The following is a 72089-nucleotide window of genomic DNA, read 5'->3' on the forward strand; positions in this document are numbered from 1 at the left end:
CCTGCAGAGCATAGCTCCATTAACTCCTTCCCTGCCAAAGACCCTGCAGATCGTCGCTGCATTAACCCTGTCGCTGTTTTTTCAGCCCATCTCCAAGTAGCACATTGTAAGTAGCAGGAAAACTGACATTTAAAAGGAAGGACCTCTTACTCTAACAGATCATCATCTTCTTCTCTCCTCGGGTAGATACCATATTTGAATCTGGTCTCATCACTCTTTGCTGTCTCATTCACCCCTTAATTTAATTAAGCTTTCACACCTAGGAAATCATCTGCTAATTAAGCAGGCTGAACTTAACTGTCAGGTGACTTGTTAGGCTCATATAAACACAAGCATAGCAGACTTAAGCTGTTTGCAGCCTATCTACAAGTAGCACATTGTAAGTAGCAGAAAAACTGAAGTTTTAAAGGAGTGAACAATTGGACAACACCTACTGGCCCTGATTCCTGGATTTGATCAACGCTGGAAAGGAGGATATAAGCTACTCCAGACTGCACATCTCTGCAGTTTACCATTATTGTGATGCCGCCTTTACTATTTATATTTGCTGTGGTGTGACAGGGTGAAGTCAGGTACTGATAGCTATGCCTGGGAAACATACATCTGAGTCCTTCATCCAGCAATCAGAAGGTTAACCCAGGAAGAATGGTTGGGCAATCAGGAAGTAAGCAGATACAGTTGACAGCCACCCTTGATAAGGAATATAATGCTTGTGGAAGGTGGCTGTCTCAGGGCTGCTCTATACTGTTTGCGGCCGTGTGCGCATGTGCGAACGTGCGTGAATGTGCCGCATGCTTTTTGTGTGTATAGAGTCTCAGTGCTGCCGGAGTGACGGGTACGGTGTGTGTGAGTATATGTGTGTATATAGATTGTGTGAGTGAAATAATGGCTTAAATAAGATTTTTTAAAGAAACAAAAAAAGTTGAATAAATGAAAAACAAATGTATTTGTGCACTCATTGACACATACACACACACACACACACACACACACACACACACACACACACACACACACACACACACACACACACACACACACACACACACACACACACATATCCATACAAACACACATACACCTTTAATCGGCGGTAGCCGCGCAAAATCTTTATTTTCTGGTCTTCCCTGCTGTCTGTCGGCTCCACGCTTCCTGCCGGCTGGCTAACCTCAGCCATCTATAACTGCCGCGCACAGAGTAGCACGCGCCCGCACTATAGAACCAGGCTCAGACTGCAGAGCTGTCCTATGCAAGCTGTTAGCCAGATGGATTTACAACCCTCTCTCTAAAACACAGTAAGAACTTTAATATTGTTTCCTGACTGATGTGGTGTATGTTAAAAGGTTGGGAGATAACCAGCCAGCCTGATAGAGGGGGCTTGGATTGTTAGTAAATTCTCCCAATGTGGAGTAGGTGTTATTTTGCTAAGTCGGTGTTGCCTTAAAGGGACAGTGTACCCAAATGTTTAGTTCTGCTGTGGAGAACTAAAACCACTTAACATTTGCTTTAACCTGAAACTACACGTGTGGACTATTGTCTGACCTTGCCTATAGGCTGTCCTGCCACAGTTGGTGTCAGAAGTGGGATAAAGGACGGCCCCTGCATCAAAAGGGCCACACATTGAAAAAAAAATGGAGCAACAGGTCCAGCTAGCAGAGAAACAGGCCCAGCAAACAGAATAGCTGATTAAGCAGCAAGCAGAAAACCAAGCCCAGCAAGATGAGATGCAGGCCCAGCAAACAGAAAAGCTCCTCCAAATTCTGGCTGCAGGCCCAGCCCCAGTCAGACCGGAGATGCCAAATAACCCACCGGTGATGCTGCCTAAAATGAAGCCAACTGAAGACCCAGAGGCGTATTGCAGGAAATTGAAGTTCGAGATCCTCGCCCACCTCGGCGTAACCACGGCTGTTCATGCCCAAAGATTCCACGCATGGTCCTTCACGTCGGATAAAGCCACCCGAAGCCAGATGTATGACCTCATCCACCTCGCTCGGAAGTGGCTACAACCCGAGATCAACACAGCAAGCCACATCGTGGAACGGTTGGTCATGGACCAGTTCTGAGGAAACTTCCCTCTGCCCTACGCCATTGGGTCAGTCAGAGTGACCCCCACAATGCAGACGAGCTGGTGGCCCTCGTAGAAAGGTACAATGCAGCAGAAGAGCACCCGCAACCCATAGTCGTGGAGCAAAACCACTACCCAATGTTCCAGGACTCTTCCAGAGATGGTAAAATGGGAACCAGGGTTAAGGGGGGCTGAAGAGCGATGACCGCCTTCACACAGCACCAGTAACAATGGCTCGCACACTAAGGGCAACAGCCAACATGGCGAGCCGAAAAAAGGCTCCAAGTGGGACACAGACTATGTACCTAAATGTGTAAATTGTTATGAGAGGGGCCACACAGCGAAAGTCTGCCCACTAAATGCTGAACCCATGCAATGCAACAGCGTTGAACCTTATTCGCTGTGGTCCCAAAGTATGGGCCCTAGCCCAGGGGACCCCTTGAATAACCATCTGTGGGCATTTGTAAAGGTTAATGGTAAGAGGGTTCGGGCACTTCTTGACTCTGGGAGCATGGTCACACTAGTGTCCGAATACCTGTTGCCCATTAAGAAGAAACAGGTAAACAGTTCACAAAGAGTGGCAATTTGTTGTATGCATGGGGATAATCACGAATATTCCACTGTTGATGTTTTTTTTTAAACAGAGTTAGGTTCTTTAGATTTCAAAGTGGGTATAGTACCCAAACTGGCACATGATTTGTTAATAGGGACCGACTTTCCCCATTTTCTAAAAATGTGGTCCTCTTCTCAGAATAGAGCCCAGAGTTCGATAGCGGACCATAACGAAGTAACAGAAGAAACAAATCCTTTCCCTTTTTCAGAAATAGAGGTTGACGAGTGCCCAAATAAGAAGGGGAAAAAGGAGTGCTGTAAAATTCCCTTCCCCATGGCTACCTTGGTAGGGAATACCCCAAATCAAGATGTTGAACAGGCGCTTACCACCCCAGAACAGGATAAGACCCTCGCTGACCTAGAGGTCAGTCCTGGGAGTTTTAAGAAGGCCCAGTGGGAAGACCCCACATTAGCAGTAGCAAGGGGGAATATACTGCACCAGAATAGTACTCCTGGCCAACCAGATAGGTCACTTGCCTACCCCTACTTCGAGGTAGAGAATGACCTAGTATATCGGGTTGATAAAAGGAAATCAGTTACAACTAAACAATTGTTGGTACCACGGACATTCCGTAATGTAGTATTACACCTCGCACATAGTCACCCATTGGGGGGACACCTAGGGATGGAAAAGACAAAAGAAAAGGTTCTCCGAAGCTTCTATTGGCCTGGGGTTCTGGCAGAAATTACAAATTATTGCTCCTCATGCCCAGAATGTCAGATCACCGCCCCGTTCAAAGCGTACCGTAGCCCATTGGTACCCCTTCCCATAATAGAGGTGCCATTTGACCGGATCGCTATGGATCTAGTAGGACCCCTAATAAAGTCCGCTAGGGGACATCAGCATATATTGGTAATATTAGATTATGCCACCCGATATCCGGAGGCAGTACCCCTACGTAGCACCTCTGCTAAAAACATAGCAAAAGAGTTAATAGTTCTGTTTTCCCGGGTCGGAATTCCTAAAGAGATCTTACCTGACCAAGGAACACCATTTATGTCCCAAGTAACAAAAGAGTTATGTAAACTCCTAAAAATCAAGCATCTCAGAACCTCAGTCTATCATCCACAAACAGATGGTTTAGTGGAACGGTTCAATAAAACCTTAAAGAGCATGTTACGCCGGGCAGTCAATAAGGATGGGAAAAACTGGGATTGTTTGTTACCATACCTGTTATTTGCCATTAGGGAAGTTCCCCAATCATCCACAGGCTTCTCCCCGTTTGAACTATTGTATGGCCGACACCCAAGGGGCTTACTGGATATAGCCAAAGAGACTTGGGAACACCAGGTTACCCCTTACAGAAGTGTAATAGAGCATGTTGCCCAGATGCAGGACCGCATAGCTGTAGTCCTACCTATAGTGAGGGAACACATGGAAAAAGCTCAAGAAGCACAGAGGAATACGTATAATAAGGGTGCTAGGGTCAGAATTTTTTTTCCAGGCGATAGGGTGCTAGTTCTGGTTCCCACCGTTAAGAGTAAATTCCTTGCTAAGTGGCATGGGCCATATGAGGTCTTGGAAAGAGTGGGAGAAGTAAATTATAAGGTGAGACAGCCAGGTAGGAGGAAACCTGAGAAAATTTACCATATGAACCTACTTAAGCCCTGGAAAGATAGAGAGGTCTTGTTAACCCTAGTACCCCCAGGTCAGTCAGAGAATCGAGAAACTGACCCAGAGGTTAGCATAGCTGAAACCCTGTCCGTTCATCAGAAACGAGAGGTTCAGAATTTAGTGAGAAGAAACAAAGAAGTCTTCTCTACACAGCCAGGTAGAACTAGCGTAATTGAACATGACCTAGTCTCTGAACCGGGGGTTCGAGTTAACCTTACACCGTACCGAATTCCAGAGGCCAAAAGAGAGGCTATAAGTTTAGAGGTTAAAAAAATGCTAAAACTAGGCGTAATTGAGGAATCCCAAAGTGGGTGGAACAGCCCTATAGTCTTAGTCCCAAAGCCAGATGGTACAACAAGGTTTTGTAATGACTACCGGAAACTAAACGCGGTGTCAAAATTTGATACTTATCCTATGCCCAGGGTAGATGAACTTGTAGAGAGACTGGGCAAAGCCCGATATCTCACAACCCAAGACCTAACAAAAGGGTACTGGCAGGTTCCCCTCACAGAAAGGGCAAAAGAAAAGACAGCCTTCTTAACCCCAGACGGCCTCTTTCAGTATAGGGTGCTGCCTTTTGGCTTACATGGAGCTCCCGCCACATTCCAAAGAATGATGGATAAAATTTTAAAACCACATGCTCGGTATGCTGCCGCCTACCTGGATGATGTGGTAATCCATAGTGAAGATTGGCAATCCCACCTTCCAAAGGTCCAAGCTGTGCTCGACGCAGTTCGGTCTGCTGGACTAACTGCTAACCCCGCTAAATGCACTATTGGTCTGGAGGAGGCCAAGTATCTGGGGTATTCTATTGGCAGAGGTTTACTCAAACCCCAAACACTCAAAGTAGGGGCGATACAAAATTGGCCAAGGCCAGTTACAAAAAAACAAGTAAGGACCTTTTTGGGGTTAATTGGGTACTATAGAAGGTTTATTCCCAATTTTGCAACTAAGGCAACCCCACTAACCGACCTCACAAAGCAAGATGACCTCTATTGGTAAAGTGGTCCCCCGAAACCGAACAGGCCTTTAGAAGCCTGAAAGAAGCTCTCTGTGCCCAACCAGTGTTGGTCACACCTGACTTCTCCAAAGAGTTCGTAGTCCAAACCGACGCATCTGAGGTAGGGCTGGGGGCGGTACTCTCCCAGGAGTCTCAAGGTGAGGAGCACCCCATCCTTTATTTAAGTAGGAAACTAAATCCCCAGGAGAAAAATTACTCCATTGTCGAGAAAGAGTGTCTCGCAATAAAGTGGGCTGTAGAGACGCTCAAATACTACCTGTTGGGGAGATAATTCCGGTTGGTCACAGATCATGCACCCCTTACCTGGATGTGTCAAAACAGATAAAAGAATGCTAGTGTGACCAGGTAGTTCCTAAGCCTACAACCCTTTAAATTTTCTGTGGAACACAGGTCAGGGCACAAACATGGCAATGCTGACGGGTTGTCAAGGATGCAATCCCTAATATCCATGGTCACTCATCCCTCGAGGTCTGAGCTGGGGGGGAGGATATGTGACAGAATCAGGGGATGGTAATAAATTCCATATATAGGGCTCCCAGGATACTGAACAGTTTCTATCCTGTTTGGCCTGGGAGTGCAGCCTTATAATACATGCACTCCATCCCACAGTTTGGCAAGCGCTGGAGCTGAGGGATGAGAGATCCAGACCAGAGTTTGTCTGCCGCCTGATTTCTGTCACCTGTCATTCTAATTAGAAATCAGGTATGTAAGACTGATTTCCTGTTTCCTCTTCCCTCTCCCCAAGAGCCTGGAGACAGGAAGGCTGCTGGAAGCAGAGAGGGGAAAAGCCTCTCCCCAAACAGGTTAAATGTTTCTGTTACTTTTTGTCTAAAACTGAAAAGTACCTTGTTTTGTTGTTGGAAGGGGAAAAGCCACTTCCACCCTGAGTTAGGGAAAATCTAAGTTAAGTTATCGCTCAGGTGAGCAGCTTTTTGTTTTGATGTGTTTCTGTTGTATGCACTGTGGCAGTCTCAGTGCCTGGGACTGAATAAACCAGGCATAGCCTGTTTAAAGGAACAGTACGTGACGCCTCATTATTTAACCTACCCTAAAAGACCGTGTTCTAACAGTCCCGGACAAACGGTGGAGCCCCGGAGTAAGCTGTTTGTCACAATATATATATATATATATATATATATATATATATATATATATATATATATATATATATATATAACCCCAACAACCCCTATACCCCCCTAACATACACATATATGCACATACAGTATAGTAATGGGCACAATTACTATTATCCACAAATGGATAATAGTGAATGTGCCCATTTTAAATACATGAAGAACAATAAATACATATAGCATTCACCCATGTCCGGCTGCCACGATGAAGGCCATCCTCATATTCATCCTGCCCATGTCCCCTCCGCTGCAGCAAAACAGAAACAAGAATAAAAACATCCAATGTATTGTCCCCTAACCCCTTAATCACCATAGCGGTTAGTAACCGCTACAGTCATTAAGGGGTTAACCCACCCTCACCCACCACTCGGAAAGCCTACATACCCTCCCCCACTACCCATCCCCTGACGAAGCCCAAGTGGAGAAACGCGTAGGGCATGCGCATTGGTGGAGCAGACAGAGACCCATTGCAGAGAAACCCCCGGCACCAGAGCAGAAGCCGTGACAGAGGAACTGTGGAAGACGAACGCTCGCGAGAGTTGGAGCCGACACACGTGATGCGGAAGGACTCTGGTATACCAGCCGTGCAGTGGACCGGCGTTTCTGTGTTATGAGTGTGAGAGACTCAGTTTAAACTCTCAACTGCTCTGATCCGATTCAATACATGTGAGTGGGATACCAACTGTTGTTTTTAGATAGGAGTTTTATTAAAGGTTTTACACTATATTCCTTTTCTCCGATATTACTCTCCTTCCCTCTCCCCCCGCCCCCCCCTCCCCCCCCCGCGAGATCCATTCCGTGACAGGACACCTTCCAGCAGCAGAAGGATGATGAAGCTGTGAAAATTGCTTGAATGATCGTGTGCAGTCTAAGAAATCCAAGACGAAATTGAAGTTCATCAGTAGCAGAGTTCCTGAGTCCCACTGTGGATTAAAGGCTTTAAATTGCTGACAAACGGTAATTGCATATCTTACCACCTAAGCCCCGATTGTTCTGACATACTGCCCTATGATATATTTCTCCCCCCCCTCTTCTCTTCCTCTCCCTGCAATTTGCGCCTAGGTCACTTCTTCTCTATATATATATATATATATAACCCCAACAACCCCTATACCCCCCTAACATACACATATATGCACATACAGTATAGTAATGGGCACAATTACTATTATCCACAAATGGATAATAGTGAATGTGCCCATTTTAAATACATGAAGAACAATAAATACATATAGCATTCACCCATGTCCGGCTGCCACGATGAAGGCCATCCTCATATTCATCCTGCCCATGTCCCCTCCGCTGCAGCAAAACAGAAACAAGAATAAAAACATCCAATGTATTGTCCCCTAACCCCTTAATCACCATAGCGGTTAGTAACCGCTACAGTCATTAAGGGGTTAACCCACCCTCACCCACCACTCGGAAAGCCTACATACCCTCCCCCACTACCCATCCCGTGAGGCCTAACCACCCTCACCCACTACCCACAAGGGAGGCCTAACCACATACCCTTGGGGCCAATACCCCTTCCCCCCACCCCCAGTACCCACAATTAAAACAATACACAGCCCCACAATAAACACGATTCTATTTATTAAATACATTACCCACCCCCTGTGCCCCCCCATAAATACATGATTTATCCTTTTACATACAGGGTTCATACCCCAGCCCCACGCGAGTACCCGGCGGGCTGACGGGTCACCTTACAGACCTACTGGGTACCAGCAACTTGTTTCATACAGGTCCTGGAGGCCTATTGGTCGGTCCCGCCAAGTGCCATGGCCCCAAGGTGGTCTCCGCGGGTCTGTGGCTGGGGAGGACATTTAAAGGTGGCGAGGTGACCGGCGACAAGACGACCTGTGCCAGTGTTGATTTGGTAGTGGTGAATTGCAGCCAAACGACCCGTTCCAAGAGGGAGAAGAGATTGGGATCCAATGAAAGGGTTAATGGTGATTTTTTTTCTCTTAGTAATTGTGGATTTGTGTTGATCTTGTGTTTGTTGTGTGTAACTTTCTTGCTCACACTTCAGCAGCATTCAAGGAAAGGTATTTCTGTGCTGTGTGAGCTTACACTGACACACGGAACTGGGTTAATACAGTGGCGACAACCTTTATTCTAACTCGGCTAGCTCCGCGAATTTCAGATAATCCCGGTTATGTGCGGTTTTGTGTCGTTTTCGCCCGGAGTGAATTGCGTTATTTTCGCGCCCGTTATTTTAGCATTTTATTCTCGCTGTCTGCAATACTGCAATGCTGTGTAAAAACTCATGGGGGCGTTTGCGAGCTGTTGTCTTTGAAGTCTAATACCTTCGCGGTTCAACCTACGTCAGTACACAGTCTGTGCGTGCGCGCGCAGTAATTTAAAGTACATGCATTTGCAGTGCTGTGCTGCTGTACGGTGCTGTACTGTATGACTCATTTGGAAATTGTTGAAATGCATAGGCGTGTACAGTACTGTAGCAGTGTAAAGGGAACCCTCGCTACTGACATTGTTTGAGTAACCCTTTTGGCAATATTGTATCTCCTTTCACATGTCAGTGCTACACACTGTATCAAACATTTAGAAACATTTAGAAACCATACACTGTATCATTGCATATACTTACCTGCCCTTTTAGAGGGTATAGAGCTACAGTAGCCTAGAATTTATTTGGGATACATACCCATTTTTGGTCTACCCTTCCTCCACCTTATTTTTAATTCGCCGCTAACATAGGATTTATGTATTGAGGACCGTATATTTTAATTGAGGATCTCTCCCAATAAATTTGTTTTTACCTTGATTTCATTAACAGTGGGGAACAAAAATGGGACACGGTCTACTGCACTTACTCCGCTGGCGTCTTCACCCAGTTGATGCCGCGCTCAAGGATATGCGCCGTTGACGTGGTGTGCTTTGGATCGTTGTCCTGGTAGAAGCGGTGACCATAGGGGAACTCGCGTGTGATGTATTGCACTATCTCGGGCACAATGTTGTCTTGGAAGAAAGCTTTATTCATGATTCCTATAGCAAGAAAAGAAAAGTGCTCAAAAAACTGCACAATAGTACAGTACAGTGCATACAGTAAGGCAACACTAGTAAAGTACAGTGCATTAGGCGACATTATATTTGATACATTTTACCTTCAAAGATGACAATGCATCCCGGTCCACGCCTAGAGATGGCACCCCACACATGCAGCTTCACAGGGTGTTTTGGCCGCGGCTTCAAAGATATGCGGCCTTTTTTGTGGAACGCAAACCTTGCAAATCTCTCCAGCGACACAGTAGACTCATCGGTGAAGATGCAATCCTGGAAAGTCTCCCCACTGTCGATCCATGCCTGGGCCTGGACCACTCTTTTGATTTTGTTTGCGTCCCGTATCATGGGGTACGCTCTGTAATGACAAGGAATAAAAAATTTTAGCGGCACAGTACAGTACAGTACAGTTTCCTAAACACCACTTTTACTGTACCTCCTGTACTGTCCAGTACTAACCTCACACGTCCATATTTCCATCCAATGCTGCATCTCATCTTCTTTATGCAGCTCTCGGATACAGTCACATTGTGCTTTTCCTGCAGAGTGTTTTTAACCCTTAATGCACTAATCTCATCATTCTCCTCACTTATTTTGTCCACCAGAAGAGTTGTCTCCCTACAATGTAAAGAAAATATATTAATTTTTATCTAAGTATATAGGATTCAACTATCTACTATATACTGTTTTATCGCACGTTTGCACAGCAATTTAATAAAGTTCACTACACTCATTACATTCACCCCTGACCATCTATACTATAAAGGTCTGTGGTGCGCCTCTAAAGGGATTCTTTAGTGCACCTTCTTTGGTACACTTTTTTGTCTATTGCCTCTTCCCTAGGCAGCACGCCTACACCAATTAGGGGTTAGAGCGAGGTTCCTCTCTATATCTTTATTAATATGCAGCAATATAAAATGTATATAAATATAATGTTGTAATATAAATATAATGTTGTAATATAAATATAAATATACATCATATATATACTGTTGTACTGTAAATATAAATATACAAAATATATATACTGCTGTAATATAAATACAAATATACAAAAAATATATACTGTTGTACTATAAATATAAATATACAAAATATATATACTGTACTGTTGTAATATAAATACAAATAGACAAAAAATATATACTGTTGTACTATAAATATAAATATACAAAATATATATACTGTTGTAATATAAATACAAATAGACAAAAAATATATACTGTTGTACTATAAATATAAATATACAAAATATATATACTGTTGTAATATAAATACAAATAGACAAAAAATATATACTGTTGTACTATAAATATAAATATACAAAATATATATACTGTTGTAATATAAATACAAATATACAAAAAATATATACAGTTGTAATATAAATACAAATATACAAACTATGTTGTAATATAAATCAACAGAAATAACAACAAAATTACTGTAGATACAGAACTGTACTGTAGATGAGTATGAACAGTACCGAACAGTTTTCTATATATTTTTTTTTGTTAAGTTTTATAAATATACTTACGCGTTAGTTACCCTTGGTGCCCTTTTGCGGTCTCTGTTTTTTCCGTATGCATGATAGCACACGGTGGTTGCTGGCACATCGATGCCAGAAGCAGCTAACCAGCGTTGGATAGCAGCAATTCGGTGTCCGTTCGTGTACATCTCCTTAATTCGCATGCTGAGCTCCTTTGAAATCTTTTTGACAGGCATTGCTGCGAGTTGAAAGAAATACAAACACAAGAATGTGTATTCGATGTTTAGTCGATGTGTATTCAATGTGCAGTCAATCCACAAAATGGATGGTGTATTTATACGGTAATGACTCACATTAGAGTACGCCCACTTTCAACACCTGTACCTGGTCGCCATGCATAAAAGGTCACACACTTTGCATAGCCCACCACTCGATGATCTGTATCTGAACTTGCCTTTGTCCAGATACTGCATTGTGCCACCTGCTTCCATGGAGCAACCCCGATTCTACGGACGCAGGAACCCACTCGCCTCTGCCGTGCCTGTCAAGCAGAGAAAGCGAAAGGCGGTTGCCGTTTCCACGACAAGGCCAAAGCGACAGGCTAAGGCCAATAAAGAAAACCTTTTGCTGACCCCAAAGGCTAAGGGTTTTCTAAGACGTAAGCCGTATTATGTTAAGAAGATATACGGTGATGTACTCTCGATGCAAAACGATTGGCAGCCAACCCATCGAACCCGCAGATCACTTCCTCACATACGCTTCGACGACTCTGCTGTAGCTGTCCCGGAAATCTTCAGCCTGTCTTCTCCACCCCCATCTTTTCCGGTACTATCCGACGACGACGCCGCCTCTGAAATCCACGGGTCACTTTCTCCTTTTCTCTTAGATGACTCTGCTTCTTGCCCGGAAATCCAAAGGTCACTTTCTCCATCCCTCTACGACGACGCTGCCGCTTCTCCTCTACCAGGTATCCACAGGTCACCTCCTCCACTCTTCCTCGATGCCGCTTCTGTCCATGAACCCCCATCTCATCCTCTGTTGCACCCATCCCCCCAGATGTCCAGACGCCATGCACAAGAAGCTGCTCGTTAGACCAGATGCTGAATGGGATTACTGTGGATCTCCCCGGGAATTCTATTGTGCTAGCAAAGATAGATCTGCTTCTGAATACAATGCTAAATGTGGAGCAACGGATGCTACAAATGGATCGACGGATGGAGAAGATAGAGGCTGACATAGCGGGCATACATTATTTGCTCGGGTGTGCTGTTTGCTGCCGCAGGCTGGTGTGTCAACGGAGGGGTAGTCTTAGCGCCCTGGGCCGCACAGCCCGCTCTTTTGGGTGCTACAGGGTCCTTCATTGCAACTCGGCTGGCCACATACTCATCTGCCATTCTCGCTGCATCCTCATACAGTAGGTCTGAGGTTTATTGTCATAGACCCATCCCCTCACATCTGTGGGAAGCTGCTGCAGCAGCTGCTCTTGAAAGAATAAGTCCAGCAGGGTATGGAATGTTTTAACCCCATTCCCCTCCACCCACTGAGTCACGTGCAAAGCCATCCTACTGGCATAGGTGCTGTATGACTCTCCGGGGAGTACTACTCCCATCCGGAACTTGCCCCTGTAACATTCTGGGGTCAGGGCATACTGGGTTAGCAGCTTGCTTTTCACATGACCATAGTCATCGGCATTCACACGTGGAATACCCATCACAGTCCATTTGGCTTTGCCAGATAACAGTGGTCACAGTCTGACCACCCAGTCCCTTCTTGGAATTCGGAACCGGGAACACTGCGTCTCGAAGTCATTCAGGAACGCATCAAGGTCATCTGTGCCATCCACGAACTTGCTGAAGCTGTGATGATCCGCCCGGGAAAGACCTTGTTCCCCATTTGCAAGGTAGGAGTTGTGGGTTCTTCCGAGCACTGCCGCTCCGCAGTGCTAACACCCGTTCCCCATGTAGCCAGAAGTGCAGTGAGCCCAGGGACGGCACGCTCGGCAGCCGCAGCTGCTACCTCGTCCGCAACCCCTGGCGCCAAGCCACCCACGACCGGGGGGTCACTAGCACTCTCCTCATGTCCTTGCAGCCCCGGAATTGGAGGGACCTCCTGCACTCCGGGCTGAATAGCGTCAGCAAACACAGCAGCTATGGGGACTTGCCCCTCTGGTAGGACCATGCGGTCCTCATGATGCTCCAAATCCTCCTCCAGTTGTGCTTTCGACCGCCCATCTGTCGGTAAGCCATACCCCGCACATCTCTCCACGACTTTCTCTCTGGTCCATGACCTGAACCTTCCTGAGCGATCGCTCATGGTGCCTTCGGAGTATGGGTGAAGGGAACAGTGAAGTCTCTCATGCTCTTTAGAAGTGTGTGTCAGTTGCTACTTGTCTGAGGAGCTCGCAAGCTACAAGGTCCTCACTATATTACAGAGCCGCAGGAAACTGCAATATAGGTTCAATCAGTATACCACAAGCTGCCACCAGTTTTTTAAAAGCTTGTCACGATGACACCAACTTTTATCAACACATTTATATTCCTGGGTACTTGATTGAACAGAACAAGTTGCAAAATAAATTGTGATTTATTTCCTTAATAGACAAACACACGACATCTGCAGAATACCCTTAAAACAACACTCACTGGGATAAGGAAATGAAAGAAATTGTCCTTTGCATGCCAGTGCAAGAAATGCAGCCTTGGTTTTAAAAGTCCTGTGGTTATGTGGTTGTTAACCCCTTCACTCCTGGACTGGTTGCTGCTGTACTGGAACAAAGTCTTGCATCTTTTCATCATGGATTAAAATTCAAGAATCACACTGGGAATAATTGGGAAGCCACATTTATAGACTGCCCAAAGCTATCTTTAACATGTGGATCCAATCCCCTCGTGGGAACAAAAAAACCCACGAATAGCCTATTGACCCACAGTTCATAAGACCGGTCAAAAGGGCTGTCCGGTGGGCAGGGCGCATGGGTCAGGTTGACACCCATGTCACTTAGCATACCTGGGCTACACCCATAACTTGGGGCAACTAAGTCTGATTTTTTACTTAAAGGTGTCACTAGCCTGACATCTGCTGTGCATCAGTATGCCAGTATTGTATACATTATGGGCCTCTGGGTCTTGTCATAATTGACACTCTTTTAGACAGGGGGAATTTAGACGCTAAATCTGTGGGAGCCTTTTGAGGCTCCATCATAAAAATAATTACAATCCTTTGAGGCTTGGTCATAAAAATACCGAAGCTCATTCACCCATATCACAGCTGGAGGTCCAAGTAATTCCTGCTTGGACTTACAAAAAAATACATCCTGTCTTACATTTAAGATCTGCTATCATGTGTTGGTTAGAGGGTATGGCAAGCAATGCATCTTGTCTTTTACCCTCACAGACAGGGAATGGCCTGCACATGGGGAATAAAAATGGCGGGGACAGGGCAACAACAGTAATGCATGGCAAATCAGGTATTAACCCTTTCCTCCCTGTCACACCCAGTCTTGGACTTCTTGCTTTGATGGCACGGACATGATGGAAATTAAATTGAACAATTTGATACTGAATAGGGCACCCCAGGTCTGATCTCAGCAATGCCTCCAAATGTAGCACTGTTTCCCCCTGAACACAGAAACTACTAATGCTGTTTATATAAGGGGGCACCAGGGAAACCCTGCTACATGTATTAAAGATTTCTTCTTTTTCTTTGCTTTTTATTGCAAAATGTCTCATGAGGGTTATCTTCCTTATATATTGTTTGTATAAATCAACAAATAAATTAAATTTATTAGGTAAACAACTAGGTGCAAAAGAAAGACCCTAAGCCAAAAGTGAGATGTGATGTTCTGATAGTACAAAACTTGACAGATTGAAAATACTGTGACTCTCCGACATCAATGTCCTTAGTCTGCTCTCTTTCTTTCTTTGCTGTTGTTGCCCTGATCTTCTTCCTCGTTGCTTCTTTTTCTGCGAGGGGTGAATGTCTTTGATGTTGGATGTCTGTCCCAGAGGGGATTTATTTTTCCCTTCTCTCTGGCTTCTTGTTGATTCACCATCTCTAAAAAAGAAGCGGTATGAGATGTCACATTAGTAAAACTACAGGACTGTTTAGCTGAATCTTTGTCTTGCGTTTTAGGTATAGCGAACTTAAAATCTGTTTTCTACAACACATTTATATGGAGATGTATTATTTGTATTTACCAGGCTTACTGCCAGCATGAGAGAGAACTGTATACCATTTTTACAGCATGGCTACATCACATTCAAGTATTTATTGTTCTTTGGAGTATTCAAATGTTGACCTTTCCCCCTTCCCTTTAGATCAGGCCTGCCCAACTCGTAAAGCGAGAAGGGCCAAACTGCTCCAAGGAAAAAAAAATTGGGCCGCACGGGTTAAATCATCATCATCATCATCTCTCCTCCAGCACCTCTCATCATCATCATCATCATCCTCATATCTCCCCCCGAACCCCTCACTATCAATCTTTACGATACTCCCCATCTATCTCTCATACCCCCATCTCTCCCCCTCACCCACACAATACCCCCCTCCACATCAAACACACAATACCCCCCTCCACATCAAACACACAATACCCCCCTCCACATCAAACATACAATACCCCCCTCCACATCCCCCCAGCCCATTCCATGTCAGCATCCCCCCCACAAGTCAGCATCCCCCCCATGTCTCGCTTCCCTCAATATGACACTCTCTCCCCCTCCCCTTAATGACACTCTCTCCCCCTCCCCTCAATATGACACTCTCCCCCTCCCCTCAATATGACTCTCCCCCTCCCCTCAATATGACACTCTCCCCCTCCCCTCAATGTGACACTCTACCCCTCCCCTCAATGTGACACTCTTCCCCCTCCCCTCAATATGACACTCTCTCCCCCCTGCAACTCACATCACACCCTCCCCCTGCAACTCACATCACTCTTACCCTCCCCCTGCAACTCACATCAGTATCTCCCCCCTGCACCTCACATCACTCTCTCCCCCCCCTGCACCTCACATCACTCTCTCCCCCCCTGCACCTCACATCACTCTCTCCCCCCCTGCACCTCACATCACTCTCCCCCCCCCTGCACCTCACATCACTCTCTCCCCCCCCCTGCACCTCACATCACTTCCCCCTCACTGCCCCTCACATGTCAGCAGCCCAGCCTCCCCTCTCATGTCAGCAGCCCACCCCCCCTCACATGTCAGCAGCCCACCCCCCCTCACTTGTCAGCAGCCCACCCCCCCTCACATGTCAGCAGCCCACCCCCCACCAGACCGTTTTTCACACCCAACCCCCCCACCAGGCCGTTTTTCACAACCAGCCCGTTTTTCACACCCACCCACCCCACACCCCGCACCAGCCCGTTTTTCACACACACCCACCCCCCACCAGCCCGTTTTTCACACCAGCCCGTTTTTCACAAAGCAGACCGTTTTTCACACACACATACACCCCCCACCAGCCCGTTTTTCACACACACACACACACACACACACACACACACACACACACACACACACACACACACACACACACACACACACACACACACACACACACACACACACACACACACACACACACACACACACACACACACACACACCAGACACACCAGACACACACACACACCAGACACACACACACACACACCTCTCTCTCACCTCTCTCTTAGATCAGCTCAGCACATCCTCTCCCCGGTACTAATTTCTGGTCTAAGTGCTTAGTAATCTTAAAGGAAAGAGGGGATAAATGATTAAGTAACTTTAACAATTATGTATGAATCTATTTGGTGCCCTCCTGGTCTTGCAAATGTTCTGTGTGCAACTGTGCTATTTTTGTCAATTTTTAATACTCATGCCATATAGGACATAGATAATAATACATTAACTCCCATGGGGAATTTTAACTCTCTCACAATTTTGATTAATAGCACTTTATACATATGTTTATGTTTTTAATTTTAAGCTGTAATTGTTATTAATATTCTTTTTTTAAGTTTATTATTAATGTTAGTCTTTATGTAGAATGTCTGTTCTCTATATTTTGTTGTTTTTTTATCTTTGCACTAAGGTTTAAGAAGCCCTTTTTTTGTTGTCATGGACGTTTTTAAATGTCAGTTTAATAAAGTTACAATTGTTCCAGAAGTCAGTGCACCAATCAGAGCGCACTACCTGTTTGCCCATACTCATTGCCTTGTATCTGCAGACATGTGAGGTCTAATAAAGTTTAGTGTATTGATGTGATCCCAATGGCCAATTGGGACACATCTAATAGGTGTTCTGATTGGTCGTGACGTCACGTGATAGCACTATCAGTGCTGTATTATAAATTGGGGCGTTTTGGGTTGTTCTGTACACCTTGATAAAGGGCATTTTTGCCTGAAACTAGTTGGTGGACCCCTGCTGCGGCCTAGGGGGGACCCTTTTGTCCACTTTTTATGTAATAAATCTATTTTTTTGTTGCTAAAAACCGTGAGCCTCCTTGTTATTTTGGGCAGTGCACTGCCTTATTTTTCTACTTGTTCAATTTATGGGTAGCCTTCGACAGTCCCTGGATCCGCCTGCCCAACAAGAACAGCCAAGGGTCCAGGGGGTTCTCCACGCCTACCAACCTTTGCAGCCAGTCTCTGACTTCCGCCCAAATCGGAGCTACTTTCGTCCAAGACCACAGCATGTGGCGTAAGTCAGCTCGTTCTCCGCACTGCTTGGGGCAAAGCGGCGAATAACCTTTGACAAATTTAGATAATTTTATTGGGGTATAGAACAAACGCATCAGGACTTTGTATGCGTTCTCCTTTAACGTGGTACAGATAGAGCTCTTGGCTGCTGCCTGCAGGATCCTGTCCCAGTCTTCGTCCTCTAATGTCTCCCTTAAGTCTGTCTCCCATTGTCTCATGTAGCTAAGTCGGGGTTCGTCATTTGTCCCGGGACAGATCACTTCTCTGTACATTCTAGAGGTTAGTCCCCTTGTGTCTGTTCCTCTGGAACACAGCTGCTCAAAATTTGTTCTACCCGGCCGAATTGGAGCTTTATTATAAAATGCTCTGATCTGGAGGTATCTAAAGAATTCTGCATTGGGCATGTTTTTTTCCTCTTTGATGTGGTCAAACATTTTGACGTGTTGTCTACCTTCCAGATCTTTTAGTCGAAAATACCCTGATTGAATCCACTTTGCAAAATTTGCACTATCTAGACCTGGAGCAAAGTCCGTATTACCCCAAATGGGCGTCATCAAGGAGTTTAACATTGTGAGAGAACATCTAAATTTGGTAGTCTCCCATATCTTCAAGGAGTTTGAGATGGCCTGCAGCGCAGTCTGGGCCAGACACATAAGGAAAAACCAAAAGGGAAAACAATGGGGAAAACAAAACATGAATACAAATATTTACAGAACAGTGATAACTTGTCGTCGACTACAGGGCCTCCCCGTCCTGTAGCCAAGTCCAGCGCCTTTGGGATGACAGCTCTCGTGGTTCCCCGACCACATCCTTCCCTTGTCTCCCAGAGGACTTTATCGGAGACCCGGGGGTCCCTCCACCTGTTGCCCCGACCGAGACCCAGGCCAACTCCAGGGTATGTGTCTCCTCCCTCACCCCGTTTCCGTGCGCCCTTTACACCCCTATAACTGTCAACTACCCTTTAACTTTTAGGTGCCGCAACTTGCCTGTACTAGCCCTCGGGATACTGTCTGCTTCCACACGGCTATTATTAATGAAGATTCCATCCTCTAGACTACTGCTAACTTATCTATTGCAGTATCTCCCCACGTGGTGAGCCTCCGGTCCCTTCCTCTTTCTCCGCCCCCCGTCTCCCAGGTCTGAGGGACATGTCCCCATCGTCTTCCAGGGGCCCTTCCCTTTGACTGAATCCGCTGCTTGCTATGCCTCTCGTGTCCTCTTTTTGGTCCGATCCCTTCTCTCTCGTTTCCTACTCCTTTCACTCCTCCCACTATAACTATGGCCCCTTGGTTTGCTCCCCACCGCCCTCTAGCTGCCTCCGTCGATCCCCCCCCTCCTCTTCCTTCCCCCCACAGCTCCTCCTTACTTCATCCTCCTCTCTCCTGCCGCTGTAACCCTTCTCCCCCTTTTTTCCCCCTTCCTATCCTTCCGATTGATCCAGCCTTTCTTTTAAACTACTTGCGCCACCTCACTGCCCCTCTTTACCCCCCCTCCACCTCTTCCTGTGCCGGTCTCCGTAATTGTCTCTGTATCCGGCATATCTCGAGCCACCAGCAGGGGGCCTTCCGCGCTCACTCGTCGCTCCCTGATGTGTCACTGCGTGCCGGTGACTGGATCTTCCCCCTCCAAGATGGCGCCCCCTCGCTCGTCCTCCGGTGATGACGACTTCCGGTTTCCGGCGGCCACCATTTTGGAGCTGCTTCTGCTGCGAGGAGGTTGGCGCACACGCTCTCCACCCGCCTTTTCACCTTTTCCGGGTCCTTTGTCTCAGGCTGGTTCTAGTGAGGCGCCATCATGTCCACCATCTTCCTTCAGCGACTTAGATGTAGATCCAAGGTAAGTTTTACCTCTTTTTTACACAGGGATTGCCTTTGGATTCGTAGTTTGGTAAGGTTTCACCACGGCATAGTATGGGGCTGTGTTTTCCTTATGTCCATATGCAGGGACCTTGTAAGCCCCATGTCTTCTTGTTCCCGCTAGTCATCAAACATTACAGGCGAGGCACCTTTTAAACAGTGTAACTTTTATTAACTTGGAGCATTACTGAGACCTCAGTGTCAGTCTCTCATTTCTTGCCTCCCTTGGCTTTGGATGTGCCTGCGCCGTTACTCCATTCCGGCTCCAGCATCTCCTCCCTCTCTGTTTCCTCCGCGGGGGCTCCCTTCAAGCCTAACTTGGCCAGGAACGCTGGGCCCTCTGTTGGCTCTTTCCTTATGATGGGCCTCCCGTTCCTCGCCACCATCAAACCGAACAGGAAGGTCCACTAATATCTTATGTTCTGGTCTCGTAAGACCTTTGTGATTGGCAGCAGGTTACGGCGTCTAGCGAGGGTAACCTGGGACAGATCTTGAAAGATCATCAGCTTGTTTCCCTAGAACTCCACTGTTAGGGCCCTGGTTTGGCGTAGTACTGCCTCCCTGGTGGTATAATAGTGCAGCCTAATGATAATGTCCCGGGGCTGCTCTGTTTGCATCGGCCGGGAGCGGAGGGCTCTGTGGCAGCGGTCCATTGCTCGCGCCTCTTTAGTACATTCCGGGAGTAGGGACTCTAGCCATCGTGCAACAAACTCCTCGCAGTCCCCCACCTCCTCCGAGACCCCCCGTATGCGGATGTTATTTCGCCGCTCCCGGTTCTCCGCGTCCTCCTGGTGGTCCTTCAGCTCGTCAATCTGCCGCTGCAGCTCCCCTGACTTATTTTCTGGTTTTTTTCACCACCTTTATGGTTTGGTCTACTTTGGTCTCCAGGGCATCTGTTCTCGTCCCTAGTTTGCTGACCTCCCTCTTAACCTCTCTTATTTCTGCCTGTAAGAGAGACTTCAGATCATTATACAGCCTCTCTAAATCACATCTTCGCACAGGCAGAAGAGCTTGGTTGCAGGCCCCCTCTTCGTCTCCTTCCTGCTCAGTATCAGTGTCGGGATTTGAAGCCGGCGCCATTTCTCCCGCCGTGCTGTCCGATCCTACGCCGCCAAAGTAGTCTCTGACATCTGCTAGTTTCTGCTTCTTTTGACTAGCTGCTTTTTTCCGAGCCATCCCTGCAAGATTGGCTAGTGTTGCTTAGCTTTTTTATTAGTTTTTTGTTGATTTTGGGGTGTTTAATACTGTCTTTTGTATAAGCGCGGTACGGAGCTAACTGCTTAGACTTCCATACCCGTGGCCGTCGCGCATGCGTCCTCCAAAGGTTGGATTTTTATTCTTAATAGTCTTGGGACCAATTTTTCATCTATGTATCTCTGTAATGACAAAAGGTCCCACCAATGTTTCATCTCTTCTTTAGCCAATTTCTCAAGCCCAAAGGATTTGGCTTTCATATCTATATTGTTATCCTCCATGTTCTCTACTATGTTTAATTCAGCAGATTTTAAATACTGTTGCCTTCTAGCTATTCTTTCTTTACTATTAAACATCATTTTAATAAATCAATATTATGAATACCAGATAAGGCTGCTGTCAAAAAAGTTGAAAAACTACACACATATACTAACAGAAAAAGACTGCGCCTATATGTCTGGTGGTAATATATGGTAACCAATGTCTTAATCTAAAGCCCCTTATGACTGGGCTAATATATACCAAAAAATAATACATGTTTGTGAGATAATAAACCTAAAAAAGAAAACTTTTTTTTTTAGGATTATTATTATTTCTCTCTTTCTCTCTCTTTCTCTCTCAGGACATTGACAGATTGGGAATGATATACTGTACTGTATATAAAATGTAAATCTCTCTATTATATAGCAGGTCTTATGTATTATTCTTATCTATGTCATTGTTACATAGTGACTATCATACATGGGATATATGACAGAGATTTGATGTATAATTGTTATTATTTATGACTCCAGACCAGCTCCTATTTGCTGCCGCCCTGTGTAGGAGGGTAGGGATGTGCTGCAAAGATCTCTGCCCGGATTGGCTGATCTTTGCTTTGACGTTGAGGAGTGTTGTCAGTGAAAGGATTGTGGGCTTTGTAGTCCTGCAGTCTTTTTTTGTAATGCTACCAATGGAAAACGAAGAGAACTACAATTCCCAGTAGGCTTTGGTTTCAAATGGCAAACAGTAGCCAATCAGTGGAGGGCTCAGTGGGTTAGGCTGCAACTGCACAAGGTGATTGTGGGTATTGTAGTCTTGCTGCCTGCAGTGGATAGGGAAGAGGCTCAGCGTGTTAGGGCTGCAACTGCATTCGGTGAGTAGGTGTGTGTGTGTGTGTGTGTGTGTGTGTGTGTGTGTGTGTGTGTCTGCAGTGTGTGTGTGTCTGCAGTGTGTGTGTGTGTGTGTGTGTAGCTGCAGTGTGTGTGTGTGTGTGTGTGTGTGTGTGTGTGTGTGTGTAGCTGCAGTGTGTGTGTGTGTGTGTGTGTGTATATATGTGTGTGTGTGTGTGTGTGTGTGTAGCTGCAGTGTGTGTGTGTGTGTGTGTGTGTGTTTTTTTTTTTTTGTTTTTGTTTTTAACCCAGCGTTTAAATGTAGTGTTTACCTTCAGCTGCATCTCCCGAGTCCCGGCATCCTCTGTTAATCTCCCCAAGCAACTGCCATCAATATGGCTGTGTGGAGTCAAATGGTGCCGTGACAACAGGGGGCCTAGGCATCATGTGGCGTCACGTAGCATTGGCATGGGAACGCGGCTTTATTTGACGCTGCGCAACTATATTGCCAGTAGTTGCAGGGTGAGATGCCGGGAGAACTCAGAGGACGCTGCCCGCCGCAACCCGGATATTTACTAGGTAAATTCGTAGCTCGGAGAAAAACCCGTAGTCTCCAGGTGAAACCCGGAGTGGTGGCAACCCTTCATGTGTGTGGTGTTTTGCAGGTAATAAATCTTTTGCATGCCAGTCACTCTGTCGCCCCTGTAAAGCAGCTAACTTAAAGTGAGCGACATGTAAGTGCTAGCCCCATCTCACCATGGTGATATATAATAAATATATCCATGGGTGTAGCCAGGACCCTGGCTGTAGGGCATTTTGATTTGGTGGTGGAGTACCAACAACCTAAGGCTGCGCTTATAGTGCGCGTGACGGATGACGTCACCATTCGCCGCTACTGAAAGTTGTAATTCGTTTTCCGGCGACGTCGTGGGCGACCAAGTCTTTGATTGGTTCAGAGGCTGTCACGTGGTGACAGCCTCTGAAAAATCAAATTTGACCAGCTTCAGAAATTCGCGTCGCTCCCGTCGCGCTTACTATAAGCGCACGCAATGGTGGCAATACATTTGTTTTGCTGTGACGACGCATCGCTGTCACTGTAAGCGCTGCCTAAGACAGGGGTGGCAGTATTAGACAAGGGGGATGGGCAATGGGAGACAAGGTGATGAAGGGGCAGACATGGGGAACAGGGGGTACAATGGATGACAAGGGAGGGTAAGTGGGGTGTTTGTCCCTACAGCCAGCACCATGTGGAGCTCTCACTTTACTTTGCTTCGGAGTCCTTAAGGCAGCGGTGCGCAAACTGTGGGGTGCACCCCCCAAGGGGGGCGCGAGATTGTCTGCGGGGAGCGCAGGGTTTACAGAGGCCCCGCGCGTTTCCCAAAGGCACTTAAATTAAGTGCCGGGGAAGCGGTGAAGGCCTCAGTAAACTGCACTTGTCTACCGAAGCAAGATGTGGCGTCATGATGCCGGAGGCAAGGTAAGAGACTGGGGGGGCGCAGAGAGGGGAACAGCCAGCAGGGGGGCGCAGGGAAAAAAGATTGCGCTCCCCTGCCATAAGGGGTCGCTGGTCTGTAGGAGTTCAGGAGAAGAGCTGTGGTTAGGGGGCGCCCTGGCTTCTCCTCTTCCATCTCTATCATACACATTAATTGTTCAGATTTTCCTGTATTTCCCAGTGTTTGAAATTTGATCCCTGTAGGAGATGTGTGCGAAGGTTTTTAGAACAGGAGTTGTCTTTAACAGAAAATAAAACAGGCTTTTATTCGCCACAACTTTCAGAACATAAAGAGCCTATCACCAGCAAAACGGGGTTAAAGGGAGAACAAAAACAGACCTAAGTCCAATTGGAAGCACTGAGTAGACCAGGAAACATCCTATCTATTGGTTGGGGGATAGACCCCTTTTCCAACAGCCAAATGCAAAAGTTCAAGGTTTAGGTAAATTGCATTCAGGCCCCAGTTCCTCCAGTCTGGCTAAGGCCCGGGCCATAGAGGGGTGAGGCGAGCCGCGCTGACGCTGAGGCTCGCCTGCTGAAATCTGAGCGATTTCATGCCCATACAGGTGAGCCAGCGGGCGCGATCGGAGCCGGGGGGAGGTGGTTGGAGGCGGGGCAGTGACGTCGCTGGGCCAATCACCCGCGACGCACTGACGTCGACGTCATGGCGCCGACGTCACGGCGCCGTGACGTCGACACTGCTGTGCTGTGATTGGAGGTTTTCAGCCGACAGCGCGCTGAAAAACAGCTTGGCGCTCGGCTGAAATCTCCAACTCGTCAGCACGCCTGCGGACGCTCGCGTGAGCCCCCTCTCAAGGCATCCTCATTGAGGATGCAGGGGCTCAGCGCGGAGCGTCCGAACGCCTCAGCACGGCCTGTCTGTCTATGGACTCGGCCTAAGGGAGGGGGCTGGTGTCTCGCATGATTAGCAATTCCCCACCCCTGCTCTGAATTAACCTGCTCAGTGCTGGGTGCACTCTCCACACAGATTTTCCTTCAAAGCTCTTTAGACAGGGAATGCACCCTGTTACAATCCCGATCAGGTTTCAAATTTCACAGGAATCTGGAAATTTCCCAGGAGGTGGAAACAATGGGTAGAATACAAGGCACTCGCAGGATCTTGATTAAATTGGAAAAAATATTTGCTTTATTCGTATCACACAGGATAAGTAACATTGCAAGCTTTATCTCAGCGTTACACAGTAACTATCATACGGGATATGATGCATCACAGGCTTTAACTCTGCCCTCTCCCTGGTAAAGAGAAAACAGAAAAGGGGGAGCAAGGATCAGCAAATACACTGAGATAAGCTCAAAATAGAACAACAGTGTTGTCACCCTCAATTGGTGGAGACCACACTGTTGTTCTATTTTGAGCTTATCTACGTGTATTTGCTGATCCTTGCTCCCCACCTTTTCTGTTTTCTCTACATCTTTAAGGATCTTGGATAGATCCTACAGGGGGGTTGAGAAGTAGGATTGCCTCATCATCCTTAAAGGATCATCATCCTAGTTTTTAGCAGATACGGTAATATCATCTTTGTTTGTTTCACATCTCCATCCCCCATCCACTCCCCACAGAGATAGTGCCTGAGGTTTGTTTTGCTTTGCTCTCTCCCTGGTAAACAAACATACTTTTCTTCATTAATCAATGCTCACAAGTCTAACCCACTCCGCCTTTTCTCTGTCTATGTCTCTTCTCAGACCACTATGTATCTGTTTTTCTTCCTCCATTTTACCTCAGGACATTGCTGACTATTTCAAGACAAAGGTGGATTCTATTTGTCAAGACATCCCCTCTGTATCCTCCTCACATTCTACACCTCTTCCTAACTTTCCTCCTGCTTTCCTCAACTTTTTTTCCTCTGTCAAAGAGGACATTGCTGCTTATCTCCCATTCTCCCTCCACCACTTTCTCTTGTGGCACGATTCCCTCCCATCCCCTGAAATCTCTTGCTCAAATTCCAATCCCTATACTCACATATATTTTCAACTACTTCCTCCACTCTGGTACCTTTCCTACTGTCTACTCCGACTGCCATCTGTTACCTGTTTTTCTTCCAGCATTTCACCAGTTTACTATTTCAAGATAAGGGTGGATTCCATTCGTCAAGACATTCCCTCTGTATCCCTCTCATATTCTACATCTCCTCTTCCTAACTCTACCTTAGACTCCCTGTTCCTCTGTCACAGAGGAGGAAGTGTTGCTGCTAATCTCCTCTCCCTCTACCACTTGACCCCATTCCCTCCCATCTCCTCAAACCTCTTGCTCCCACTCTAATCCCTACACGCACACATTTTCAACTCATCCCTCAGCTGTGGTACAGTACCTTTCCCATCTCCTTCAAGTATGCAACAGTTATACCTTTACTCAAAAACAGTACGTTTGACCCTACCTGTCTCTCTAACGCCCTGTCTTCTTCTTGCCTTTTACCTCTAAACTCCTTGAACGCATTGTATTCTCTCGCCCCATTTTCTTACCTCCCTTTTTCTATCCTAGATCCTCGCCAATCTGGCTTTCGCACTGTTCACTTCACCGAAAAAGCCTTCACCAAAAAAATGAATGACCTAAATGCTACCAAATATCAAGGTCATTACACCCAGCTTATATTACTCAACCTCTCAGCAGTACTTGATAACGTGGACCACCCTCTTTTCTTTCATGTTCTCTTTACTTTTGATGTCCGTAACAGAGCTCTTATCCTGGATTTTATCTTACCTGTTCCATTGTACTTTCAGTGTCTCATTTGCTAACATCTCCTCCTTCTCTGTCGATCTCTCTGTGGGCATACCCCAGGGGTCTGTTCTTCAACCTCTTTTCTTCTTTTCTCTTTACACACACTCTCTAGATCTCATCGCATCTCTTGGGTTCAAATATCATCTCCATGGTGATGACACACAAATTTACCTTTGAACCACTGACCTTACACCTACTGTATAGACTAAAGTCTCTGAATGTCTCTCCGCTATATCCTCTTGGATTGCCCTCCGCCAACTCAAACTTAACATGTCAAAGACGGAGCTCCTCATACTTCCTCCCAAGCCTCGCCCTATTGCCACCTTCTCCAGTACTGTTGGCAGAACTATTATACACCCAGTATCACAAACCTGCGGCCTAGGTGTCACACTTGACTCCTCCCACACATTCTCCTCTAACATTCACAATGTAGCTAAAGCCGTTTCCCCACCCCTCCCTCCATAGATACACCGTATCCTCTGTCGCTCTGCTGCTAAAACTCTAACACAGGCCCTCATTCTCTGTCGTCACGAATATTGCAACCTTCTGCTGTCCGGCCATCCTGCCTCACCTGTCGCCACTACAATCTATCCTAATGCTATGTACCCGCTGGAGGCTGCTGCACGCACGCCTGCCGTCCAGACGGCGCTTGCACAGCTTAAAACCGTGGTCTGTAGGGTGCGATCGGAGGCGTAAGGGGTCGTGGCAAAAACTTTCAGCCAGGGTGGAGACAGAGGCAGCCACTTTTAGTGACCAGAGGCATCATTGAACAGACAGAGCACAAACACTGCCGGGCAGATGGACGTTAACAGACTGTGCATCTTCTCTATTATCAGTTCATTAGGCAACATACAGCAGAATAGATCCATGTGACAAGTTTACTCTTTTAATGATATTAGGACACATACATGATCTGATTGCCACTGTCAGTGATTTTAGGGATGCACACTACCCACTTAATGCAGGAGGAACAACACCTACTGTATGATGCCACATATCCCTTTCCCACTAAGTTTGTTAAAGTACAGTAGTTGGCCTCCACACTTTCTCACAATCGAGAAGTGTATGTCGTTAACCCTTAACACTTCCACAAGGACAGAGCCAAATTTTTGAGTTTCTGACTAACTCACTAATGATCAACAATTACAAGAAGCAGACGACGCCCTCACATCTATTCCTTCCACTCCAAAGTGACACACAGAACCCATAGTCCTTTTCTACTGTACCTCAGAATTCAGAGTGACACATACAGAAAGGTCCTTACTCCCTATATCTGTACTTTACATGTTTCCTAAGCCTATGTGACAGTGAAGGAGTTAACCAGGCTCACTAATAAAGGTTCAGCCCACTTGGTTACCCCTTATCTGTGTGTTGAGGACCTAGAGTGTCAGCTCTTGGACCCTGATGTCCTACATGCATTACTGTGACTGTGCAAATTATGCAACATTAAAGATTTGTGTGTTTCACCTTTTCCTGGGGTGCTGGGACCGGAAGATTTCTAGGCTGTAAGTTTCAGGGTGTGTTTGCTGGAGAAAGTCTTTACAGAATGTGTCTATGTATCGGGGTTCCAGAGTTATGGGATACCCCAGGAGTTGGATCCGGGAATCGAGTGAGATTCTCAGATCCAGCCAAGCACATTGCTCTGGGCAAACTCTGACTCTGAAAACGCTATTACGACTCACCGCCAGGATTCCTGCCGCAGCATCTTCCAGACAAGGTAAATGGCATGATGGGGTTAATGTATACCTGCAATCATACACGGGGTACCCATGTACCCTGGACCTGGTATAGTGGGTCAGTTGGTGCTCCAGCTAAGTGATAAAGCTAAGAGTGATTTCTTGTGTGTAAAAGTTTTATAAGTAATTTCTAAAGTGCCAAGATTGAGGCTAGTGAATGTAGGCAACATATACTCTCACTCCATCCCTGACACCAAAACAGGGACTTATATATTTGTATCACACAAAAGACAGGACAGTATATTTTATTAAAGAGTTATATTTAATAGGTATATGTACCGATAACCTGTGAATGAACTGTGGGATTTCCAAGTCATGGATTCCAAGAGTGGGTAGAGGTGACAAGGGAGCGGGACACCATGCACATGTAAAAGAGGAGAGATCACAAAAATAGTACAATACTATAAAGCACAAAAATGATAATCTTATGAAATTCTGCAAAGGTTATACTCACAAGCAGACAGTGAGTAAAGGCATTTCACACATAAAGTGTACACGAACAGTAGTCCCACATAGAGGGGCGTCTTTTTAATGAATTAAAAAACACTTCACAAGTGCTCACTTACAAAGTATAAGAAATTATCAGGCAATAAGGAATCAGAGGTACAGGCATATGATGATCTCACCGCCCCTTCCTCTCCAGGAATCGCAATTAGGTTTGGAATGGAGACGCTCCTCCACAGGTGCTCCTAATTGCGGCCGCAAGAAGCAACGAACAGCTCAGCGTCTCTCCTCCACTTGTCTTGGTATGTGCCTCGATTCGACGCGTTTCCACGATTCCACGTCACCAGAGACTATTATACACCACCAATGAAGAGCGAAATGATTTGTATTTAAGAGCAAGTGTAGGATATGGTGCCAGATTCCTGACAAAGCTAGTTCTCTAGCTAAACGCATCAAATCGAGGCAGATACCAAGACACGTGGAGGAGAGATGCTGAGCTGTTCGTTGCTTCTTGCGGCTGCAATTAGGAGCACCTGTGGCGGAGCATCTCCATTCCAAACCTAATTGCGATTCCTGGAGAGGAAGGGACGGTGAAATCATCATATGCCTGTACCTCTGATTCCTTATTGCCTGATAATTTCTTATACTTTGTAAGGGAGCACTTGTGAAGTGTTTTTTAATTCATTAAATTGTTGCACAGTTCGCGCTATGGTGTGTTCTTGTCCTCTGCTGTAGAGCACCCTATCCATCCCATCCTGGTCCCCAGATGCCCCTCTACGTGGGACTACTGTTCGTGTACACTTTGTGTGAAATGCCTTTACTCACTGTCTGCTTGTGAGTATAACCTTTGCAGAATTTCATAGGATTATCATTTTTGTGCTTTACAGTATTGTACTATTTTTGTGATCTCTCCTTTTACATGTGCATGGTGTCCCGCTCCCTTGTCGCCTCTACCCACTATGTCCCAGGGGAAACGAAGACTTTCCCATCTTGTCTAGGTTGAGTGGGTATCCCTTGTTTATTCATTTTAGTTTTATTATATATGTTTATTGCACTTTTTGGAGTTAATTTCTTGTAGTGAGCCCTGGTTACCAGAGGGTGTCACTATTTCACTGTTTTAATTTGGATTATTTCTTTGTTGCACTATCTCCTCTTGAGCGCCAACCCTGGTTATTTTCTTGCTAATGGATTCCAAGAGACCAGGTGGCTACCAAGTTTGGTGCCTATGGGTCTGTTCGGAGTCCGGACTTGAAAGCCTCAGGGATGCCAAGGTGTTAGAACAGGAGGGGCACTGCAGTTCTGCTTGAGTACCCTCATGCTGGGCTTACACGGGCTATCTGGCCACCATTTGCCAGATCCCAGACTGTGGAGCCTGGACAGCGGATGGGCTCAGTATGCAAAGAGGCAGAGATGCCAGGTTAGTGCATGCCCCTTTGCAGAATAAGAAAAGGTACCCATCCGGCTTTACAATGCCGGCAAATCGGTGATTGGCTGGCAGGGAAATTTCCACGCTCTGATAGACTGTAGAGGTTTGTGAATGAGACCCTAAAACCCATAAGAAAACTTGCAGCCAATGAGGAGCGCATATTCCAAGCGCCAAACCATCAGTGGCAAATTCAAAGATGCTCTGTATTGAACGTGAGCCGCCTTCAAAGATTTTGAGTGAGAAAATATTTTAAGTCCTGTTTTTGAGAAAGTAGCGGTCGCAGCTGGCATTGCATGTTGAAATCCATTCCAGGATTTTGTGAGTACCTCCCGGTCATTGGAATGGTCTCCTACAAAGGTCATTTTTGTGAATTTCGTTTAAAGGATACATTTATTCGTTAGCCCCGTTCCCAGTAAGTGTGTTAACCGTGTAAATTGTGTTACATTGTGTGTATGTCTTTTCCTGAAATAAATTACAATTTATTTTAACTCTTTGCTTTGCTCAATCAATGATCCCGGTATAAAAAGGTGTTGATAAACCTGGTCTCCAGCGATAGCCTATTCTTGACTAAATCCCCAATGATGAACACGAACGGGAATAAGAAGCAGATGTCTGAGAGAATCCTGAATCATGCCCTGGAGATTATCTACCTGCTCATGGGAGAGGTGAGGACTGCTGAAGAATATCAATATGACAATGCTCATATGTCTTTCTCTAAGGCGGCGGCCAGGGTTAAGCGGAGCGAGCGAGCGCATTCATGCACAACGTGTTCAAAACCATGAATCGCAATGTGATTGTCCATAGTGTGTGCACGTGCCTGTGTGATTTCTGCTTGCTGAGACAAGCAAATTTGTTATTTTCCACCTTGCCCTGGTCACGTCCACGGTTCAGCCCATGAGTGCGACGCGCTCATGTGATGTCATGGGCACGCCCCCATATGTGCACAAATAGCAGGCCATGAATCGCCCGACCAACATGAGCGCCTGACGTCCCGGAGCTCGAGCGCCAGCGTGCTTGCATTCACCCTGACCGCAGCCTTGGGCAGGGACATGTAGTGTGTCACTATATTGCTAAACACCATGTCCAAGTATAGATACAATTTGACAAAGAATGTGGTGCAGATAAGATGATTGGCATAGGGAGAGCCCAAGATAATAAAGGGACATGACTAGGGAGAGAACAGTCAGATAAGGTCAAACAAGATGAGTAGTTACACAAAAAGACTGTACTAGAGAAAGTCTCAGTGATTGGCTGTATTTAGGTCCAGGAGAAATCTCCGTTTAGAGAAAGTGGATGATTTCACTGCATATATTATACCATTTATTTAATGTGCCTGTGAGGGTCTCGCTGATCACATTTTATCAGAATTTCACAAGCTGTTGTTTAGTGCAGCCTTGCATTGATGTCTAATATGTATTATTTTCTCATTCTGTAGGAATACATCATTGTGAGGAAGAATTCCCCCCACAGCAGCATTCACCTGCTAACTGGAGAGGTGAGCACTGCTGGAGAAGGTTATATATATATACAATATATATACTCTATATACACTATATACACTATACAAGTTGTGACCCAGTTTAGCCGGTTACTTACCAAGCTTTATCTGGTCCTGTGTGTATTTTCCTACCTTTTTTTTGTGTGTATTTTTCTGCATGTTCTCATTATCCTTGCTCTCTTTATAAGTAAGAGTCTATTGGTCAACACTGCATGTGATTCTCTGTGTCTCAGATACCTATAAAATTGACTTTTTTTTTTATTGTCAAATTTGTGGCCACAAAGTGATGTTAAAAACATTGCGAAGACTTCACGGTTCAAATTTGCACACCTTCACCAATTCTAATCCTGTATCTGTGTGTATTATTCTGTCTTCTTTGTGTTTCTCTGCATGTTCTTACTAACACTATCCTCACACTCCTGGCTCTATGTCTTGCAGAATCAATGTCTCTACTGTATGTCAACAGTGATTGGGGTTCTCTGTGTTTCAGGTCCCTGTAAAATGTGATGATGTTGCTGTCTATTTCTCTAAGGACGAGTGGGAGTATTTAGAAGGTCACAAGGAGCTTTACAAAGACGTAGTGATGGAGAATCATCAGACCCTCAATACTTGGGAACTTCCAGCAAACAGAAGCTCAGGTAGCACTATGTTTTCTTTGTTAGGAAGTAAAATATTCCACTCAAGGTCTGTCAGGAGCAGGACACAAGGTTTAGAGATGATCATCAAATACTAAATGATGTAGTCACTCCTTGCTAATGTATGTTAGCAGAACTCATACACCTTACAAGTGACTCAGTATACTTATATAATCCTAAATACGTGGAGTTAAAACTCTTAATTAAATGTTGTATATGTTCTTATAAGAGAATTTTGTAAAGGTAATGGTTATTATTTTGAGCTAAGACAAATCCATAAAAAAATGCTTGAGAATATACATTTTGAAAAATATATGAATTTATAAGGTGTTAAAGTAATACATCTTTTAATCTGCCATTGAAACTAAAAGGCACACGCAATTAAGAGCACCACAAGGACATAGATCTTCCCAGTAGCAGAATTATTTCTCTATAGACCAAAAGAAGATTATAAGGTCATCAGGCAGGGTCTATACCTGTAACATACTACGGATGCAGCGGCCGTTATTGAAACACTTCACGCGGTGTATACATCGGAATACCCATGTCATGGCGCAGGATTTCTTCCAACAGTACCGCCTTAAGACGCGAGTGCATAAAATGGCATTTTTGTGTTCTGGCTTTTAAACACCTGAAATTGACACAGTAGCACAGTACTGTACACATTACAATTCATTCATTTCATTGCATTTAATTGCACACAATCCATGAAATTCAAACAAAGCAAACACGATAAACACGTGTGCCTGGGGCGATTGGCGGCGTTAATGCCACGTGGAGTACAGCAGCGCACACGAAAACTGCGCTGTGATTTGTTTGGATAACGGCCGCTGGATCTGTATGTACTGAGCTGCATAGCTTGAATTTGATTTGAATTGTTAAGCCTTGTTGGTGGGGAAAAAAGCGCTATATGAAGTAAAGTCATTAAGTTATTGGTATTAAATTATTTCAACAGGTGAAGTTAAAGCTGAGATTGTAACAAGTGCTCAGCAAAAAGAGGAGCCATGTGTAAGGAGTCACCTGAAAGTTCAGGAGATAAAGGAAGTCCATGAAGATCCCAGCACAGGTGAGTATAAGAGGCAATGATAACGGTTTAAAGATACAATGAATGTGCAGGAATCTTCTGAAGGAAATGTTGTTGTCATGAACCCATTATAAAAGTAATTTAAAAAAATCTCCTGTCTCTGTTTGTTTATATCACAAATCATTGTAATTTGGACATAACCATTTAATGGGCCCTTGATCTGATTGTGTATGGGATTGTGTATCCAATTAAGAATCCCGTTGTGGTCTAAAATGTGTATGTTATTTGGTAATAATTGAAAGAAAATCCATACTGATATTTCTCATATAAATTCTAGTTTGTCTTTGTAATGCATTAATCCAGAGAGTGTAGCAAATACATTAAATTGTATTCACAGTATAACTAAACTCCAAAGTGATACCACCAAAAAGTTAACATCCCTCTCTGAACCCTCATTGTACACAGGTATTTAATTATGCTTTTTAACAGTCACATGTTGCTCCTGCCGATTGAAATGTTCCAACAGCAATGTTGGATCATACGTGTATGACATTTATTTATTCACAGTGAATTCCCTTCCAACAGATGGATCCATAAGCATGAATATGTTAGAAGAATCCAACACAGCAGTCTGTTCATCAGATGAGATTATGGAAGAAAATACCAATATGTCTGAAGGGTTTCAAGGACAAAACTCTGCAACGAACTCGTCTAAAAAATCAACCTCATGTGAAAAGGGAAATCTGACATCTATTTGTTTGTCTTATCAATGTGAACAAGAGACATGCGCTCCAACTGAGAAGTTTGTCAAAGACAGAAATGATGCAACATGCAAAACCATGAAAGTAAAGATGCAAGAGAGCATAACATGTTCTAAATGGTTTACTACAAAATCAGTTTACATAGATCATCAAATACAAACCAGAGAGAAACCGCATACGTGTAACGAATGTGGGAAAGCCTTTCCTTACAAATCTAGTCTTATTGAACATGAGAGAACACACACAGGAGAGAAGCCTCATAAGTGTAATGAATGTGGAAAACGGTTTGTTTCCAAATTGAATCTTATTACACATCAGAAATTACACACAGGTGATAAGCCTCATACGTGTAATGAATGTGGGAAACAGTTTGTTTCCAAATTTAATCTTAATGTACATCAGAAATTAAACACCGGGGAGAAGCCTCATACATGTAATGAATGTGGGAAACACTTTACTTCCAAATCTTACCTTGTTGTACATCAGAGAAAACACACAGGGGAGAAGCCCCATAAATGCAATGAATGTGGGAAACACTTTGCTTACAAGTCAGATTTAAATCAACATCAAAAAATTCACATAAGAGGGCAGCCACATACGTGTCCTGAATGTGGGAAATGCTTCACTCAAAGGGCATATCTTCTCAGACACCAGAAAACCCATTCATTGGAAAAATCTAATGTTTGTCTTGATAATAGGAAACACTTTGCTTCCAAAACGAATATTTATTACTCATCAGAAAACACACATACAGAAGAAAAACACCATAATTGCACGTAATGGGGAAAACCTTTTGCTTGTAAGACACATTTTGGTACGCATCAGAGAAATAACACAAGAGAAAGGTCATGTTTTCTCTGAATGTGGGAAATGCTCATCTTAAAACGCAAATCTTGCACACCAGGGAAGTCATTCAGAAGATAAACCTCGTGTGCCATAAAAGTGGGAAATCTTTTACTCGGCTTGAAAGTTGTTTTACATCAGAGAAGTCGGACTTCCTAAAGTCCCATTTAAGTTTTCTAGAATGTTCATTTTATTTTGTAAAGAAAAGTCATTATTAAAAATGTTAGGGGCTAAACTCTTAGAAATTTTGGGCATTACTGAAACCCCTGCTCTCTGATTGGTCAAATTCCAAGCATTATTCATTCAGTAATGGGCCAACATTTTTGGCACCCTGCCAAGTTTTTCAGCCAATCAGCTTTAAATTCTCATACACACTTAGTGACAGCAGCTCTCAGAGAAGGGGGGTGATTGAACAGCAGGCACCAGCAAGGCACTGACTCATCCACCACCCTGTCTGCAAAGAACTCCACACAGGATAACAGTGTATCTGCAGTGTGTGTTTTGTGATTGTAGGGGCCGCAGAGTGGGTTGGTGTGTGTATGGAGTGTGTGTTTTGAGTTTGTAGAGTGGGGAACTGCAGTGTGTTTTTTTGGTATGTGTGTGTAGTGTTTTCTTGGTGTGTGTGTTTTGTGAAGGGGAGTGGGGCTGCAGCGTTTGTTGGAGTGTGTGTTGGCAGTGTGTGTTTTGTGGGTGTAGAGGGGGGCTGCAGCATGTTTTTGCATGTGTCTTTGTGGGTGTAGAGAGGGCTGCAAAAGTGTGTGTGTACTGTATAGAGGGGGGCTGCAGAGTGTGTCTGTGTATATAGAATGGAGGGATGCAGTGTGTATGTGTATTAAAGGGGGCTGCAGAGTGTGTGTGTGTGTGTGTGTGTGCGTATAGAATGGACGGCTGCAGTGTGTCTGTATTGAGAGGGGCTTTAGTGTTTTCACAATTTCATTTTAATAAAAAAAAGTACAGTGAAAGCATAAGAAAGTATAGACGATAATGTTTATAAAAATCAATATGAATATTTTATGAAAAATATATTTTAAGAAAGCCTACATTTAGCCTATAATAGTAATAATCCCCTCAGAACAGGGTATTACTGGCAAATAATGCCATGGCTGGGTTAAAGTCCCTTAGCTTTGCCTCAGGCCTTCAGGGCATTATTGGATTGTAATGCCCTGTTCTGAGGGGATTATAACTGAAATAAAAATGTTTGGGATTTTTCTTGATGTCTTTTGTTCAAAGTTCTTGTAGCTGTACTGGTCCTGGAGAAGTGCAGATTTGTTATATTGGGATACTTCTGTAAACTAAAATGTATGTAGAAGCTGTTATGTTAGTACTGTATATTAAAAGGTGTAACATGTCATTTATCGGTCTTCAATTAACCCATCACCTCAAACACAGCAATTCTGATCACGTCATATAAAAATAAACATTTCTTTTTAAGATAAATACTCAAATATAAAATTTGTGCAAAATGGCGGTGACGTTCCAAATAAGTTATGGTATTCTTAAAGATAGCAATACAGAAAGGGAGGTTTGTGATAGGATTCAACGCAACAATTGCGTTGTAGGTGCACACCGGAAGTACTATAACATAACTTTTATTGAATATGTACAAAATACAAAAGTATTTTGTATAATTTCGGGGAACCCCTATCTGGATGACACGTTCAACGGGTAAATCACAAAATAGACGTGTAAAGCAGTAGGGGTAATAAATAATAATTAACTCATACTTTTGAATAAACAATGTGTATATATGTTGTAATGATTTTGGTTTAAACATCCCCCCCCCTACATCTCACATCACCCCCCCTGCATCTCACATCACCCCCCACGGATCAATCTATCTCTCCCTCCCCCCTTCTCTCCTCTCCCCACTCTTCCCCTCCTTTCTCCTCTACTCTCTCACCCCCCTTCTCTCCTCTCCCTCACCCACCTTTTCTCCTCCCCTCCTCCTCTCTCCCCTTATAAATACAATAAATACATATAGCACTCACCCATGTCCGGCTGCCACGATGAAGGCCATCCTTATCTTCATCACCGTCCATGTCCCCTCTGATGCTCCAAAACATAAACAAGAATAAAAACAGCCAATGTAATGTCCCCCTAACCCCTTAATCACCATAGCGATTATTAACCGCTACAGTCATTAAGGGGTTAACCCACCTGTAGAGGAAGAAAGGGGGTGGCCCGGGATTAAAGGGGTTACACCCCATTTGGCCATCCCCTGACCTCACCAGGGAGACGGGGTTAACTGGGCTGAGACCCAGAACTGTGATTTAACTCCTGTTATGACATGTAAATGTGCATTCCCCTGTTCCTCCTGTTTTATTGTAACATCTGGTTAATCAGTGTCTGCATCACACACACACTGGGATCCATCTGGGAGCACAAGGGTTAATAGTGATTACAGCCCTTTGTGTAATTTTCCTGCCTTTTCAGGCACCATTTTGCAGGTCCCCATAGGCCGCCATTCAGGCTCTGTCTTTCAATGGCGAATCTTGCTGTGGAGTCCTGTTCCTGAGAAGACCAGCAGATGGCGTCCGAGAGGGAGAGCGGCGGTTTCCCATTGAAGGTCAATGGGCTCATTGACTTCAATGGAGAAATCCTTCAGAGAGCTTTCCAGGAACGAGTTGGCTGCCGTCCAAACCGCTTAACCGCAAAGCGGATACAATTTCAATAGGAGAGCTTTGATCACTTACAAGTCAAGTTCAACGACAAGTGGCGTGGGAATAAACAGTTCTAGGGCCCCTAGGAATAAAATTCTTTCTGTCCCTAGTTCCTAGACCTTCCCCACTCGACCACAACCGGGTCCCTGTGTCCTGGACCCCCGATAAGGGTCGAACCGAGAAGAGCGGGCCGCGCCATAGGTTCCAATGGCGGCGGCAGAAACAGCTCAGGAAAACGGCTAAGTGTCAAATGCTGAAATTTGGTAATCCATAGCTCCGGTTCCGGAGGGCCCAGCAGATCAGGGTTTGGGGTATCTGTAGCCACTGCTCTGGCATCGCTGCAGAACCATCCTTGACGCGCTTGGACCAACCCGACGGAGTATGGACCCCCTTGAAAGTTTGGGATTTCTCCCATAGGTTTCAATGGCGGCCAAACCCCATTGACCGGCTACGGCGGAAAACTCCCATTGACTTCAAGGGCGGCATCGCCCTGTTGAAAGTCTATGGCGGGGATTCCCATAGCCGCCAATGGTGGCGGTTTGCCATTGAAAGTCTATGGCGGTGGAACCCGTTGTTTTCAATGGGGATTTAGTGAAAAAACGTGATTTAATTTACAGCGGAGATTTGTGTGTTAAAATGTAAAACGGTTTTAAGTGTATTTGTGTATCTCCGGTTTCCCAGGTCGTAGCAGGTCGCAAATTGGACCATAGGGTGTCCCAGTTCCGGCATTGAGAACCGGATATTTTAATATGTTCATGTTTTATCCAACATACTGTATTCTGAGATATGGGTAAAACTCAGAGGAAATTCCTTTGCATACCAGGGTAGCATATGGCCCGAAAGGCGACCCAATGTCTAGGACTTGAGTATGTTTCAAAGGATTTTGTCACCTCCACTGTTTGCATGAGGGTGGAGACTACTCAAACCAGAGCAGTCTTCAAGTGTTCCATTTCACACCTCACAACAAAGGATTTCCTGCCAGGTACTCCATTTGGTAGACTAGCTGGCATTCCTGATACAGAGGAGGGGTTATAGAAATGGGACTCCAGAGCTCTACTGCGCATATACCAACTAGCCAGGGGCATGTGTCAAAAAGTGTTCCCACGTTAACTACTGGCTGGAGTTAATTGAAAACCAATCCACAGTACTCAATGTGAAGGATAGGGCACAAAAGGTTTATAAACTGATGTCCCCCCTGTATCCTTTGTCTTCAATTTATCATCTGATGGCTACCTGATTGCGAGAGAATTGCTATGCTATATACTTCTCATTCCCCAACCCCAAAGTAAGTGTACTTCTTGTCTGTTACTGTATTATTCGTGTGTTCACCTATCCAAAGGAATAAATATACTTTATTATATCTAAGACTCGTTCAGTTCGACCCAGTGATTTGTGTAACACTGTAATAACCTGTGGCAGGCTATCGTCACAGGCTATTATAAGTTAACTGGTGGCAGCGGCGGGATTGAACTGGACCTAGATTACAGTATTCTGAGGGGTACTGTGATCTAGTGGGGACTCGATGGTAATTGCGAGTTCCTGGGTCTAAAGATATTGAACACACGTTAGTGCAACAAGTAACGCAAGTTGTCACACCACCTCACCTGCTGCGACCCAGAGCCATGAGTGAAGCGGAGAATGCCTATTACCTGAAAACTAGAAATAAGCTAAAAGACAAGTGCCGTGAATATGGACTGGAATATGTGGACCAGGAGGTCGAGGACATGATTGCCGCAATCACAGCACATGAAGCCGAGCTTGCAGAGTCTCAGGATACGACTCAGCTTGCCCTTGTACAGCCGCCCGGAGATCAGGGACTGAACCCAGTGCCGGAGCGGCAGGATCCCAGGGAGCGGACAAGTGCACCTCCCGGGACAAGTGCGACAAGAGGGGCACTGATGGCTGCGGCCACCAGTCCGTTTACCTCTGAAATGTTGGCACTGATTACAACGTGGGGAGACCGAGGGACAGCGGAGGAGCGGCTAAAGTTTATCTCAATGGCAGTGAACAGACCCGCTTATTGCCCCCCGGTCCAAACCCGCAAAGATAAACTCCAACTGGACAAGCACAGTCTCACCAAGTACGTGGATGGCACTGATCGGATCGACATGTTTTTAAGGAACTTTGAAACGCAGTGCCGGCGGTACAAGGTGCTTCCCGAGCATAGGGTTGCACGCTTGGACCCGCTCCTCTCCGTTTGGCTAAGCAGACCTTGATGGCGCTTACAGAGGAGTTTGCTGATGACTATGACCACCTGAAAGAACTTTTGCAATTTCAGCACGGTTTTACCCCTGAAGCTTACCGGGGTAAATTCTGGCTGGAGGAGAGGTATCCTCAGGAGACCTATGTCACTTATGTGACCCGCATGGCTTTGTACGGGTTACACTGGGTGGAGGGCTCTGAGGCCAGGACTTACCAACGCCTGCTGGACCTCATCTTTCAGGAGCAGCTCATGCAGCAGTGCCCGCCGGCGGTGAGGGCTTTTGTGTATGACAAAAAGCCCAAGACCTACACCGAGGCGGCGAGGGTGGCCGATGACTATGTGGTCAGCAGGTCCCAGATGACCGCCAAGGTACCAGCAAAAGCGGCGACCGCGCCGGTGCTGGCTAAGAAAGCTGTGAGTACCCCCAGTGGACCCAAAAGCTGACCGGGCAGCAGTTCACAGAAGGCAGGAGAGCTCCCGCATGAGCGCCGGTGCTACATTTGCAACAACACTGGTCACCTCAGACCAGATTGCCCGGAACCCCTGCGTTCCAACGGACCCTATCGAGGGCAACGCACCCCAGCTGCGAAGCCGGTAGCCTGCGTGCGGGTGGCTTCCACCAAAGAACCAGGACCGGTCATGGAAACAACTCCCAGCGAGACGTCCCATGTCACCCCTATCCCGGTTTCATCGGTGCCTACAGCCAGGAGCGGAGGACATCTCATCGCAGATCTGCAGCAGACGGACGGCTGGAGCAAACATCTTACCCCGGTCACAGTCGGTGACCGGAAAGTAGTCGGCTTGCTTGATTCAGGGGCTGCAGTGACCCTGGTCCGACCTGATATGGTCCGGCCAGAGGAATTGCTCCCAGGCCCTGGGATGCAGATCACTGTGGCCAATGGAGAGCCACGTTTCCTGCAGGTGGCCCGCATCTTTTTGGATTGGGGGGTGGGCAAGGGTGTGCGGGAGGTGGGGTTTTACCCGGTTTGGATGCTGAAATTCTTTTGGGCAACGACCTGGGACCGATGACCTGCACCTACGACCGTGTGCCCCAGCCCGCCGCAGTGGCGGCGGTTACCCGGAGCCAGACCGCGGCAATGCCGGCGCGGCCGCTCCAGTCCCCCAGCCTTTGGGACCAACGTTAGCGGAGGGCACAGAGGAGCCCGGGGAGGTAAGCCAAGATCAGTTGCAACCACAGGCTGACTTACTGTTCCCTCTCACTCTGTCCCCTTCCCCAGACAATGACATGACTGGGGGTGGCCACACTTTGGAGCCCAGTTTAGGGAGGCGGTGAAGGCAGACCCTACCCTGGCCGGCGTGAGACTTCGGGCGTCCGAATCTCAGGCAGGGGAGGGCACTGAATGCTGCCTATGGCATAAGGGACTCCTATACAGGGAAGAAGGGAACCCGGGGATAGAGGAGGGATTGACCGGTAAGCGACAGCTAGTAGTGCCCCAGGGGTACCGACAGCAATTGTTACGGGTAGCTCACTCTATTCCGTTAGCGGGACATCAGGGGGTCACCAGGACGCGAGCCCGGTTATTGCAGCGTTACTACTGGCCGGGGGCATCCCGAGATGCGAGCAATTTCTGCCGCTCTTGTGATGCCTGTCAGTGAGTGGGTAAGGCGACCGTGTGAAGGCACCCCTGAAACCCCTCCCGATCATAGGGGAACACATCCAGAAGGTAGCGATGGACCTGATAGGACCCCTCATGATTCCTAGCAGGTCAGGGAAGCGCTACATCCTCACGGTGGTGGATTTTGCCACCCGGTACCCTGAGGCGGTAGCGCTTGGCACCATAAGTGCCAAGACAGTGGCAGCAGCTTTGCTGAACATTTTTTGCTAGGGTAGGTTTCCCTAGTGAGATCCTAACCGATCAGGGGTCGCAGTTCATGAGTGAACTGTTACATTGTCTCTGGGATGCCTGCGGTGTACAGCACCGGCGCACTACCCCTTACCATCCCCAGACAAACGGATTATGTGAGAGTTTTAATGGGACCCTGAAGCAGATGCTTTGGACCTTTATAGAGGCGGAGGGGAAAGACTGAGAGATTCACCTGCAGCACTTGCTGTTTGCATACCGAGAGGTACCGCAAGAATCTACAGGCTTCTCCCCCTTCGAGCTAATATATGACCGCAGGATACGTGGACCTCTGGACCTATTCCATGAGGGATGGGAAGGGGAGACTACTGCTACTGATGCTTCAGTGATCCAGTATGTAGTAGATCTCAGAGACCGGTTAGAGATGCTCATGGGGGTGGCCCAGGACCACCTCAGGGCTGCTCAGACCAAGCAAAAGCGATGGTATGACTAGCAGGCCCGTAGCAGAGAATTCATCCCAGGACAGCAGGTGCTTGTTCTCAAACCCACTCGGGAGAAAAAGCTGATGGCTGCCTGGTCGGGACCGTACTCGGTTATCCGAAAGGTGAATGAGTGCAACTATGTTGTACAGGTAGCGCCTGAGAGGCACAAAACATACCACATCAACATGTTGAAAGAGTACAGAGCACCGAGTATGGGAGAAGTGCTGGCCATTTGTAGCCCACTGCTGGAGGATCCGGCGAGCAATGCTCTGCCTGATCTCCTAGGGGAGGCTAGGCAGGGAAACACTGTAGAGCAGGTAGAGATAGGGGCACAGTTGAGTGCTAGGCAGAATGGAGAAGCCAGGGACATACTAGCAAAGTATCTGACCACCATGGATTTGAGCAAAGGCTATTGGCAAATTCCACTGACCCTGGAGGCTAGGGAGAAGTCAGCATTCATCACTCCAAGTGGCCTCTATGAGGTTTTGGTGATGCCATTTGGGATGAAGAATGCCCCGGCTACTTTTCAACGCCTGGTCAATAGGTTACTGGAAGGGATGCAGAGCTATGCCAGGGCTTACTTAGATGACATTGCTGTCTTTAGTCATTCCTGGGAATCCCACATAGGACATGTGTCTGCGGTGCTGGATAGGATCAGGGAGGCTGGTCTTACCTTAAAACCCACTAAGTGTATGGTAGGGATGTCAGAAGTCCTGCACTTAGGGCACAGGGTGGGTGGAGGGCATCTCAAACCAGAGCCAGCCAAGGTAGAAGCCATAGTTGAGTGGCCTGTTCCAAAAACCAAGAAACAGGTCATGGCATTTTTGGGCACCGCAGGGTACTATAGGAAATTTGTCCCACAGTACAGCGCCCTGGCCAAACCCCTGACTGATCTGACCAAGAAGCAACTGCCTGTGCTTATTACCTGGACTCCTGCCCGTGAAGCTTTCCATGCCCTGAAAACTGCGCTTGCTGGAGCCCCTATACTGGCTGCCCCAGACTATACCAAGCATTTTCTTATACAAACTGATGCCTCAGACTTTGGTGTGGGGGCTGTGTTGAGCCAGGTGGGGGACGACGGCATAGAGCACCCTGTGGTGTATCTAAGTCGCAAACTGCTCCCCAGGGAAGTGGCATATGCCACCATTGAGAAGGAGTGCTTGGCCATTGTGTGGGCACTCAAAAAGCTTCAACCCTATGTATATGGGAGGACTTTCACGGTCATCACAGACCACAATCCCCTGAGTTGGCTACAGAGGGTATCAGGGGAAAATGCCAAGTTGCTGAGATGGAGCTTGGCTTTGCAAGAATTTGAATTTACCATTCAGCACAAAAAGGGCAGTGAAAACAGCAATGCTGATGGACTTTCACGCCAGGACTATCCCTCTGAGACTGAATTCATTAATGGTGCCAGCAGTGCCCCACTCCCCGTTAGGGCCAGTGGGCCACAGGTCATCCATTAAGAAGGGGAGGTGTAGAGGGAGAAAGGGGGTGGCCCAGGATTAAAGGGGTTACACCCCATTTGGCCATCCCCTGACCTCACCAGGGAGACAAGGGGTTAACTGGGCTGAGACCCAGAACTGTGATTTAACTCCTGTTATGACATGTAAATGTGCATTCCCCTGTTCCCCCTGTTTTATTGTAACATCTGGTTAATCAGTGTCTGCATCACACACACACTGGGATCCATCTGGGAGCACAAGGGTTAATAGTGGTATAGTGATTACAGCCCTTTGTGTAATTTTCCCGCCTTTTCAGGCACCATTTTGCAGGTCCCCATAGGCCGCCATTCAGGCTCTATGTCTTTCAATGGCGAATCTTGCTGTGGAGTCCTGTTCCTGAGAAGACCAGCAGATGGCGTCCGAGAGGGAGAGCGGCGGTTTCCCATTGAAAGTCAATGGGCTCATTGACTTCAATGGAGAAATCCTCGAGAGAGCTTTCCAGGAACGAGTTGGCTGCTGTCCAAACCGCTTAACCGCAAAGCGGATACAATTTCAATAGGAGAGCTTTGATCACTTACAAGTCAAGTTCAACGACAAGTGGCGTGGGAATAAACAGTTCTAGGGCCCCTAGGATTAAAATTCTTTCTGTCCCTAGTTCCTAGACCTCCCCCCACTCGACCACAACCGGGTCCCCGTATCCTGGACCCCCGATAAGGGTCGAACCGAGAAGAGCGGGCCGCGCCATAGATTCCAATGGTGGCGGCAGAAACAGCTCAGGAAAACGGCTAAGTGTCAAATGCTGAAATTTGGTAATCCATAGCTCCGGTTCCGGAGGGCCCTGCGGATCAGGGTTTGGGGTATCTGTAGCCACTGCTCCGGCATCGCTGCAGAACCATCCTTGACCCGCTTGGACCAACCCGACGGAGTATGGACCCCCTTGAAAGTTCGGGATTTCTCCCATAGGCTTCAATGGCGGCCAAACCCCATTGACCGGCTACGGCGGAAAACTCCCATTGACTTCAACGGCGGCATCGCCCCGTTGAAAGTCTATGGCGGGGATTCCCATAGCCGCCAATGGCGGCGGTTTGCCATTCAAAGTCTATGGCGGCGGAACCCGTTGTTTTCAATGGGGATTTAGTGAAAAACCGTGATTTAATTTACAGCGGAGATTTGTGTGTTAAAATGTAAAATGGTTTTAAGTGTATTTGTGTATCTCCGGTTTCCCAGGTCATAGCAGGTCGCAAATTGGACCATAGGGTGTCCCAGTTCCGGAGAAAATTGATCTATCCCCATATAGGTGATAGCTTTTGGGTCTCCCGGTTGACACCTATTTGCATGGGTAGCCACTGGAGTATCCAGTTTTTTTCGGATTGAGCCCACGTGCTCCAGTATCCGTATCTTTAGGGGACGACGTGTCTTTCCCACGTACTTTTTCCCACATTTGCATGTTCCCATGTAAATTACTCCCGCTGTATTGCAATTTATGAATTTGCGTATGGTGAAGTGTTTCTTGTTGTTGTAGTTACTGAATGTTTTTGAAACTACTTGAAAATTACTGAACTCAAGCAGAAAATCAAATGCCTTTGCTGAAGCCAGAAAATGGGCAGCTAGCAAGCATTGTGTTTAAAGAAATAGAACCCTGGGAATTTAAAATGGCCACCCAGCTGAAGTCAAATACAGACTCTGCAAAAATAGGGAAGAAAATTTGTTCCTGGTGTAAAGAACCCCACCACATGGAACAGTGTCCCTTCAGGCCTTATTCAGATGATGAGAGTGAATGCATGCACAGTAATGCTAATATTGTAAAACTTACCCAAGGGAAGAAAAAGTCTACAGAGAGGCCTGTGAGAGCTACGCCCTCTACAAGCAAAATATGCACACCTGTAGGACTACCACCATTTGGGGTTCTAGCAAATACAGTGGCAACAGCTGCAATAGCACCTCCTATGGTCAGGAAGAGAAATACATCTGAAAGCCCCAAAATAGAGGACAAGATGAACCCTACCCCACGGAAGAGTGGCCCTTCCAGTCCAATGAGGAGGAAGACATCTCTTACGGGGAACCCAAACCGAGTCACACCCACAAACACCCCAAGAATGGTGGGGGTGCCTGAACTCGGTACAAACCGAGAAGACCGCTCTCTATGATAACGAATATGATCGGCAGGAGAAAGAGCGGGAGCAGCAGATCACCAAATATTTCTGTCAGCTAACGCAACTGCAAGAAAAGCCTGGCGTATACAATGAAGCTGCTGAAGTATCAAATAAAGGAGACCCCAGTATTCCTGATGGGACGGAGTCATCCAAAACAAAAAGGCGGAAAAAGAAAAGCGGTTCTTCACTTACCGTGGAAGGAACAGACACGTACGCAGATCCTGTGGAGGAAAAGGGGGACCGAGATGCCCTGCAGCCTAGAGAAAATTGAGAATTCGTCCCGCGGATAACCGAATATCCAGAGGGCCCAAGGCAGAAGTTGTGTACCCCAAAGAAGTGTCTGTCCGGTGCCAACAGTGAGGAAGCCTCAACCAACCATCCCAGGGAAGCGGAGCCGGAAACAGTGAGTGTTGATCCCTTGACCAGCCCTGAAGATGCCCTGAAAAATGCCAGGCATGACTGTGATATGCTCCGTGAACAATTGAAACAAAAGAAAGATGATTACACAGAGCTACAGAAAAATAACGTAAAGCTGCAGAAATATGTGCTCATAATGTACTCTTTGGTCAGGACAGAATTGGACGATCTCAAGACTGAGCTACTGTAGATGCTGCAAACACTACTAATGCCACCATGGTGGTAAAGCTGAGCCAATCTGATAAAATGATGGCTAAGCTGAAGCAGAAGTATGAGGAGGCACTGAAGGAGATTTCAGTCTTTCAGCAAGAAGTTCACACTCTTCGCGTACAACTGAATGCCTCACAACAGGAGGTCAATAGTGTACGGAGAGAGGTGGACGTATCCCAGAAGGAGGTTCATACACTCCGCACAGCACTGGATGCTCACACTATGAGATCGGCACCTGCCGTACAAAACTTGAAGTCTCTAAAAAGGAACTTCACAGTCTCACTGAGGAGCTGGACATCTCTCAAAAAACTAACCTCAGTCTTAATATGAATCTCAAAGTCTCTCTGAAGGAGCTTCAGACCCTCAACCTAGATATGAAAGTCTCCCGCCAGGAGACTATCATTCTCAAAGCAGATGTGCGTAAATGGAAGGAGGGATACATGGAGGCCCTGAAAATTACAGAGACTACAAAAAGAGAAAACTTAAAACTGAAAGAAGAAAATTCTCATTTGACAGACCTCGTCAAGGAAAAGAATGAAAATCTGCACGAGCTTAAAGAAATAAATAAACTTTTGGAAGATGAAGTTTGAAGCAGAGCACCGACTGCAGAACCAACTTTAAGGTCTGCGTACGCACCTCCAGAAGGCCGAGGAGAAGCAGCAAACTCTGCAGGAAAACAATCTGCAGGCTGCTAAAGAAGTACAAGTGCTACAGGAATGTCTGATTACCCAGTATGTCCCCGCAAAGCAGCATGAGAAACTGAAAGCTACCCTGAGCATCACCAAAGCATCGCTAGAGGCCAAGCTTAGAGTCCAGGTGACTCGGCATAAGAGGAAGCACAAGAAGGTCCAGAAACTGAGACAAGTAACTGTGGCCCGAGCAAAGAAATTCACAGTGCTTCACAATACAATGAAAATGTGGAAGCAAGCTAAGAGAAAGCAAAGTGTGCAGATAAATTCCCTGAGAAGAGACTTGCAAGACGCACTAAAAAAACAGGGATCTCTCACAGATGAGATTACAGTTCTACAAGGACAAGTATTGACCCTGACCAAGCGTCAGTATCCTACAGCTACAAAAACCCATGAAGACAAGGGTACAGTGAGAGCTGGGAATACCGCTCGTCTGAAAAACAAGGTTACAAAATTTGAACTACCTAAACAAGCACTAGCAAAACCTTCAGCCACCCAACAGGCAACAAAAGAAGGTACACGTGCTGAATCAAAACCAGAAGAATCCTTAGCTGATGAAGCTGAAAAGATGGGACATTCTCTGGAAGTGGATGTGGAATTGCAACTCAATCCCAAACAAGCTGAACTAGCAACTCCATTGAGTGGAAAAAGTGCAGAGACAGCTTCAAGGGCGGAAAACTCAAAGGGCTGTTTTTAAACGCTCTGCAACTGTTGCCTTACAGTCTGCCTACAATAAGAAGAGCACCCAATGCAAGGGAAATCTCATGACCGTGCACGAAGTAAAAAGACTATACTTGGAAAAAGTCCTCCTCGAGCGACTGAGGAGTGCTGATCTCAAGCACCTTCGGGAGGAGACACGAATAAACTGGAGAAAGGGCTCTAAACCCAGCGGGACTGAGGGTTCTCTTCCTCCATCCACTCTCATTCAAGTCACAGAGATATCTCGAATGAGAGTGGAAGGATGGGCTTTGGCCGTGGCAAGCCCGAGCTTCCCACAAACAGGGGAGGTATGTAACAGGGGACTTACCCTGTTCAGAAAACTTGCCTCTAATCCAGCAGTGTGCTGGTTAATTGACCAGCACCTGGCTGATTAGAGGTGTTAGAAAAAGCCTGCCTCTGAAACAGAAAGAGAGACTCCTTAGCACACCTGTGAGCTGAACAAGGAGACAGACGTCTTGAGCCTGCCAGAAGAAACTGCACGCTGCTTGCAAGACACAGGGGAAAGTACTTCTAAACCTGGAGAACAAACAAGCCTTTCCCTACAAGAGACAGATAAGACTTTCCTTTCTAAGACTTTTTGTATATCTGCACATATCAAGATGTATTTTTGGGGCTGGGAGACATGCTAATATAAAGGGAGTTTTGGACTGCATAGGTTTCACTAGAAATACTCCCAAGTGGAACAGAAGCTTTGTTTGACCCCTTATTTTGCATACGTTTGGATGATTTTCTTGTGTTAAAGGAACAGGTGCAATAAAAGCCTTATTTAATTTCACCTTAAAAAGTCTCCATTGCATACCTCTAAAGGAAAAAAAGGATGGTGTTTTTAGCGCTACAAGCTATATTAGTAGGTGAATAATTTTTTTTTTTTAAATAAACAATTGTGCAACAATATACACTAAACCTTAAAATTAATAAGGCAAGGCTGCCAGGAATAACTGACCCAAAACACAGCCAGTAAAATACAGAAAAAAAACAATACAAACCGGCGCCTAAAGAGTCCAAAGTGGGTCTGTTTAAAGTACAAATGGATGGAATACCAAGAAAATATGTGTCCAATCTTGTACTCCCAGAGTTTGTCTATTGTCTGTCTTGTCTTGTTTGTCTTGTCTGTATAATCTAGTAGCAGTTTTGCACTATGATGTTCTTTTCTGTTTGCTTTACGTAATGCCACGTAATTACCTGCTGTGGACTCTGGGAGTACAAGATTGGACACACATTTTCTTGGTATTCCATCCATTTGGACTTTATACAGACCCACTTTGGACTCTTTAGGCGCCGGTTTGTATTGGTTGTTTTCATTGCATACCTCTGCACACGTCCTCTTACAAGTCCCCTGATCCAACCTCCCCTGTCGGTGCTCCCCTTTCTTCCTCGATGGAGACTCTTATCTCCTTCAGGGATCATTGTGCCCTTAGGGATTTGGAGGATCTCTGGGAGGAACAGGGGGGTGCATTGGAGGACACACAGGCTCTGACATTTGGTCACTGGAAATATAAGCTAAAAGAGAAATCAATTTTTTACCCTACCTTTTTGAAAGGTCCGTTTCTTACTATGTTTGAAACCCTGGTTGTTAGGGATCTCAGGCTGTTGGCCCAGGGGTTCTCTTTTTCTAATGTCAATTATGATAACTTGAATCATGATGAAAGGTTAGCCATCAAATCATTGCAGGATAACAAGATGTTAGTTATTAAAAATGCAGACAGGGGGGGGGGGATGGGGCTGTGGTGGTCCAGACTAGAACTGACTACTTCAAGGAAGCATTTCGCCAATTTGGGGATACGACCTAATCTGGACTACCACAAAACCCGACCAATGAGTACATGAGAGAACTGTTAGAGCTTATAGACCTGGGGTCAGTCACACAAGTCCTCTCCAAGGATGTGATTGACTTTATAGTCAATCCTCACCCTGTCATCCCCATCTTTCACCATCTCCCAAAGATCCATAAGACATTGCTTGACCCTCCTGGCCGGCCAATAGTCTCTTGTATTGTATCTTTGGGAGATTGTTTATCCTATTATGTCAATGCATATTTGCAACCCTTTGTTAGGTCTCTCCCGTTCTTCCTTCTTGATTCAGGAGATCTACCTGTCATGGTAGACCAGGTCAAATACACCTTTATATTTAAGGGAAAGGTCACAAGGCAAAACAGGCAGTAAAATAAATTGCGGTTTATTCGGATAAGACCTCGGAAACACACAGAAATACAAAAAACAGAGAACATACACACATACTGGGGTCTGGGGAATGAGACCTACCCTTTCATAGTTGCAAGGTGCCTGCTTCAGCAAAGGCTTACCTTGATAGGCTAACAAAACACAAAACCCCTGCCAGCTCTTTTTGGGAACCCCTGTGCCCCCACAAAATATATATATATATATGTGTCAAAAAGGAGTGCTATTGAGGGTGGCATATGTATACAACAGACGACAGAGAAGCCCAATGCTACATCCAACATGACAGAAATACACAGTAAAATACTTATATATTCTCTTGAAAAAGGGTCATTTAGTTTAACCCTTTGGCCTCCTGAACCGGAATCCCTATGCTTCCCTGTGTGAGTAGCTCTTTCACAGAAGCACATTTGAGAGGCCCGCCAGCAGCTGCATGTCTTCACATCTCCAACATGAAAAAAAGAGAGAGCTGCTTTTACTGCACGCTCTTATATAGGCTTTATTCATATCTAAATCATTGAGGAGTCTAATAGCCAATTACAGCAGGGATTGAGACACACATTCACTGATAGGAGGGATCAATTCAAAACTTGCCAATGGAAAACATGCTTATGAGTTTTGACCTACAGGGCCGTTTTTCCCTGGCTCCGCTGTGTCTACGTAAAAGAAAGACTTTCTAATCTAAATATCCTGCTCACCAAATGGTTTCCCCCCCTCTGGAAATCCTCTCCTCTTTGAACTATGGATTCAATGCAAACTAGCTAGCATCTTAACCACATGCCTGTGCTTTCTGTATAGAACCTTATAGTAAACACTAAGGGCCTCATGCAGAGAGCAGCGGCATGTTTTGCCGAAATCTGCCTTTAGAAAGGCAGATAATGGCGAGTTTTAAAAAAAGCGCCATTTTTTTTTCTGAAACTCGCCGCGTGGCTGGAGAGAACCTAAATCTCTCCAGTGTTGAAAACGACCGTGTTCAGAGAGCCGCGAACGCCATCTAGTGGCTGTTTGCGCCAAAAAAATGGCGCGATTTTCAACATTTTGCTTCGCCAGCAAGAAGCTGGCGCTCGGCGGCCGGTGGGGGAGAAAAAAAAAACGCGATTTTTTTCCCACTAGTTTCAACAGCGCTCATATCCGCTGGTTGAAACTCTCCATATGCAGACAGGATTCTAAATGCAGTTTTATGCCCTTTCTGCATATGGAGAAAAAAACTCTCCATTAAAGCTACTTTTTTTTAAAACTCTCCAATTTATTCTAGCGCTGCTTTCTGCATAGGCCCCTAAAACACGATATAAAGTACACTTCATTACAGAATATATTTTGGGAGACCTTATACTTGTAAGGGAAATAAATTGGGGATATTTGGACTCGAAATCCAGGCGTCTGGGAGACACAGGGACCTATCAAGGTAAGCCTTTGCTGAAGGAGGTGCCTTGCAACTAGGAAAGGGTAGGTCTCATTCCCCAGACCCCAGTACGTGTGTATTCTCTGTTTTTTGTATTTCTGTGTGTTTCCGAGGTCTTATCTGAATAAACCGCAATTTATTTTACTGCCTGTTTTGGCTTGTGACTGATCCCTTAAATATAAAGGTGTATTTGACCTGGTCTACCGTGACAGTTGCTGGTTAATTCTACTTTCCTCTAACCTTAAGGTAGTACTGTAATGTGTACTGCGCTTGGGATGAATAGTTATTTTGAATGCTCCTTGTATTGAACCCAAATATATCTGTATATAGTTATCATATCCCCTCTAATTGCCTCTTTTCTAATGTTAACAAATCTAAATTAGCTAGGTTCTCCTCATAAGTCTGATTTCCCATCCAGTTTTTTAATTTGGTGGCTCTACTCTGCACATTTTTCTTGGTCCAGTCTGTCTTTTTTATTGAGTGGTGTATGTGACGGTGAAAGGGTTAACTGGGCTCATGAATAAAGGTCAAGCCCACCTAATTACCCCTTACCCATGTGTGGGGGTCCTAGAGTGTCAGCTCTGGGACCCAGATGTCGAAAATGCATTGCTGAGACTATACTAATTTTGCGACATTAAAGATTTATTTGACTTTTGCCTTTACTGGGGTGCTGGGATCAGAGATTTCTTGGCTGTAAGTTTCAGGGTTTGTCAGAGAAAGTCTTTACAGAATGTGTCTATGTATCGGGGTTCCAAAGTTATGGGATACCCCAATAGTTGTATCCGGGAACTGAGTGAGATTTTCGGATGCAGCCAGGTATATTTCTCCGCCAAACTCTGACTCTGAAAGCGTTATTGCGGCTCACCGCCAGGATCCCTGCTGCAGCATCATCCAGACAAGGTATAGGGGTATGAAGGGGTTAAACTATATCTGCAGCTATACACAGAGTCTTTAGTGTAACAGGGGTCCCCCAATATAGCAGTGATACCCAGGTACACTGAACCTAGTGTAGGGGTTCAGGGGATGCTCCAGCTAAATTATAAAGCTGAGCATGATCACAGTGTCTAAAAGTTATTTTTCTAATGTGTGCCTAGAATGAGGCTAGTAAATGTAGGGAATATATACAGTCACTCATCCCTGACACCAGAATAGGAACTCATACCTTTTAGCACACAGAAAACAGGACACAATATATTTTATTAAATGGTTTAAGAATCCAAAAAAAAACCTCTATTGACCTTGATGATGAGAATTTTATTTCAAATTGGAACTCCATCTTGGATCAATGTGCTTTGGATTTAATGAAGTTGATAATTATGCAACACAGTAAACATCTTAAATCCCTTGATGAAGAAATAGAGGAGGCTAAAATCAATCTGGGTCCCTTTGAGAATATTAAAGATTTTAATATAAGAGATACAGAGTTACAAAAAAACATTGATTCACTGAAAGAAGAAATTATATCAGTAAAATCAAAGAAATTTCAAAGAGACCAGAATAACTATGACACAGGGACTGAGAGAAGTTGTAACAAGAATAAAAATAAGTACGAAACAGATTCTAGACTGAACAAAAGTTATCAATCAGACAAAAGTTATCATTCTGATTATTCAGAGAAAGGTGATAATAAGGAGAAATATACAGATACCTCATATAGAGGTACTTATGCTGATAATTACCCTAGAAGACATGTAGGGTTCATGTCACTGATCATAAATCAGTAAATCATAAATCATAAATATCAAAATCTGATAATTTTAATGTTAAAAAATCTGGAGGAAAAGCAAAATAAAAAACTAAGAAGATAGAGTGTATATCTAAATGTACAGTGGAGGAGAAGAGAGAGGACAACAGACGCAATCTTAACACATCTGGATCCAATAGAAAAGTTGATAAAGGGATTGTCCATGCCTCCACTAGCTCCTCCTCCATTTCTTCTTTTTTAGGACAAAAGGGGTTTTCAAGTTTGTGGGAAACAAGAAACAAGTTCCAACCCCTAGCAGGGAAAGATTCCCCACAGGTACCTAAAAGAAAAAGAAGAATGTCAGAGGGAAACGAGACAGACGAAAGGGAAAAAATAAGAAAAATAAACACATTTTAAATAAAAATATTTTTAATTTAAGTGGGAAGATTCTCACTACTAGTCAAAACAATGTATTATCTGAAGGCTTGAACTTTGTCCCCACTGTGGGAACTAATACATTTAAACTATATGTAACCCCTCTTCCCGGGGCCAATCACAGATCGGGCCCCCCCCCTTCTGTACTAGGGTCTGGCTACGTGTCTTGGTGTGGTGCATACCTGCTGGCAACAGGAGGGCCTGAGTCTCCCTCGGTGGTATAGGGGATGACAGGACCAGGTTTCTGGGGTGAATGCCTCCGTCTCATTTAATGGTGCAGCGCCTCCATCTCTGGTAAGCCCCAGGAACGTAGGGTGGAATCCTTCCAGAGAGTCCCCCACTCGGACGAGAGATTCCAGTCTCACACAGTCTTTCTTAAAAGTAGCAGCAGCTCTTTATTGTCACAGCACAGCAGAAATAGCAGCAGGATCACAGTCAGGTACAGATTGTCTCTCTCCTCCAAACTGCTCTCCCTCAGGATGGTATCTGTGTCCCTGCCACCACCCCAGGTCAAGGGCACCCAGGGTGGGGCTAGCTCTTCCCTCACCCCCTAAACAGGGTGAGAGGAATTGGTCCACCTATCCACTATATTTCTAGCAGCTCTAATCAGAGGCAGCAGAATCTCCTTCTCCAGCTGTGCACTCCATGCACCTCTACTCTCACTCCAACACTAACTGACCAGACAGGAACTGACACACTAAATAGATAGTGCCCTGCCCTTCATAACATCAGCAGGTACCGCCCCTGTGTCTCTGCCTTCCACACAGGGTCAGGTGACCTACCTCCACCACTCAGGGCAGTGCTTGAGGTGGGGGAAACCCATGATAACTCCTGGCAGCCTGACCTTACCAGGGCTTATACCAGGAGGACAGACATATAGCCCCATTTCTTACCAGGGCTACACTCTCCCTCAGGTGGAATCCAATGGTCCCCACTTGGACATAATTTAATGTACCATCCTGCAGGCGAACAATCTGGGAATACAAACACAATTGATTAGTGCATATACATAAGACTGTCACATCCGGATGGTGAACACACACATAGAGTACCTCCCAACATGGAGAACTCGAACTAATAATAATGGCGAGGGTCAGGTTTCTGTACTTCCCTCCCATTGTGATCCACAACCTTTATGTAATACGGTTGCACAGACCCATACTCCAGTCTATACAGTACGCTATGCATGTAGATATTGTGCCCGGTACTCAAAGCTCTTATCACATCACAGATTTTCTCCTCATTTAGATAAGCGGCCCTACCAAATTTAGTTCGTAGGTACTCCATGACAGCTTCTCAGAGCCAGGTATCTCTCTGCTCCTCTATTTCCTGCATAATGGGCTCGGGTACATATGGGAATTCATAGCCATGGGATTGCCTGTACCTTGCCACTATGGCCCTGTCTGCCCTACTCAGCTTTGTCAATTTTCGGTCTCCTGCCCTGCCTGGCAGTACCCAGAACTGAGGCTCCTCTGGGGCAACATCATCATACAATATGGCGGAACCTTTGGGGAGTATTATTTTCTGCTCAATCTCCCTGTACCGGTTCTCTAATTCATCGGCAACCTCCTGGGGAGAAAAGGTGCCTACCGCCCACCAATGATCTACTATACTGTTCTTGATAAGCAGGAACCGAGTACGGTCCATACCCTCGTGGTAACCTGTGAACAGCGGTGCCCACCACTTATCTTGGTGCTCGTATCCTAATACTACACTCATACCTGTATCAGATTCTGTTTGGGAGGACACACCTGACGTCGCGGCCTCAGTAGAGTGCGAGCCTTTGCGTCTACCTCGTATCACATTGGTGTAGATTGTGGGGTTCATCTTGTGTACTACTGGAATCACGGGACCCGCTTGAGCAGTGGTTTGGGACCCTACAGAAGTAAATGCAACAGGGTTAGACACACGTATGACACTTGATAACGGTACCTCCCCATCAGACCCTTCATCACTCAAATCCCAATCCCTCCAATCAGTGGAATATTTGGGCGTCTTGTCCAGCTTACCCCCACTAGGACCCGGTGGCATGACTCGTGACGGGGCAGGGGCAGTGGCCGGGGCAATGGCGCTAGGGGTGGTGACCATGGGATCAGCAATGTCCTGCAAAGTGTCTCTGAGTCGGGAAATGCCACGACCGGTAGGCATCTTATGACTTGCCCTTTCCGCCGCGCTTCGTGCTCCTCTCTTGGCGACTTGGGCTTTGAATTTCTCGAACTCTGCCTCCATTCCTGCTCTCTTCATGGAGGAGAACAACGCTTCCGGGCCTCTGGCCAGTCGGACCCGGAAGTGACGTCATTGCTGGTGCTTGCGGAATCTCCATCCGCTCCGTGGTCTCGCACCGGAAGTGAGTAGAGGACCGGAAGGGGTGGTGATGGACCATCCGGATCGCGGATGGGCAGGTAGGCCGCAAGCCCTTCTCTCTCTCTCTCTGCTGGTTCCGTCTTCGTTTGGCGGGAGTAAGGGGGTGGGGGTGTCTCCTTACCGCTCTGCTGCCGGCTGGTGATTGTTGGTTACTCCGGAGCCGTCTCGGATCCTGTCTTCGCCGCACTGGGAGTTGCCACGGCCGTTGGACTTCTACGCGGCTCAGGCCGCACCAGCGGTCGCCAACGGGGGGTCTCCGGACTCGTCTGCTCCATCTCACAGGTAAGTGGAATACCATGTTTATTACAGCTGGGGTGGTTCGCCGGTAGGCGCATCGCCACCGATGATAGGCCGTCTCCTTCCTCCGAAGACGACTGTAACGGTTCCTCCGCTTGGGAGTCACCTTGAGCTCTTGCGGTACCGCCAGTGGGTATTGGTAAGAAACAGGCCCGCTCCGGTACCTCCACTGCGGTCGCACTCTCCTCCGCCAGGACATCTCTTGTTGGCTGGGCCTTGGTCCCCACCTCAGGGGTGATATAGAGAGCCAGGACAGCCTTCTCCTCCATCAGGGTTGCTGGAGAGGCATCCCGCGGGGTCTTGATCATAGGCCACCGCTCCACAGGCCATAAGTAGAACATGCCACATTGAGGGCATTGTGCCGTCATGCTTGGGGCCGGTCCGGGTGTCCTGCAGTGTACATACAGGCACCGGAGATACTCTCGGCTATCAACCTCCACAACCAGGAAGCCTCTTGGAAACTTATATGGGGTCAAATTCAAATCAGCCATCTTTTACGCGGGGGTTGAGTAGTTCAGCTCGCTCTTAGCTCCTTCTCCTTCAATGGTCAAGCTGAAGTGAAGTTCCTCACTCTCATTTCCTGTCCCTCCTTCTGCTGGGGAGGACAGTTCGTATTGGCTCTTGGTGTGCCCCTTCCCTCTGGTGGAAAAGAGGAGGGGCACTCTCTCGCTCTGCGTGACGTGGCTTCGTCTGTCGGCCAGTCACTGCACAGGTGGGCGTGCTTTCGGCTTTCGCGCCGCTCCGCTCTCTCTGCTGGGGATCTGGGTTTGGCGCCAAACCCCTTTACATCTCTCGCCACATACTTTGCACAGTCTTTTTGCACACAGCACATGCGCGCTCCAGTCTTGGAGGGAATCGCCATTTTGGATCGGCTGCAACCCGCGTTGCAGTGAATGACACTGCTGTCGCCATTTTAACCTCCTCCATGCCCCGCAGAGCACATGTATCTCTTGCTGCCATCTTTAATGAGCCCTCTAAGCCCACGATAGCGCTACTCTCAGTGTCTACTGTGCAACACGTTCCTAGACACTGACTTTCTATCAGAAACATGGCTATCCCCTAAAACCCCTGATGCAAATATCGCCATTCAGGGATACTCCATTTTTAGGAGAGATAGGTCAAAGAGAGGAGGAGGGGTGTTATTTTATATTGCAGACACCTTACAATTTACACTGCTACATTGCCCACCAAGCCCACCCTCCTTTGAAATTCTAGTTGGCAAAATCTGCCTCCCCTTTTCTAAACCCATCTTGCTTGCTGGCATCTACCGCCCCCCTAAAGCCCCTCTACAATCCCTGACTGATATCACCCAATTTCTTGGCTCCATTTCCTCTCTGAATGAGAAGAGTGAGCTGCTAGTTCTTGGGGATTTCAACTTCAATTGGCTTGACCCTAAAAACCACAAAATCCAGATACAACTCAAGTCACTTAACCTATCGCAACTCATTTCCCAACCCACACGGATAAACCTGAAATCGCACAACCATTCCTTGCTAGACTGGATTCTCTCCTCAAACCCCAGCAGAATCCAATCCTCTGGCATCCTTCCTGACATATTCAGTGACCATGCAATAGTGTACTGTGTAAGGAAAATTAAACTGCCCCAATCAAGCCCTAAAGTTCTCCTCCCTAGAACATTTAAAAACTTTAACCCACAACAGTTTCTGGATGACCTTACCAACTGCCCTTGGCACAGAATTGATTTAATTCCCGACCCTGATTCTGCACTCAACTATTTCCAATCCGAGTTCTTAAAACTATGCGATACCGATGCTCCACTACGCAAAATAAGGGTACGGGGGGCCCACCTTCCATGGGTTACAACTGACCTTATTGCACTCTACCAGCTCAGGGATACCTTGTGGAAAAGCTACAAAGTAACTGGCACTACCAAGGATCTCCATCACTACAGATGCATGCGGAACATGTGCACAAGGCAAACAAGGCATGCAAAAGCCCAATATTACTCTGACAATCTCCACCAAAATACAACAAACCCAGCTAACTTCTGGAAGGTTATCAACAATATATTTCAGAGTCCTAACCATCAACAACCAAGTAATATCACTAAGGGGGATATTACTCTGACAAACCCCACTGACATTGCAAATGCATTCAATGATTATTTTGTGGGGTGTGCCACTAACTTATTAGCAAAACGCAGCCCAAACCACAAACCTGAATCTCATCCTGGGAGTACCCCTATAGCCCCACCCCCTCCCAACACTTCCCACAATTTTCAATTTGGCCTAGTATCTGAAGAGGAGATTATACAAGCGCTCCTCAAACTAAAACTAAGCAGCTGACTTACTACAATCTAGGTTCCTACGACTTGGTGTCCCAGCCATTGCCAAACCAATTGCGTCCATAGTCAACTCTATCCTGTCTGCAGGCCATATCCCTAAGACCTGTAAAACTGCCAGAGTTGTCCCAATCTTCAAAAGTGGAGACAAAAACACTGTCTCAAACTACAGGCCAATCTCACTTCTCCCAATTCTATCCAAAGTCATGGAAAAATGTGTCCACTCCCAATTAAGCGATTTCTATACCAAGACAAATTTCCCTAGCCAATTCCAATCTGGGTTTCATCCCAAACACTCCACCGTAACTACCCTGCTAAAAGTTTGCAATGAAATCCAGTGTGAAATGGAACGGGGACAACTCACTGGTGCAGTATTCCTAGATTTTGCAAAGGCTTTTGAAACAGTTGATCATGCTATCCTGCTTAACAAACTCCAGAGCTCTGGAATAGGGAAACATGCTTTAAACTGGTTTCAGTCCTACCTATCAGGAAGATCCCAACATGTGTCCATCTCAGGCTCTAACTCCAACCCCCTGGATATCACCTGTGGTGTCCCGCAAGGCTCTGTTCTGGGGCCCCTACTCTTCTCAGTGTTCATTAATGATCTTCCCACAGCTTGTAAGGAAGCCTCAATACACATGTATGCAGACGACACAATCCTATATGCACACAGCCATAGCCTCTCTGACCTTCAACACATACTTCAGTCTGACTTTTTGAGACTCGAAAACTGGATTTCCCAAAACAAACTGTTTTTAAACACTGACAAGACTGTAACAATGGTGTTTGGGACCAAGACTAAATTTTTTAAGCTTCCAGTGACTGAGCTCCTGATTAGAACCAACGCTAACACCACCCTAACCCCTGTCACTAGTTTTAAATACCTGGGCTTATGGTTTGACTCCCACTTAACATTCGGGATGCACATTGATACCCTGACAACCAAGACCTATGCCAAACTAGGGGTACTTTACAGGAACAAATCCTCCCTAAGTCTCCTGGTCAGAAAGCGCATCGCACAGCAGATGCTAATGCCAATTATTGACTATGGAGACATAGTATATGGCTCAGCACCTCAAACCCACCTTAGCAAACTTGACACCCTCTACAATTCAATTTGTCGTTTTGTTCTCCAATGCAACTACAACACACATCACTGCGATATGCTCAAAGAACTAGATTGGTCATCACTAGAGTCTAGGCGCAAAGTTCACCTTTCCTGTCTTACCTTTAAATTCTTCATGGGCAAGCTACCCAGCTATCTGAACAAGCTTCTCACCCCTACCACTTGCAGCACATATCACCTGAGATCTGACTCCAAAAGACTGTTCATGGTCCCAAGGCTCAACAAAGTATCCGAACGTTCCTCCTTCTCCTACCGTGCACCCCAAAACTGGAACAACCTACCGGAGACTCTCACATCCACCACCAGTTTAAGTTCTTTCAAATCTAAGGCTGTCTCACACTTTAATCTGGTCTGTAACTGTTTCATACGCCCATAATATATATTTTCTTTAACTGTGCACGCAATGTCTTGTATATAATGTATACCCTGTTCATTTATGTAACTGTACAGTATTTGTAACCATGTATTACAGTATTTGTCTTACTCTGTGCCCAGGACATACTTGAAAACGAGAGGTATCTCTCAATGTATTACTTCCTGGTAAAATATTTTATAAATAAATAAATATGCTCTCTGATACTCTCTGATACTCTCTGGTGCTCTAACCCACAAGTAAAACGTACGGCATACCCCAGGCTAGGCAGAACTCCTTCTTAGTAAACCGCACTCGCTGACGGTTCTTCACAAGCACTCTGTGGTGTGTTCTCTGGGTACTGGCTAGTGTACTAGGCATCTCCTAAGTACGGGGTGTCTCCTACTTTTGGCCACTCATAGTGCAGACCCTGGGCCATGGTCCCTGGACAAGTTAACAGGCTAACCCCCCCAGTTGCCGTACACTATCTGCCTCAAGGGACTAGGACAGCTATAGCCAGGTTACCCACATTTACAACACCCTCTTAGGGCACCCAGGGCATACTGTGCAAGAGGTCATACTCTCCTGACTACCCCTGGTATGCAAACATGCCCTACTTTCTGCAGCACTTGCTCGGAAGGTGTACCTAACGCTTCCAGCTCTGCCTTGCTGAAAACCTGTCCTGTTTCTCTCAGCAGCACCTCCAAAGTAACCCCTCTTCTCGGGGCCAATCGCAGATCAGGCCCCCCCTTCTGTACTAGGGTCTGGCTACGTGTCTTGGTGTGGTGCATACCTGCTGGCAACAGGAGGGCCTGAGTCTCCCGCGATGGTATGGGAGATGACAGGACCAGGTTTCTGGGGTGAATGCCTCCGTCTCATTTAATGGTGCAGCGCCTCCATCTCTGGTAAACCCCAGGAACGTAGGGTGGAATCCTTCCAGAGAGTCCCCCACTCAGGGATGAGAGATTCCAGTCTCACATAGTCTTTCTTAAAAGTAGCAGCAACTCTTTATTGTCCCAGCACAGCAGAAATAGCAGCAGGATCACAGTCAGGTACAGATTGTCTCTCTCCTCCAAACTGCTCTCCCTCAGGATGGTATCTGTCTCCCTGCCACCACCCCAGGTCAAGGGCACCCAGGGTGGGGCTAGCTCTTCCCTCACCCCCTAAACAGGGTGAGAGAAATTGGTCCACCTATCCATTATATTTCTAGCAGCTCTAATCAGAGGCAGCAGAATCTCCTTCTCCAGCTGTGCACTCCATGCACCTCTACTCTCACTCCAACACTAACTGACCAGACAGGAACTGACACACTAAATAGATAGTGCCCTGCCCTTCATGACATCAGCAGGTACCGCCCCTGTGTCTCTGCCTTCCACACAGGGTCAGGTGACCTACCTCCACCACTCAGGGCAGTGCTTGAGGTGGGGGAAACCTATGATTACTCCTGGCAGCCTGCCCTTACCAGGTCTTATACCAGGAGGACAGACATATAGCCCCATTTCTTACCAGGGCTACATATATGTTGATTCATATAAATACTTAAGGACTCTTACACTAAAAAATATTTTTTAAATAGAGATATAGAAACTAGATTTTTTTGTAATCCAGTGGTAGAAAATGTAATAGATATTCCAAGAACCAGTTCAGAATCAGATTTGGAATATATACATTCCAAATTTAAACCAAAATCTATTTTTTCCCTACAGTACATTCGCTAAAGGCAATCATATTGATGTATTTTTTAAACTTGTGACCAAAGATTTAGAAGCATTGACAAATAAAACAAATAATAAATCCTTCAATTTATCCAGAGAAGAACAAAACGCTTTAAATGAACTCGCATTAGATGAGAGTATTGTAATAAAACAGGCTGACAAAGTGTGGGGGGGTGGGGGGGGCATAATGGACCGTAATTACTATATGCAAGAGGCCGATAGAATTTTGGGAAATACCTCTACATATAAAAAGTTAACATCTAACCCTACTGAAATTTTCAGAAAAGATCTTGATCAGTTATTGGAAGAAGGAAAAAGAAAGGGAATACTAAATGACAATGAATTAAAATTCTTGAAAGTTGATAATCCCAAATTCCCTATATTTTACTTCTTACCCCAAATCCATAAGGATATTCTGCACCCCCCAGGTAGGCCTATTATATCAGGCATTGGGTCTATAACATCCAATCTTTCAGAGTTCATAGATGGCTTTTTACAGAAATATGTCAAGGGACAAAGGTCTTATTTGAAGGATACTAATGATGTTTTGCTACTAATGGATGAAATTGAATGGAAGGATAATTATTATTTTGTCACTACTGATGTAACTGTCCTTTATACATCTATTAAACATATTGACTGATGTAGGTCAATATCTAAAATTCTGACGGAAAATGGAAAAATGAAAAAGGTACAAATTGATTTCTTGATAGAATGTATTGAATTTATCTTTAAGAAAAATTTATTTTGGTTTAATGGAGACTTTTTTCTACAACTCTGCGGGACCGCGATGGGGACCAGGTTCGTGCAGAGCTACGCCAACCTCTTCATGAGTGTTTGGGAACAAGACCATATTTGGTCAAGGGCGGGCTTGGACGCAAACCTGGTCACATGGCGAAGATATATCAATGATATCATTTTTGTTAGGAAGGGGCCCCGTGAGAGTTTGAATGATTTTTTAGAATATTTGGACTGCAATTTGGTAAATTTAAAATTTGCTTTGCTAATGCGTGAGGTGAACAAGTTCGAAATCGACAATTGCTTATTCTATTGGGTGATACAGTATCACAACCACCCTGATAGGCTACAATTGGTCCTACCTCAGAACTTACAGTATATGGTGTTGAAGTCTCTATTAGGTAATGTTTTTCTGTACCCTCCTCTTTGATTATCATTCTCCCCAGCTTGATAACCTCTTCTGTAAGCCCCACCTTGATTACCATCTTCCCTAAGTTCTGCTCCTTGGAAAAAAACAGTTTGAGCTTTCATTAACAAATTTTGTTCTTTAACTTTTGAGATCTCTTCCTTTTCTTTGCTGTCCATTTTATTTCTCTCAAAATGCATTGCGACAGCAATAATTTCGCTAATGGGCTTGCTTCCCATCCCAAACCACTCTTGTAATACCTTTTGCCACATCAGGATCTAACCCTTTAATGTATGCAACCACAATTAAAGGTCAGGCATTCTGTTCTATATCTGTGATTCCGCTGTATGCTTTTACAGCAGAGATTACACTGTCTGCGAATTCTTCTGCGGACTCCCCCTAGCAGTGTTTAACTGCCCCCTTTGCTGCTCATATCTTTGTATACCTGCTATTTTCGGACCAATCAGGGCTCCCCGCAATCTTATCTTCATTATAAGCCTTTACAAATTTTCCTCTCTCTGCTACTGTCATGATTATAGGCAATAAGTGTTTTATGTCTCCACAAGTGGGGTCAGGGCCGCCAGCAGAAATCGTAGGGCCCGGGACAAACATTTTAAGCAGGGCCCCCCGTGTCGGCGGTATTACCGGCCGCCCTCCCCCCCCCATTTCACACCTCACGAGCCAACCTCTCTTTCCCCCCCCCTTCCCATGTATTTCTCTCCCTTCCGTCTCACCATCCTGCCTCGCATGTATTTCTCTCCCCTGCTTCTCACTCTTACTCCCTCTTTTCCTCACTCACCCCCTTTCTCCTCTCCCTCCATCAATTACCCCACACTCACTCATTCCGTCTCCTCCCACACAATTCCCCCCACAAGATATATACCCAAAAAATTCCCACCCCCCAATGCACAAAACTTCCCACCCCCATACACACACACACACACACACACACACACACACACACACACACACACACACACACACACACACACACACACACACACACACACACACACACACACACACACACACACACACACACATTACCAGTGAGATTTAAGCGCTACTGTGAAAATTACCGATTGTGTGTATAATCACAGTGTATAATTATCAATTACATACAACATCAAAAAATATTAAATAGATTAAGGGGAGGTGCACCCAAAATTACCTGTCCCTAAAACAAATGCAGCCAACAAGGTCCATGAACCCACAAAGTGCCGAGTAGAAAAGTGTATGGAAGAATGACCTAGGCCCAAATGAAAGAACAAGGGAGAGGGAGGAAAGAAAACGTAGGTAGTATGTCTAATCAAGCATCACAAACAGATGGTGAGAGATACACTCACCCTTAGTTGGTTAATAAGAGCCTTTATCCACACAATTGGGATCTGGAACTTTGGTGTTAACTCTAGCAGAGATGTCAGTTGCCTTCTTTCTTGATTGAATTTTGATCTCAGATGAATACCATATCATGAGGATAGAGAGGGAACATATATAGTGCAACACAGTTTTATTTTAAAAAAAACTAAAAAAACACACATGAATAAAATACTCACACTCTGAGTATAAAAACGGACAATTGGAGAGATTTTAACCAAACTGAGTCTCTCACATTCAGTTTGTGCCCCAACCCGCTGATGTCCAATAGTATAGACCTGATTTGGAGCTCTTTCCACACCGTTTTGCTCCGTGTACCGGCGTCTGATCACCGCACACTTCCGCGTCACGTGATCTGCTCCAAGTCTCGTGAGATTTTGCCAACTCTGCTCACTCGCTCTGGAGCTGATCTCATCCAAGGGAACTCCTCAGCTGGGTCTCTCTCCATGTCTCACTTCTCACTGTGTCGCCACCACCAGTAATCACCCAACTTTCACCAGATATGGCTTCTTCAGGGGTTCATTTTTAGGTCCCCCTTCGTGTCTGGGGGTCCCCTCACTTTATGTTTGATTTCCTCTGATCCCCTGTATATATGTGATTTTTTTTATCTGTAAATTAGTTTTACTCTTTGGTAGCTCTCCTCTGTGCTCATTGATAGTGGGTCTTATTCTTTTATCACCCCCCCCCATTTATGGCAGTTTTTTTACTGTATTTTCATGAGTGTTTTTCTCTTATCATGATCATTATTTCTCTTTATGGGTGTCTTTCTGTTCGTGCTCTGTTTTTATTTTGCACTTTATCAGTCTGCGCATTTTTATATATGTTTTTATGGTGGTGTCATTATGCATGCCCAATTTGTTACATTTTCAGTGTGTCAAGTCCCTAATCACTTTCTCTTTAAGTTGTAGGGTTATATGCTTTCTGGCACGCTGAATGTGATTAGCAGTATGGAGGTATCTTATGTAAGCTTAATCAACACATGACATCAGAGCTGCAGGTTTCTTGTGTTAATTTAATTGGGTGATGGTGATTGGTTAATTGACTTTCAGTGTTTGATGTATAAATATGTGGTGAACTGTGTCATTCTCCCTTTGTATCCCCCTGAGGAAGGTCCCATTCTGTAGGACCGAAACGTTGGGTTTCTGGATGTATTTTTGCTTTCACTAATACACTTTTATTTTCAACATTGAGTGTTGTCTCTTGTTTACCAATCCTTGGAACGGTAACGTATAACTACATTCTCTATATGGGACGTGCACCTGTGTCTTACCAGCACCTATTGGAGTGCCAACTGCCTTATCTGACTATATATATATATATATAGAAGCACTCCCTTGATAAAGGTCCTGTTTTTAGGACCGAAACGTTGGTGTTTTGTGCCTGCTTCACTAATACAATTCTTTTTGCTAACAAGTGTGCTGTCTCTTCCTTGCTGTGCCTGCTTTGGATTCCCTGGATTCTCTGGTCTGCCTGGTAAGGAGCCTTTGATTATATTCATTCATATGGGACTAAGCACCTGTCTTCATCTGTATTTGTGTGCCATCTGCTCTGTTACCTATATATATATATATATATATATATATATATATGTTTATCTTCATGTATTTATTTATTTATCTAGATTTATTTATTAATTGTGGGCTGCTGTGCGTGAATTTTTTTTATTGTGGGTAGCGGGGGGGGGGGGGGGTGAAGGGGGTATTTGGCCCTTGGTGTGAGTTTAGGACTTGCGGGGGGGTAGCGGGTGCACTTAACCCCTTCACGACCGTAGCAGTTAATACCGCTACGGTCGTGAAGGGGTTAAGTGCACGCGCTACCCCCCCGCAAGCCCTAAACAACCACCGTTGGGGCTAATACCCCCTTCACCCACCCCCACTACCCACAATAAAAAAAAATCACACACAGCAGCAGCACAATTAATAAATAAATCTAAATAAATACATGAATAGAAATAAATACATTTAAAATACATTTTGATTCATAGTGTAGATGTGCAGGGGGTCTCCGGAGCTGAACCGCTGTGGTTTTAGGTCTGGGGACCCCCTGCTCCCAGAGATACAGGCCCCTTTAGGGGGTGCCGGTATCCCTCTGCTTGGTTTACAGGCCGCGGTCACGTGATCGGGACCTTTAAATGCAGAGGGATACTGGCACCTCATAAAGGGGGCTGTATCTCGGGGAGCAGGGGGTCCTCGGACCTGAAACCAATGCGGTTAAGCTCCGGAGACCCCCTGCACATCTACACTATGAATAAAAATGTATTTTAAATGTATTTATTTCTATTCATGTATTTATTTATTTAGATTTATTTATTTATTGTGCTGCTGCTGTGTGTAATTTTTTTTTATTGTGGGTAGTGGGTAGTGGGTGTGGGTGTGGTTATTTACACGGGATCCCCCTCCCCACAATTACACACAGTACACTGCACTCACAGAAACACAGGCAGGGAGATTGAACCGACACAATAGGGGGAGGGGGGCTTACACAGATTAGTCAAAGCAGGGAAGTTTAGCAGACACAATAGGGGGAGGGTTTTTTACATAGATTACAGTCAAGGCAGGGAAGTTTAACACACACAATAGGGAGAGGGTTTTTTACATAGATTAGTCAAGGCAGGGAAGTTTAACACACACAATAGGGGGAGGGGGTCTTACACAGGTTACAGTCAAGGCAGGGAGGTTTAACACACACATTAAAAATATGTATTTAATGTATTTATTGTTTATTCTGCCTTAACCCTTCATTGCCTTAGCGGCTATCAGCTATGGTAATGAAGCAGCATTTCTGTATTTTTAATAATATTGTGCAGGAGCAGGGGGTCCCCTGAGCATTAATTTCTGGCTCAGGGAACCCCCTTCTCACTGTACAATATCTTATAATATATTATTGAAAGCACTGTATGCCTGCCTGACTGCCTGCCTGGATGTCCGGTGGCCTGTCACTCCGCCTCAGGCCATGCCCGCCCCCGCACCATGCCCGCCCCCGCACACCTGTCATTGGTCGGCCATGCACGCCCCCCGCACCATGCCCGCCCCCGCACATCTGTCATTGGTCTGCGGCCAACAACACTGCCACACTGTGACAACCCTCACTGAGCTACACCACTGACACACTCTCCCACCCCTCACTGAGCTTTGGGAATCGCAGCACCTAACCCCCACTGCTCTGAGACATTTGCACCATTTTTGGGACCACGCTTCACAACTCTCAACAGAGAAAACCCTGACCACCTGCTACCAATCAGAATCAGGTACAGACTCTTTCCTTCATACATATTTATTTCACCACTGCAAACATACACCGCACGATCACATCCACACACCGCCTCTTCAAAACCCCCCCCCCCCCACCTCCCCCAGCCCATATCGCTGTCTGCTCCAGGCCTACCGACTCAGCATTAACCACCATTAAACACCCCCCCCCCGCTCCTCACCTCCACAACGGACACCGCATGGAGCTCAGCATTAACCCCCCACCCCCCCCCGCTCCTCACCTCCACCGCATGGAGCTCATCATTAACCCCCCACCCCCCCGCTCCTCACCTCCACCGCATGGAGCTCATCCGGGGACATGCTGGCACAGCATTAACCCCCCATCCCCCCGCTCCTCACCTCCACCGCATGGAGCTCATCCGGGGACATGCTGGCACAGCATTAACCCCCCACCCCCCCGCTCCTCACCTACACCGCATGGAGCTCATCCGGGGACATGCTGGCACAGCATTAACCCCCCACCCCCCCGCTCCTCACCTCCACCGCATGGAGCTCATCCGGGGACATGCTGGCACAGCATTAACCCCCCACCCCCCCGCTCCTCACCTCCACCGCATGGAGCTCATCCGGGGACATGCTGGCACAGCATTAACCCTCCCCCCCCCCGCTCCTCACCTCCACCGCATGGAGCTCATCCGGGGACATGCTGGCACAGCATTAACCCCCCACCCCCCCGCTCCTCACCTCCACCGCATGGAGCTCATCCGGGGACATGCTGGCACAGCATTAACCCCCCTCCCCCCTGCTCCTCACCTCCACCGCCATCCGGGGACATGCTGGCAAAGCATTAACCCCCCACCCCCCCGCTCCTCACCTACATCGCATGGAGCTCATCCGGGGACATGCTGGCACAGCATTAACCCCCCACCCCCCCGCTCCTCACCTCCACCACATGAAGCTCATCCGGGGACATGCTGGCACAGCATTAACCCCCCACCCCCCCGCTCCTCACCTCCACCGCATGGAGCTCATCCGGGGACATGCTGGCACAGCATTAACCCCCCACCCACCCAAACACCATTAATCCCCCCACCCACCCACCCAAACACCATTAATCCCCCCACCCACCCACCCAAACACCATTAATCCCCCCACCCACCCACCCAAACACCATTAATCCCCCCACCCACCCACCCAAACACCATTAATCCCCCCACCCACCCACCCACCCAAACACCATTAATCCCCCCACCCACCCACCCACCCAAACACCATTAATCCCCCCCAAAAACACCATTAATCCCCCCACCCACCCACCCAAACACCATTAATCCCCCCACCCACCCACCCACCCAAACACCATTAATCCCCCCACCCACCCAAACACCATTAAACCCCCCCCCCCCACCCACCCACCCACCCACCCAAACACCATTAAACCCCCCACCCACCCAAACACCATTAATCCCCCCACCCACCCTAACACCATTAATCCCTAAACACCATTAATCCCACCACCCACCCACCCAAACACCATTAATCCCCCCAAACACCATTAATCCCCACACCCACCGACCCAAACACCATTAATCCCCCCACCCACCCACCCAAACACCATTAATCCCCCCACCCACCCAAACACCATTAATCCCCCCAACCCACCCACCCAAACACCATTAATCCCCCCAACCCACCCACCCAAACACCATTAATCCCCCCACCCACATTAACATACACTTAACAAAATTCCCCTCATATACATGTGCTTTCTACTGTTTTTCTTTTACAAATACAATTTTAAAATATATTACATAACATTCACATAACATTACAAGTTTACAATACAACATTTACACATACTTATTCACGGTTCACATCCCGGGCAACACCGGGTCTCTCAGCTAGTTATTAAAATACAGAAATGCTGCTTCGTTACCATAGCACATAGCCGCTAAGGTAAGGAACGAGTGTTTATTTATATATGTGTTTTATTTATACTGTACATGTGCAGAGGGTCTCCGGAGCAGAAACGTTTTTGTTTTAGGTCCAGGGACCCCCTGCTTCCCAAGATACAGGCTCCTAGATTGATTTGTGGCTCAGGGAACCACCTGCTCACTGTACAATATTATTAAAAATACATTCATGCTGCTTCGTTACCATAACACATAGCTGCAAAGATAAGGAATGATTGTTTATTGATATGGGTGTTTTATTCATACTGTAGATGTGCACAGGGTCTCCGGAGCGGAACCGCTTTGGTTTTAGGTCCGGGGACCCCCTGCTTCCCGAGATACAGGCCCCTTTAGGGGGTGCCGGTATCCCTCTGCTTTGTTTAAATTTCACGGTCACGTGATCGGTGTAAGGAATCCGCTCCACGGTTTACTGGTTGCCTTACCTTGCAGACCGGTGCAGTTCTGGAACAGCTCTCCTGAGGTTTGCTGCAGCCTGGATTCACTCACCAAAGCAATACACACTCCCTCTGGTATCTACTGCAGCTGTGCAGCCTTTCACTGCAAACTATACTTGCATTCACTCATTAGGAGCAGTACCTTCACACCCCCACCGGGGATTGGCCCGCTGGCCTTTAAGTACTGTCTTCCCATAATGCTCCCTGCCGAGCATAGTCCTAACTGGATGTCTACTGTTTTGCCACAAGCCCTCGCTTGTTCTCCTATGCTGATACCAGGTTCCGCCCTGCGTCCTTCAGCTTCCTTCAAGCCGCTTGTTCTCCTATGCTGATACCAGGTTCCGCCCTGCGTCCTTCAGCTCCCTTCAAGCCGCTTGTTCTCCTATGCTGATACCAGGTTCCGCCCTGCGTCCTTCAGCTTCCTTCAAGCTCCCGCTTGTTCTCCTGCGCTGAAGCAAAGGTATCCCCTATGTCTTCAGCTTCCTGCTTTCCTGCACTGTAGCGGAGGTTTCCCTGTGGATCTTCAGCTTCCTGGTTCCTGGGGCCTACTCTTTCCCTAATCTAGAGAGGCCGTGTCCTGGTTCCTGCGCTGTTACAGAGGATTCCCCAGCCGCTCAGGACTCTTGCGCTGTAGCACTGGTGCACCCGTGCAGCAAAGCGGTGTGCTATTCTGGTCTGCCTACCATCTCCTGGGACCAGTACCATGGGCCATGGTCATCGCTCGCGCAGAGGCCAACCCCGCGCTCCTAAGCTGAAGCGGGGCTCTCCTGACTACCTGTTACCGAACTCTTGCCTGAACAATGTTTATCCTGATATCTCATGTCCTGACCCTGGCTTGTACAACGACGACGCTGTCTTCTCCTTTCCTGATCCTGCTACGTTTGACAACGAACTGCGCAATCCGGATCAGCCTGCGCGGTCTCAGGTCGGTGTTTTTACAACCCCACCTCAGCCTCGCGGTCCGACCCTGGTTTGTGGCGAGCAGAACCCTGACAGTATGCTCGGCCCCACAAACTCGGACCCCGCTGAGGTAAGGGTTGGTACATTTTTTTCTGAAATCCTGTCCCGACCTATGGACCAGTCCCAGTATCAAGACTGGTATCTGTGCGATATCCTACCCCTAATGGAGGATCCATGTATGTTTGATGGTTTAACTCCTTTGCAAAAGAAATGCCGTAATGATCTCATTAGTAAGGCTTCCTGCCTCAGAGACTTAAAACAATATTTTGCCACTTGTGTCCTCTCCCCTGATTCCCCTTCTCCCTGGGATAAGGTGAATTCTGTGAAACGGGCCAACGCCTGTAGGACACTCAATGGCCTGGCTTTGTCATTGGACATTCACGTAGTACTCCCGGACCCTTTCGTCATGGTGGCTCTCGCTCAGGGTACGCTGCATTTACTTTCCTCGGTATTGGACATTCCCCTGTTAAAACAGGATCGCCTCCTGGCTGCCTACGCCGCCATTTGGCAGTTCCCCTCTGCTGCCAGTCCTGTCGCTAAACCGGGTGACGTATCTTCCTCTCCGGGAGATGATCAAACGGACCCATTAGCAATTTCTCCTAACGTTGTAACTGCCACGGTTCCTAGCCCTGATTGTATGCCCGGGTTCCTTGACTCCAATTATACGTCTACATTAACCCCTGCCAATCAGGTCTGTGAAGCTCCCCTGGACTATACATGTGTTTCGCTAACCAACACTAAGGTTAGAATATCAGAGAATATGTCCCTTAGTTCTCCTATTTCTAGCTTTGAATCCCTCTCTCTAGGTCTTGAGGGTTTTCCAGCTTTAACCTCTGCTAGGCAGTCCTGTGTACTTTCCCCGTCAGAGAAAGAATCCCTAAGTTCTGTTCCCAGGGTCATATCTGTATTAACCCCTGAGGGGCAGCTCTCTGAGTCTCCTTTGATAATTCCCTGTTCTCTGCCAGCCACGGTCACGCCCCTAGCTCCAGAGGAGAGATCCCTTGTCTCTCCTAATACAGAGAAAAAATTTCCTGTGTTTTACTCTCAGGCATTGTCTGCATTAACCCCTGTAAATTCTTGCTGCCTCCAAGTTAATGCCTTCGTTTTAGCCTCAGAGAATGAGTCCACAAGTCAGACAGCAGAGGTTGCATTGAGGGATTCCCATAACCGTACGGAGTCCCTAGATATTCTTTGCTATAAATCCCCTGCTTCAGCTCAAGTTTCCGCAGTTTCGTCTCCGGAGACTTCGGCTAAAGTTCTGGTTCCTGATAAATGTATTCAGGAGTCAGGTTTTTCCCTAAGCTTGCTCGCAGAGTTCCTTCTCCCGGGTGTTTCGCTGAACCAGCCTGTCGCCCACATAGCGGTGATCCCTGCTTCAGCGCATAGTTCCCACATTATGGAGTCTGCAGTAATTTCTGGTTTCCCAGACATTCCTTACCAAATACCTACTTCAGAGACCAGTACAGTTATGATTCACCCCCGTGTACTGTCTGAGTTCTCCTCCTCTTTAAGCTTAGGGTTAAAAGCATACAGTAGTTTGTATGTCCCTCCTGGGGTTCATATTATGTTCCCAGGAATGTTTGCTGACGCACGGTTTTCTCCCAAAAGTGACGCTTTTTCATATAGATTAGTAAAAAGCTTGCACACTGTTTCCCTTTTCGCTGAATTGTGTCTTTCTAGTTTTGAGACTCTGAGAGGTAATGATTCTCCTTCTGATTCTGAAGCTCTTCCTACAAGGAGTATCCTGATTGGGGGCCCCCCTGATTTCTCTGTCCAGGCTAATTCTCCAGGGATCAGCATATCTGTGGTCACTTCCTTAGTACTGTCTGAGGTCACCATGCATATATTACAAGTCCTGGGGTTTAAATCTGAGCTATTTAGCTGTCCTGCCTTTGCTGAAACCCAGTCCCTCAGTACTGTGTCTAAATATGCCCCAGCAAACATGGGGTTACTCTGGG

At 46.3% G+C, this 72089-nt stretch overlaps 1 protein-coding gene across 3 annotated transcripts; it reads left to right on the forward strand.

The window, feature by feature from the left end:
* The first annotated feature begins 21694 nt into the window (after nt 1-21694).
* Nucleotides 21695-35732, forward strand: LOC142471258 (gastrula zinc finger protein XlCGF66.1-like). 3 transcript variants are annotated; one of them, XM_075578068.1, is made up of 6 exons: nt 21695-21829; nt 30148-30285; nt 31056-31115; nt 31609-31756; nt 32709-32819; nt 33363-35732. In XM_075578068.1, the coding sequence occupies exons 2-6, from the start codon at nt 30199-30201 to the stop codon at nt 34316-34318; spliced, it is 1362 nt and encodes a 453-aa protein (XP_075434183.1). In that variant the 5' UTR covers nt 21695-21829; nt 30148-30198; the 3' UTR covers nt 34319-35732. The 3 variants fall into 3 exon arrangements, with proteins under 3 accessions (XP_075434183.1, XP_075434182.1, XP_075434181.1); XM_075578067.1 differs by lacking the exon at nt 21695-21829 and adding an exon at nt 22087-22450 and having other exon boundaries at nt 31651-31756; XM_075578066.1 differs by lacking the exon at nt 21695-21829 and adding an exon at nt 22089-22450.
* Nucleotides 35733-72089: the final 36357 nt, after the last annotated feature.

This window comes from Ascaphus truei, chromosome 20, assembly GCF_040206685.1.
Source record: "Ascaphus truei isolate aAscTru1 chromosome 20, aAscTru1.hap1, whole genome shotgun sequence".
Classification (NCBI taxonomy): domain Eukaryota; kingdom Metazoa; phylum Chordata; class Amphibia; order Anura; family Ascaphidae; genus Ascaphus; species Ascaphus truei.

Bases quoted from the DNA above. Each gene is read 5' to 3' on its own strand.
- LOC142471258 (XM_075578066.1), top strand. From the start codon at position 22,313: ATGCCGGGAGAACTCAGAGGACGCTGCCCGCCGCAACCCGGATATTTA. The intron at 22,451-30,147 runs GTAATAAATCTT...CGGTATAAAAAG, and splicing joins ATGTGTGTGGTGTTTTGCAG to GTGTTGATAAACCTGGTCTC. The intron at 32,820-33,362 runs GTGAGTATAAGA...CCCTTCCAACAG, and splicing joins CCATGAAGATCCCAGCACAG to ATGGATCCATAAGCATGAAT.